The following is a 72089-nucleotide window of genomic DNA, read 5'->3' on the forward strand; positions in this document are numbered from 1 at the left end:
GGCCCCTAGAGACAAAGCACGTACAAACTCCAAAAAGCACGTACAAATTCCAAAGCATGTACAAACTCCAAAGCACGTACAAACTCCAAAGCATGTACAAACTCCAAAACACATTTCTAGCGTTAACTAAACTTCCAAAACAGAGCTACCTAGATCACTTAAATTACACAATCGAAAGCATATGTGTATTGTTTGTGTATTTATACACAGGCACTCATATATTTTCAAATAATTTAAAAAAATGTTCATTCACCTGTTACTACCACACACCAAATCCGGTCGTTGGTACTTCCTGGCTTGTGTAGCCACTAGGTAACAAAAGCTCAACACTGCCCCTAGCATCCTGGAGCACTTCTGTTGTGTTTTGTACGTGTTTTGGAGTTTGTACGTGCTTCAGAGTTTTTACGTGTTTTTTGGAGTTTTTACGTGCTTTGGAGTTTGTACGTGCTTCGGGGTTTGTACGTGCTATGGAGTTTGTACGTGTTTTGGAGTTTTTACGTGTTTTGGAGTTTTTACATATTTTGGAGTTTGTACGTGCTTTGGGGTTTGTACGTGTTTTGGAGTTCGTACGTGTTTTGGAGTTTGTACGTGCTTTGTCTCTAGGGGCCACCGTAAATATACTTTTATTTAGTCCACATAAAATGTAATAAATAAATTATATAATACAAAAACCAACTATTTACAGTTCAACTTTAAACTATTTAAATTTTCAGTTTTTTCCTTTTAAACAAATTTAAAGTGAAACAACACAAACACTGCAAACCACAACACAATTAAATATAAATATGAAAAAATATGAAAACAAAAAGAAGATGCACATTCTCTGTCATATGGGCCTGCATGAATTAACTTTCTGAATCCTTTATCATCCGCAACTGAAAATAGTTGTGGATGATTACTATACCTTTCTAATGTGAAGTTGTTGTCCCTGGCTGTCTTTCTCTCTCTTTCCCTCCGGCTCTGTTCCTGTGCTACTGCGAGTGTAACTACCGCCCCTCCCCCCTCTTCCCAGCGCAAAGCACAAAGCTTGCGTGCAGAGTGAAGCGGAAAAAAAGTGCGAGAGAGAGGGTGAGAGAAAGGGGGAAAAAAAATCCCCCCACAGTTCCCAATAAGGAGCCGGCTCGCGTCGTTCACTTCAAAGATCCGGCTCTAAGAGCCGTATCGTTCGCGACCAAGACATCACTAGAAGCCGTTGGTGTCTGCTTGATTAGCCGCCAGATATGGATATCCGAAGCTAGTTTTATGAATAGGAAGTGCTTTGCACTGGTCAGGTTTTTTTTTATTTGGAGAAAGGCGCCGAGACTCCACGGAGAACTTTGGATTACAGACTTTGTGGAAATCCGTAGAAGAGGAATGATCTTCCACAGTGGCGTGTCCAGCGGGGTGGCCTAGGGGGGCACAGGCCACCCCTCCAACCAGACTGGCCACCCCAGGTGCCACCCCGAAGCTAAAACAATAAAATTCAATTAAATATCAAATGTACGATTATGTTTTCACAGTGAAGCTCAGATATCCGAGTGTAAGTGAATGCAGCATGGGCTTCTGCAAATGAGCATCATGTTAGCAAAGGTAGGAGAGCCAAGCACGAAAGACGGCACCGCAGAAAACAATTGTTCGGCGAAAGATTAACAGGTTAACATAACTGGACTGGCCATCGGGCGTACCGGGCATGTGCCTGGTGGGCGGATGACTTATTTATTTAATTTTTCTGTAACGGCATGAACAATGAGAGGTGGTGGATTGGCCAGATGCTCGCCGATGTGTAAAAATAACTCAGTTGTTTGGTGGTGGCTATGGCGGAGCTTCCACAGCGGCCAGCAGGTGGATGAGGGAAGGGGAGGCAGGAGGAGGAGAGACCCGAGGCGGCCGCCAGTCCGAGTGTCAGGTGAACTGAACTTCAGGTAAGAAGTTATGACCTGCAGTCTATCTGGGTCAGATATAAAGCAAGTTCAGATGTGGTTTATTTTCGTTATGCTGACTTTTTCGTACTGGGTACTAGCTAGCATGACGGTGTTTCTATAAAGCTGGGCGGGTGCTATGATGTTACTGATGTTGAACTTTATTTTGTTCATAAGGTTAATTATTAGAGTTGCCAACAGCTCCTTAAAAAATGGAATGGTTCCTCATTCAGAGAAAATATTACGCGTTTGGTATTGAACTGAGAAGAGACGCAGTTTGTCCCGTACTTTAGCTAGAATGAAAAAAAGACACAAAGCTGGAGTTATTCTGTCGTTACGCTGGCTGATCTCATTCTCTCCCCTCTCTCTCCTGTTTCTACTTCAATCATGAAACTGATCAATGATCAGCTAATCGGCTTTTCTCTCTTGTTTGTTTATCGCCCACTTTGCGCCAGAAAGAGGAAACCATTGGATGTCACGCTAAACAGCAGCAGCACGTTTAAGCTTGATCAGCTGTTGTTAGAATTTATTTAATATTAATTTCTAGTGTCAGCTGATGTTTGCTGGAGCCACAGCTGTAAAAGCTGCTGGTCATGATGTCGGTTTGGATATGTGGTGAGAGGGAAACATGAAGATGAAACCAGGAGATGTCCTAACTGAATCATCAAAGCTGAACAGGTGATGGAGAAACAGGTTTACCTTTTAGGTGACATGAATGATTTGAAAGGAAGTTATGAACTGTTTCTGAGAGACAAATAACACCAGGATCCTTTTCTATGTAGCTGACAGCTGGTAACTGTGCAAGGGCGGGTCTAGGAAAGTTTTGCCAGGGGGGCCAGGTAGGGAACAGGGAAAGGGGGGCACAAAGAAATACTTTTCTTTCTTATTCTCATTTAAAATATCTAGCTTTTATTAAATAATTATCTGAATCTTGTGAACAAAGTTTTTATCTGACGTAAAATGTATGGAAATATACCATATACCAAAAAGACAGTGTACATCACTGTCACAACAGCGTTTTCATTCAAAGGCTTACCTGGTGGGCCAGTCTCTAGTCAGAATGCCCACTTTTTTGTCCCAGTCCCAGCCCTGCAGGTTAATACTGGCAGTGTCACCATGCCAGCTGACTGTATTTCATCATCAGCCAGTGTTGTTCTTTATACATCAATATTACCAAAGTTTACCATAAGGCAGCATAGAAAGTATTTACTTGCTTTCAGGTTTTATTCAAATGTTAGTCTTTTCAGTTGTTTCCCCACTTTTTTCCTGTTTCAAAATCAAACACCAGTTTGTGAGAAGATTATCTTCTTTTTTTAATCGGCAGATAAAGTTTTGCATTGGCATTGGCTAATTTGCCAATTGTATGTTAAAAATGTTTGTATTTTAATATTCAAAAATGTTTTTGCCCAAAACGTATGTGCACTATATGTCAGTAGAAATACTATGCAAATATTGCTGTCCTTGAATGCTGAATAAACACTGACAAAGCACAGATTGTATCTCTTGTACTTTATCAACGCAGTATCTAAAAACTTTGCACCGTAGTGGTTAAAATCTCATTCTAATAAGAGTTAAAAGCGCATTCGGTTATTAGGTTTATAGGGTTATTGAATTATGGTTAACGGTTGGTAGAATTTTTTTTTTAACATTATCTGCCAATTACATCTGCCACCCTTCTCCAAATCTGTGCCCCTACCTGCCCCCCCCCAACAAAAATTTTCTAGACACGCCACTGATCTTCCATTGCAATGGATGGCAAGCCACAGCCCATATGGAACTGAATCTTGAAGTCTGGTTGCCTGAATTGGGACAAACTGTGCAAACCATACATCGATCGTGGACTTAACTCACACCAATAAACCGCCAGATCACCAAACAGGCCTGAACTGGATTCTATTGACACTTTAAAAGACCCGGGTCTGACATTCTTTTCTTTTTTTTATTTTGGGTATCTGTGGGCGCACACACAATTTTGGTTATTATGGTTAAATGCAATACAGTGCACAAATTCAAATACAATTGAACCATTGCTTCATTGTTTGTGGTTGTGTTTTCATTGTGGTTACCAATCGTCTAGGCTCCTGCCGTTCCTGAAGTCTTCTGATTTGCCCATTGTTTATATATTTTGTTACATACTGGTTACACATTCATTTTAAGAACACTTATCCTTCCAATAACAGATCATGGTATACTTATCCAGTGCTCCAGAGCTTTGGAAATATTCTGTAAAATTGTTTAATAATTAAGTAACGCCACATCTTTTAGTGAAGGAACTATTTTAATGCCTAGATAAGTGAATTCAGAATTAACAGTAAAGCCAGATATATTCTGACTTACGTTTTGATTATACCCTTGTTTAAGTAACATTAAGGATGATTTTGTTACATTTATTTTATACCCTGAGAAAGCCCCAAACTCCATCCATCCATTCACTTCCACTTATCCTTTTCTGGAGCCTATCCCAGCTGTCATAGGGCATGAGGCAGGGTACACCCTGGACAGGTCGCCAGTCTGTCGCAGGGCTAACACACAGAGACAGACAACCATTCGCGCTCACATTCACTCCTATGAGCAATTTAGACTAACCAATTAACCTATCCCCATAAACTGCATGTCTTTTGAGGGTGGGACGAAGCCGGAGTACCCGGAGGAAACCCACGCAAACACGGGGAGAACATGCAAACTCCACACAGAAAGACCCCGGCCTGATGGTGGAATTGAACTCAGGACCTTCTTGCTGTGCGGCAACAGTGCTAACCACCATGCCCAACTGCCCCAAGGCCCCAAACTGTTCTATTAAATCCTTTACTACAGGCACAGAAGTTTTTAGTTGTTAAAAAATAAAATGACATCATCAGCAAATAAAGCAATTCTATGCTCCTTTCTACCAATCTTAACCTTGTATTTGTCCACTGGTTCTAACAGCTATTGCCAAAGTTTCAATAGCTAAAAGGAATAAATGTGGAGATAATGGTGAACCCTGCGGGCACCCTCTTTTAATGTCAAATGGTTCAGAAATTATCTCATTAGTCATAACATGAGCTACAGAATGACAGTGTAGTAGCTTGATCCAACGCAAAAATGATTTACCAAACCCAAATTTAACAATGACATCAAAGAGATATGGCCATTCGATTCTATCAAACGCCTTCTCCGCGTTGAGCGAGAGAATGGCTGTATCTTCCTGTTCACTTTGATTATGAAGAATGTTGAGGACTTGCCTTACATTATGAAAACCCTGCCTATATTTAACAAATCCATTTTAATCATCTTCTATAATAACTGGAAGAACATTTTCTAATCTTTTGGAGAGAATTTTACAGAGAATTTTAGTATCTGTATTGATTAAGCTTATAGGACACATATTTTCACATTTTTTTTTATTTAGTTTTCAAGGTTTAGGAAGCAGTATTATCAAGGACTCCCTCAATGAGGCAGTAAGATTACCAGTATTAAAGCATTCTATATAGACATATCTAAGAGGGGCTGTCAAGGTCAGTTGGCCGTCCTTTTGGCCAGCTGTTTTACCAGCATTTAGAGCATTTAAATTCAAATTCAATAATATGAATTTGAATTTATTTATTTAAAAGGGACAGTGCAGTTTAACATAGTCCAAGTACAAAACATGAAACTGATGTAACACACATAAGTTTATAGCTATTGCTAATTTTCAACAATTGTCCCTTGTTGGGCTTACAATCAAAATAGATACATTTTACAATAAAATATACATTTTCATAAAACCAAAATACATCATAAATACAACTACAATTAATAGACAATAAATTAAAAAATAAAAATCATTAATTAAAATGTATATTAATTTGCCTGTCAACATTTTCTTTGACTTCCTCAGAAATCTTTGGTATATCAGTTTTATCTAGAAATAAAGATTGCATTGTAGTTGCATTGTTGTATTCAGAATTATATAATGTTTCATGAAACATTTTAAATGCATTATCTCTGATGGGTCTACTGTAATATTTCCATTTGAAATGTCAAGGTTTGTAATTGCCTTTTCAGATTCCCGCTGTTTTATACATCAAGCCAAAAGCTTGCTGGGTTTTTCACCTTGATCATAGAATTGTTGCTTTAATCTCAATAAATTTACAGCTGCTTTTTCGCTTGTCATTTCGTTATATTGCGTTCTCAATAGTAATAATTCTTTTAAATAGTCCTCTTTATTTTGGCCTGATTGAAAGCTGGTCTCTTCTAACAGTTTTATTTTTTCTTCCAGATATTTTATCTTTTGATTTCTTTCTCTTGTTTTCTTACTAGTATAGCTTATGATTTGCCCTCTTAAGTATGCCTTGAAGGCTTCCCATCTTACACTTGCCGATGTTTGAATTGTGTTCAAAGTATTCATTAATTTGCTTGTCCCTGTATCCTGTCTGGACCCAACTCCATTTAAAATGGTACATTTTCTCATGTTATACATTTGATCTGTTTTCTGTATACTACTGTGTGTAGAATATGAGTATATGATTTTTAAAAATGAATTTGTAAGTGGAATAAGAATATAGCTCAATGACTAACAAGTAACAGAGGTCATGTAAATTAATACTGTGTTTTTAATGTTACAATAATAATAAAATAAATAAGTGATAATAAAAAATATCGCTTCAGAACAAGGTAAACAGATATTACTAAATACAACCATTTAATTTCACTTTTTATTCTTTATTAAAAACACCTGCATTGGAAATGAAGTTAACTGTACAGCACATTGTCCACTTTCATATAACCTGCATGGCAAGGACTGCGTTATTTCATGTAGAGGTGAAGAATCTAAAAAGTGCTTCTTGTAGTCTGTCTTCTGGGATGTTTAGCTTCAACACATCAGACTCCTGTCAGAAACATCCAGTGTCACAGCAGTCTGAGCACAGCAATTTTGAATTTTCCTTCCTATCTTTCCTTGACCTCAAGATGTCTTCTGTTGAGGTCAAGAGAAAGTAATTAGTAACGTTTGGGCCTTTGAGATACATATGCAAGAAATCACGTTGTTATTTGTTTTTTTTTAGCAAACTTTTTATTAATTTATTGTACACAAAAGATATTAATCAGTACCAAAGCTGAACATGTAGAATTAATATATAAACAAAGTACATAGATTTGTGTAATAACACAGTGTATACACAAGGGGACAGGACTTTACTTCCTGTCAGATTTTGCTGTTTTAGCTAGACTAGTATTTTTGTTATTCTGTTTTCTTAGTATTAAAATCATTCAACTCAGAGGGTAGTTTGAAAAAATGTTAAAAACAGCACATAAATACTATATTGTATGTTCAATAGAAATTGTAATAGCATGTATAAATGAACAGCTCTGGATGGTAGTTTATCCAACCAGACTTTTGGTCCAGCTACTTGTTGATACCAGTGCATCCACCTCAGCACAATAAACAACTGGGAAATTTTCTATTTATCAAAATAATGTCATTGTGTTTCAACTCAAATACTACTTTTTAAAGTGGCTCATTATGCTCCCTACAAATCTATTCATGTAGTACACATTCTTGACTTGTGCCATTTACCATGTTTTCTTTCAAATGTGGTCCTAGTTGCTGTATTTTGTGGACATTTACAATCTTTCCTGCCTCTGATAATACATAATAATATTTAAAAAAAAAAACGTATACAAGCATGAGACAAATGCCCAACAGAACGGGTTTTTCTGTGATGCCTAACAGTTCTCCCGGTATTAGCTAGTTAACAGGACTGGCCTCATCATCTGTGCTAACACAGTATTCTCCTTCTGTCTGAAATAAAAGTTTGACACTTACAGTGAAAGCTGGAAGTGCTAAAACTTTTTGACTGTTACAAATACACCATCCAGATACTCATGGAGCACTCCACGTATCTGTGCTTGATAGTTTGAATGCACTTATTCACCCACAATGATCACCATGGAAAGGTGGGACCATACAACAGCTGACCTGAAGACAATATATTTATTGTCAGGAGTGATGGTAATGCAACTTCTAGCAATCTAGTTGTCAGCTACACTGACATAATAGGCAATGAGTCCTATTATTTATAAATGTTAAATTATAATTTTCAGTGTAATTTTTTTAATGTGTGTTCAAAAGCTCTACAAAATGTATATGTCATAATTCAGACACTACATGGAAGTGTGCAAATGCAAATGTTGGCTCACTGTAATGTGTGGTACACAGTATACCCACCTTGTCAGGGAGGTTTACTTGCTGAATATTCATGGCATTCAAGAATTTCTCCTACATTTTTTATTTCAGGGAATTCATGAATCTGAATGATTTTAATATAAGTAAATAAAACAACTAAAATAGCACAATTTTGTGCGTAATAAGATGGTGCCCCTGACAACTGTGTCAACACCTACACATTCTGACAACGATTCAGGTCCTCTGCCAACATTGACACAGCTATTTATTATATTTCATTTTGCTGTAACATTTCTGGGGAAATTTGCCTACAAAGTAGAGCAGGAAATTATGTTAATGATACCCATGACACCTTACAGAGAGTTTAGTGTGAAACTGACTTGGAACACACAAAATTTAATGGGGTATGGGCTGATAATGCAAAAAAGACCAGCATCCTTATTACTCTGAAGAAATCCAAGAACACACTGTCAAGAGCACTTCTAACTCTTCACAGTGATGTCTGTGGATTATCTAGAGTAAAAGTTGCGCTGTCTGCTTTTGCAAAAGCAATTTTTTTTAAATTTGAGGAGCACAAATGGAATGGACTACAGAAACATGTTTCTAAATTTCTGGGAAAGAAATCCAGACCTCCCTGTATGGACTGGGATTAATTTGAACACACCTGTTTTGGCAAATTTAACTTTAGCTGTCTATTTCCTTCTTACAGCTTTCTATTAAACAGCTGGATCTAACCAGACATGTGTGCTGTCAATTAAATCAAATTCTTTTTTACAGAATTCACCTGCTTGCTGCATACAAATCTACTACTGCACATTCACCTAATGTATATAATATATAATGTTCTTCTTCTCTCCCCCTTTTGCACAAGTCGAGGAGCGTATCAGGTTACATTTCACTGCGTGTTATACTTGTATAACTATGCATGTGACGAATAAAGAATCTTGAATTATGAGCAGTGTGCTCATAACTTCATAACTTGAGACTGGAAATATTCATTTGTACCTCTGATGATTTAATTGAATTTCTGTACTTTCTGTGTGTCTAATGAACAGCTGAGGGAAAAAAAGGCATAGATCTTTATAAATGCCACTATGGTGTTTTGAACATGTTACATCATTGAAAGATCTTATGGTGTCACTGGTGCTAATTTCCAACTTGTGGCTGATATCCAACTGTTTGCTCTTCTGGACTTGTGAATTGTTTCAGAATTCTAACAATTTTGAAAGCAAAGTAAAACAGGCAAAGATTCATTACACTGTAACTGAGAACCAAAATGCCAAAAAACATCTTCTTTTCTATGATGAGGAAACTGTAACCCTCCTAAAAGGGAACCATAAAACTAAGGTAATAGCATGTTGCAGCATTTTGGCACTGCTAATTCTTATACTTCTGCTTTTTGGAAATGCACAGTACAATTGGATGGAAACCCAGCTACTTGCAGACAGACAGTGGTATCAGTCAGTTTCTTCAGGGATGATCATTAGCGTAACATCCCCATCCTTTCTTCTCACCAAAACAAAGAGTGAGGTGCTGTGTCTGACGGCATCGCTCACTTCCTGAGTGGTGTGGACAGGCTGTCCATTGATGCCAATGATGACGTCATGATCAGTCATACCTCCCCTGCAGAGATATCAACACCATACCATCAATCACAAGCTGAAAAGGTGTCAAACTCTAAGGAAAACACCAGTAACTTTCACACAAGACAAGCCTGCTCCTGTGTCAGCCCCCCCCCCAAAAAAAACCCTTCACTGATTGTAAATCTCTACACTGGCAGATATTTGCATGTTAGGTATGTACATTTGCTGATCGTCTTGCTGTTGGCAGGATGACAGTAGGTTAGTAGGTTACTAGACTGGCAATCCAAGTTGTCACTGTGAATTGACAGGCTGTGCTGTAATGCTTCGATGTTAGTCAACTGCTGTGTTCTGTGCAAAGCATAAGGCTTCAATGTCATGGGAGGACTATTAAGAATATAGAGTCTAAAGAAAGAGAGAAGGATTCTGTCTTCCATAAAAAAGATGTCAGCATTGCCTTTGGGAAGTGCAAGAATAATGAGTTTAATCTAAAGCCTTGAGAACTGCAAGAAATTTCTTAATCCACCCAGAAAGGCCTCCAAATGCCAGTTCACAGCAGATATTGTTACACTCTGTAAACCAGTACCAAAACAAGTCCCGACTGTGCAGCTTTGCAATAAAAATAAGAAAATACATAAATAAATGAAGAGTGGCCCACAGCTGTGGTATCCAACTTTGAAAAGATTTTGTCATGGCCCTGTGCCTCCCCGGCTAGCCCAGTCTGGCTACAAGTGTTTTTGCCTCTATTGTCCCTTCTCTCTTCCCTCTCGCGCCCAGCACTTCACCGGGGCGGAGTCTCTGTGGGCTCCCGACCCTGGCTCCCGCACCTGCAAACAATCTCTGGTGGTGATCAGCGCTCACACTAGCTCGGTACTTAAGGAGATGGCTGGAGGTGCCTCGTTGCTGGATTACTGTGTAACACTCGTCAGTGTCATTGCAAGTCAAGCTTTCTCTGAGTTTCTCTCGTGCCGCAACTTACCTGTTCTCCTTTCCTGTGCCAGACTTCTTGCCAGCCTGAGGATCACTGTTGGTGAGCTAAAGCCGGAGTCCGAGCTAGCCTGAGCGTCCGTGGAGGATTGTACATAGCCCGTGTGTTCCTTCCCCGTGCCTGTGTTCCTGGAGACCCCTCTTCCCGTGCCCCCCCCCCCTCCCCCCTCCCCCTTGTATATATTCGCACCTGGTGTCTGTTGTAAATAAATAGTGAACCTTTGAGACGGTCTGCCTCTGAGTCTCTCCTGAGCCTGACAGATTTAATCTGTAAAACAGTGTAGCATTTAGGATAACAATAGGAAAGTGTCTACAATAATCTCTACAATGTAGACTTAAAATACAGCAAACAAAACCCATAACATTAAAGCTGCACTGGATATTATATTGAAGAAGCAATGCCTTTCCTGTGTAGTTTATAATGGGAAAGTTACACTCAGATGAATCCCCAGGAAATGTATCACCCAACTCTAAAGACTACGTTAGTATCTTTTAGTAAACTTAGCACAATAATGAGTAAGAAAACTATCACCTGTGATGAATCATAACAAAATATGATAATCAAACTTCTGATAATCAAAGATAATCAGGAGTCATCAAGGTGGATGTGTGTGCATGCATATAAAAAAAGACCTGTTGGCTGAAAAATAGCAATCAACAAGATTCTGGAATAAGTATGGTTATATATGTGACTATTCTTCTCTTCAGAATTGGTAAAGTTCATTTCAATCTGTTGGTTTTCTGGCACAGACCCAGTTTTTAAGCATAGTCCATCATTTTTTTTGTCAGGTTGGAGCCGGGTCTAATGTTAGCCTGCTTTATCCATGGATGTGTGTTTGAGAGCACTGACAAGTCAGAACACTGAATTGTGTCCAAGTTTTAACTGTCTAACTATTGATTTAAGGTGAATCTGAAGAACTTGGATTTATTAAATATTCCACCTACTCTGTGCAATGTTCCAGTGTATGCAGCGGATACAGTGGCAGCTTAGCTGCACTGTACTGGCAGCTAAACAGCAATGTTCTCAAGTTTGAAACCCTTCAATTTTGGAGCTGTTCTTTCTTGGTTGACACCCCCTCAGTCAGTGTGATGTAACACTCGCTTCACTGTTGACAGTGACACTAGTGTTCCAGCCATTTCTAGTTCATGGCAGGCTCAAGCCTTAGTAATTCCTGGGTCTTAAATAATTTTCTCTTATCCGAGGAAGACAGTTTGGGTCTTCTTCCAGACATTGGCAAACTGGAGACACATACAAATAACTTGCACTTATTTACAGTTGTTTGACTGATGATTCTAAGCTTGAATCTAAGTTTGTGGGATGGCCATTTCAACCCTTTTGAAAATTTCTGGACTAGCCAAGTCAATCTATTTAAATTAACTCTAAAATTCTGCCAAGAAAGTGGTCAAATATCCCACCAGAAGCTTATTGATGGCTACTAATAATATCTGGTTAAATTGCAACTTACTAAGGGATATTTAACCAACTATTAGTGGAGGTGAATATATACTTTTCTAACTTATTATAATCATTTTTTTTCCAAGGTGGAATGATTGTACAGCATACATCTTGAAAGACTTGAAAACAAGAACTGGGTGCATAACTTCCATGCCCAGGTTTTAGCATTAAAGTACATATTTGATTTTGCTTTGACATAATGATCTGAGATCTTTTATAAGGTTTCAGAGTGAGACACAGAGCATTGTCAAGTTGACACAGAGCATTGTCACTCTCATGTACCCCTGCACACACTTTGGGAGGAGAAAGAAGAGAGAGGGTGCTGCTATTTGAGCCTGACATCACTCCGAACAGCATTCCTGATGTGATGTTTACAATATGATAATTGCCCTCAATATCAGGTGATAACAGGAAATACCCACAGATCAGAGATATGCATGAATCTCTGGCTCAGTGTGTCAGAGATGGCAGCCATAACTTATAACAATAAACATTTTGAAGCACTGAAAGCACTAATGGCTCTAAAACAAGTGTGTGTCCGAGGCAGCGCCATCTTTTGCCCCCTATTTGTCACATAAACAACACGAGGCAACTCCTTCTCCACTATTCTCACATCGCCTTTTTGTGCTGGAAGTTCTTTACATGTTTGGCTACCACCAGATTAGCCTGCTTTGCAACCCAGCAGCTGGAGTCTCTGTTTTTTTTAAATGTAGATTGTCAGACCTACACTAAGCAACAATGGAAGCTAACAGCTGCAGGTGTTAAGTTGAATATGCTGCATGGATGCTTGACTATGATCTCACTATTAGGGCAGGTTGGTCAGGCAGAAATCTGATGCTTTTCAGAAAATATCCAGAGCTTGATCTCCGGATGCCGAGTTCTAATAGTACATTTCTGCCCCCTACCTATTAATTTTCAAGCTACATGAAATCGCCGTTTTTCACAAAAGAATAAATGTATTGCAGCACAATTCTTACCTGGATGCAGCTGTTCCAGGTATTACCTCATAGATGTAAACACCTGAGCTCACATCTGGAAATTCTGGCTCACGTTCCTTGAGATCTCGGATTAAACTGGACAATCACACAACAACAGAGAAACAGGTTATCCCATTGGTTGAAATTTGTTTCATATCTCATCAAACTTTTTATTTCGAAATGACAAAAGTAATTATAGTTTTATGCAGTATTAAATACATGCCTATATATTTCAAAAGGGCAATAATTAGTACAAAAGGTGTAGTTCAGCTAAACCTCTGAGGGGTTATGCACAAAAGTTATGCTTTTGTGTTTTATATTACCAAACCTACTGAAATTCAGTGTGCAAGACAACATTACAGGAACACCAGATAAGAAATTTGTATTTTTTATTTTTTAATAAAATTGGTCAAAACCATGCATCTATCTTTTTACTTTTATCTGGTTATTTTACTGTTTCTTCATATCTTTGATATCTATATTGTGATATTTACTGATCGATAGGTAATGGTAACTGCACATGCTACTTTTTTTAAACTATAATTCCTATGAAGATGCTTCTTGTCAATTGGCCACTTATTTGATAATATAGACATTTGATATAATAAAGATATTTGTGATTTTCAAAGTAAAAAAAAGGAACTTTTTCCTACTCAGAGTTTTTTTGTGTGATTTTAGATCCGTATGACAAAATGAAAACAAACTGTAAATTCATACATGTGAAGTTGTGCTGAAAAGAATGATGTCAAACAAGGCAACGTAAATAGTCTTCAAAGGTGAAATATAAAGATAAAATCAAAAGTAGTCAAAAACAGCCAATTATACCCTCCAGAGGCTTAAAGATATGCTATCCACAAATAGAAGCAGGTTGTTACTTCAGCATTTTACATGAATCTGCACTTTTGCAGTCAGAGTCTGCTAGCCATTTAAAAAAACAGGAAGGTTTAAGGCACTGGTACTAGCTTCATTTAAAATGCAGGACAGTTTAGGAAAAATGAATTTTCCTTTACTTACGATGGTGTGAGCTGTACCATCCGGACACCTATGAATTTCTTTTTTGGTAGTGAATTTCCTGAGGGGAAATAAACACATATATATGACTTTGTCACTGAATAAATGTTATCATGAACTGAATTCCTGGAGGCTGTGACAAAAACATACGATTCTGCTCACCGCTGGCTTGTCTGTTGTAGGAGTTGGCAAGAAACTGACGTATTCTGTCCACAGGGATGGCAAAAGAAATTCCAGCAGCCACTTTCAGAGTATTTATGCCTATTACATCTCCATCCTGTTAAAAACACAAAATAGAGGGGCAGCTGTGTCTGTGGTCTTCATTGATTTCACAGTTTTGCCTCATGTAGAGAAAGAAACAGCAGTACTGTGTCCTTTTCTTCCACTGCACATAACACAACTCAGTGTCTATTAAGTGTTCTTTTTACCCACAATGCAAATCATCAGTCTTGGTTATTGTCATAACTTATCTGTGTTTTCACAGCAAAGGACGATTAAAAAAAAATGCAGCGTCGGTATGGCAACTATTCTCCTTTAGAAAAAAGCTGCAATTTTCGGGAAGGCAGGCTGGAGGCAGCAACCTCGATAAATGAATATACAATCTGTATCATTTTATTCCATAGTAACAATGCAAAGACCTCCATAATCGGGTCTTGTCCTAAAATATTTTGTGGAAGGCTTAATTTTGAACCTGAGGGAGTAGAGTGAAGATACTGGGTATTAAATAAAACAATATCATGACCTTAGTCCACACAGTCATAAATAAAACAAGAAAATCGCCTACATAGCAGCAAGCATAACAAACATGCAAATGGCCTGGTCTTATCTCTTTACACGTGACAGCACTATAAATCCTCTTACCAAGTTGACAAGCGGTCCACCAGAGTTTCCATACTATGAATAATACAAAAAAACAAAAACATTTTCTTACCCATTGTTCATTAAGAATAAAAACAAATAAAGGCAGTTAAAATGAAAGGCATCAATAGGTTTATAATGCTTATTCACTCACATTTATAATGGCATCAGTTTGGATGTAGTCCATGTCAGAGTCCTTAAAGCCCAGCTCTAGGCTGTTGCGATTGGCAGTGCTGACAATGCCAGTGGTGACAGTGTTCTGCAGAGAGAAAGGGCTTCCTACTGCCACCACAAATTCACCTGGACGCAGGTCTGAGAACTGGCTGAGACGCAGCACGGGCAAGGGACCCTGCGAGTGAGCCACAAAGAGACATGACAGGACCGGCCTAAGGACCACCTTGAACTTAAAAGGCTGGGGAGCCAGATACAGGCACTGTCATAGCAGAGGGGTTTGATCCAAACAGAGGGTGAAAGAGCAGTCCAGGAGGGTAACAGCTTAAAAGAGGGGTGGGGGAACTCCAGGCCTCAAGGGCTGGTGTCCTGCAGGTTTTAGATGTGTCCTTGATCCAACACAGCTGATTTAAATGGCTAAATTAGCTCCTCAACATGTCTTAAAGTTCTGCAGAGGCCTGGTAATGAACTAATCATTTGATTCAGGTGTGTTGACCTAGGGTGAGATCTAAAACATGGTTCGAATCCTATCTCTGGCTTTTCTGTTTGGCGTTTGCATCTTCTCCCTGTGTGGGTTTCTTCTGGGTGATCCAGCTTCCTCTCAAAGTCAAGAGAGAGGTTAATTGGCCATGGATGAAAGGTGAATAAATTGCTGTATGAATATCTAGAGACTGGGCTATGATTGGGAGAAACAACCTGCATAATGTGAACTCGAGTGGTGTTTTGTGATTGGACTTCTGTGCTAACCACATATTTTGGGCACAAGTGTCATTAGTGCATATTGCACCAGGACAGCCTGGGTCACAGGTCGATCATTTTTGTAATTCTATATCAGATCTTTAGTTGCGTGTTCTGGATGCTCAGGTGAAGAGAGAAGCTGAGCTTTAAACTGATCACCACCTGGTCATGAGTTTGGGGGGGGGAACCCAAATATAGTGAGGATTCATTTGGCGCGTCTAGCAAGATCACAAGTACCCACTTCCTGTTGAACTTTGACAGGATGCTGCAGTGGAAGGAATATTTTGATTATCTCCCCAATCCCACTGACATGCCTTTCATAGAGGAAGCAGAGTATGGAGATGAGCGGGGTGACTCACCCACCACTGGGGGTGAGGTCACTTTGGCAGTTAAACAGGCCCTTGATGCCAGTGCCCCTGGCATGTATGAGATTTGCTCTGAATTCCCAAAGGTCCTGGGTGTTGTAGGGCTGTCTTGGTGCCACGCCTATGCAACATCGTGTGGAGATCTGTGCCAATGCCTTTGCATTGGTAGACTAGGGTAATGATTCCCATCTTTGAGTAGAGGGGTGTCCTCTAAATATTGAGAGCTCACACTACTTAGGGTCTCTGGACAGGTCTAAACTAGGGTACTACTGAGGAGAGTCTGTCCGTTAGTCAAACCTAGATTCAAGAGGAACAATGTGTTTTTTGTCCTGGCTTTTATCCTCTTGAGATATTCGAGTGCGGAATTTGCCCAACCAGTCTGCATGTTTTTTGTGGACTTGGAGAAGGTGTTTGACGTCATCCCTTGGGGGATCCCATTGGAGGCACTTTGAAAATATGGACTGTTTTGAAGAAAGAACTTGGTTGCATTGACGACAATGAGTTGGACTTGTTTCTAGTGGCTGTTGGACTTCGCTGGGGCTGCCCTTTGACACAAATTCTGTTTGTAACTTTTATAGACAGAATTTGTAGGTGGATTTTGTCTCTGCTTTTTGTGTTTATGTTGGCTTTACCAGGTGGTGGCCTCCAGCTTGCAGTGGAACAGTTCATTGCTGAGAAGCAGCAGGAATGAGAATCAGCACCTCCGAGGAGGAGTTTAAGTATGGGTCCGGCAAGAAACCGTGAAGGAGACACAGCAAATGGACCATGGCAGATTCTAATGCTAGCTTCTGCAATAAATGGCCTGCATTTGTATAGCGCTTTACTTAGTCCCTAAGGACCCCAAAGCGCTTCACACTACATTCAGTCATTCACCCATTCACACACACATTCACACACTGGTGATCGCAAGCTACATTGTAGCTACCCTGGGGTGAGGCTGCCGGACACTGGCGCCACCGGGCCCTCTGACCACTACCAGTAGTCAAACATGGGGTTAGTATCTTGGCGTGCAGCCTGGAGCAGCCTGGGATTGAACCACCGACCTTCTGGTTAGTGGCTGACCTGCTCTGCCACCTGAGCTACAGCCACTTGTTGAGCCAATAGCCTCAGAAGATATGAGTTGCCCACTAAACCTGAGATAAACCAGTAATAAAACTGTTATACTTTTTTGTAAGGTTTCCACTGGTGAAATGATCCTTCCTCTGTGAAATTCAACTCATTCAGAGACCAGCTGTTTATGGTCTCTCAAAACTAGTTCTGCAAGCAAAAATCATGTTGCTGAATTTTAGAAAATCTTCCACTGCACAACTTGTTCCAGTCACTCACTTGTTCAAACATTATTATTAGCAGTTTTCTTCTTTTTCTGTCGAGATTTCTGTTGATGTTGATGAAGGTTAACTGTCACTGGTTGGAAAAGGTTGCCAAAGTCCTACGGTGGAAATGAGTGTTTAAAATGCATTTTTTAATACAAAAACATTTAGTTGTACGCCAAACTAAAATATGCTTCAGCTTGACTCTGCCTGGTTCCTCCTTTGCCAGGCTCATGCCATTTATCTCTAGTGTGAATTGTAATGCTTAATTTAATTTATAGCTGCACCTCCTGGGGTATAGGCTCTTATGTTACAACAAATATGCCTTTTAGGCAAGCTTTAGAACCCCTTCTACAAAGAATGTATCACAGAGTGTTAAAGCATTGTACAACTGTCACCACTCCCAGGTTTTTAAAAAGAGAAAACTCCTTCAGCTTTAAAGCAGTTAAATCCAGTGATGCTTCTCGTTAACTTCTGCTGATCTTGAGGTGTTCCTGTATTCAGATCAGCCCTAAAGATGTTAATCATGTGCTTCACACTAAGTGCCGTCTCACTGAAGTGGTTGGGAATAGAGCACCTGCTACCATACAAAGCAGCCAGTTCTGTATGAGCAAGTCTAAGTTGGAACATGTTTTATTCAAAACCGCTCTTGTAAGTATACACACAAAAAATAGCTGGGGCTTTGAATTCATGATACATGAACAAATAGCACCCCAAAGGAATTCAGTCTGCAAATTGGCCATGTTAAGGAACAGAGTCTAATTTTGGTAGGCAAAGGCCCTTGATGACTCTCTCCCTGGATTTCTCACTGCTTTGTGTGCAGGATTAATACACTTTGATGTTAGCCTCTGATGACAAGCTACTCAGCAAGAGGAAACGCACCACTGATTTTGCCTTAAACCTTTGGGGAGCCCCACAAAAACAGCAGGACACTCACATCTGGATCGATTTTGATGAGAGCGATGTCCATCTTCTGATCCACATCCCTGACCGCAGCATCATAATGCACGCCACTTTTCAACTCAACTTTTATCCGCTGTTTGTTGGTAAGCACGTGAGCATTTGTGACAATCCAGCCATCCTCTGAAACTATAAACCCAGAGCCACTCGACACAGAGACCTCCTCACTGGAAAATGGCACTCTGGCAATAAAAAAAGATTAATAGAAGAGGTCATTTTGCATCTAAAAGAGCATTTTGAAATGCTACTTAATTTTTCTGCTTTGGTTTGGTTTACCTTTGAAAAAGCTCCAGGTGTACCACAGCTGGGACAATCTTATCCACCACATCTGCAATGAAGTTAAACTTGTAGCGTATACTTCCCGGATGCTGTGCCCCTTTTAGTATAAAAGAAAAGGCATAAAAGTTTTCAAAAAATTTTCTTTAATAGAAAAATGAAATCTTAAAACTTAAATAGACTTTATTTCCAAAACAGTCATGTATCGTTTAAAAGAAAGTGGGGCTGTAAAAATGGCTCCTTAGTCCATTAGTCCATTTTGGTCAACATCAAGCAACTTGTATAAGGGTTGAAGCAAATATATATACAAAAATCCTCATAATGAATGGTAGCACACTGTTTAATGTTAACCATGTTATAACCTAGATAAGATATTTAGGTTTGTCACAAAATCAACCCAGACACCAAGCCAGCCAGTATGACAAAAACACAATAGGAAGGGGCAGGACTCAGTGGTTAACAGCAACTTAACTTTAAAAAGAACTCCAGAAATTGTCTGCTGGTAAACTAATCATGCATGGTTCTCTTAGACAGGTGAAATAAATAAATAACTACTAAGCAACTCAGAATCTAGATGCTTCTATTAGTCAATCATTAGATACTTCATCTCATAGTAAAAACACTCATACAAAGAGCTGGAAGCAACAAACATCTTCAGCTTCTGTTAATGTTTGGTCGAACCTAGTTATTACTAGGTTAAGTTCATTACTGGCTTGTCTTATTAATGAAGCCTTTTATAGATTTTTCATTTGAGCAGTAAAGCTTTTTTATGAGTATGTTTTTAGGGTTTTGTCATTTTAGAGACGTCTTAACTAGATCGAATGCAGTCATTTACTTGTTATTAAGTTGACTGCACTTTTGCTGCCATTAGAGAAGCCAAGATGGGAGAAAAGGACATTATCTGCCCTGCAGTTGTTTTGCTGTGTCCGTGTTTCCTGGCCCTCCGCCAGAACACCTACACCTGTATGAACTAGTTTACTCAGTCTCCTATTCAGAATTCCAACATTTATATCAACACTTTTGCTTTGCGTGTCTCTGAATCTGTGTATCATGTGACATGAAGATAATAGTTTCATTTACAATTCTTTCCTTATCAGACTTACAGAATACTTATCAGGCAAGTACTGGCACATTATTACTCCACTCAGAGCTTGTATGGTTTTTATTATTAGTGGGATCACAGGCTTACTGCAAACACAAACATCTTCATTGGTTTATACAAAAGCACACACAATACCCACCCATATGTTTTGCTAGTATAGATTAGAAGCTTCCTATTAATCTGACATCAAATAAGTCTGATGCTTGAGTGCTCATGAAAGGAAATGGAATTTAGCCTGCTTTGGAAAACAGTATTTTCCTCACTTGGGGGCAATATCTCCCAAGTTCTCCTTAGCTCGGTAAACAAACTTGTTGGTCTGAAGCTGCCAGGTTCTTGAGCTGATGCCGTGTTCGTTTGCACAAACAAACTTGTCTGTGCAGAAATGGTCTTAAATGCAAATGACAGTCTGTGTTTTTGCCAAAAGCTACTTTGGCAAAATGCCAACTATTTCTGCCTCTGAAAGCTCTTCCAAAAAAATCAAGAGTGAGCTCTGCACTGACAGGATAAATTTGTAGCTTTCAGTATCCTCTCAATTACACAAATGACACACAGCATTGCCAGCTTGCGTGTCCCTCCATCTTCCATCAAATGAATACAGCTTACGTTTGATGCTAATCTGCTATTAAATTTTCATATTGTCATCACACATTAAATTCAACATTTCTATTACAAATTTATACTGTAAATTATGTTTGTTAAACATTTTGGGGGCCTTTTTATGGCTTTATTTTTGATAGGGATGACTATCAGGACTATCAGGCTAACAGGAAAGCGGAGGAAAGACATGGGGGGTCGGACTCAAACCAGCTGCTCTTAGCCGTGCGGCATATGGTCTCCTCCTCATCCCAGTGAGCTAAATTAAAAAAAACCAACCAGTAAATTATGGTTGGTTTTTTTTGTTTTTTTAGCAGAAATTGTTCTTCGGCACTTCAAAAAAGTTGTAAAGTGAAAATTACATGCATTACCTGATGAACAGGGCTGTGTGATATAACCAGAATCTCATATCCCGATAAAAGACATTTCTCATCCCGACAACGATGTATATGGCAAAAAAGTGCTTTTTCTGTAAATTACGTGAATCTCGGGCAGCTCGACTTGTGTGAAGTGTTTTCAGCTGGACATTGTGTACCTGGAGTCGAGTGTTTTGACCGATGCACGAAACTATGTATTGTTAGATATAAGTTGTAACGGCCGCAATTTTCTTTGTGAGTATTTATTACATGGTGTGCTGTGGGGAAAAGCCTGTTCTAACGTTTGAGTGTAAGGTTTATTTTGAGCACCTGACGGCTCTTCTTTTGCTTCTCATCCGTAAACTCTCTCCATACTCTTTCATGTGATTTTTGCGTATGTGGTAGAAGAGGTTTGTCATGTTTGACTCTGTGGTGGGGACCAGTTTGAAGCATAATTTCCATAGTACAGTTTTCTGGTCCGTGTCAGACTTTTCATAACCAAGCCATGTCCATGCTACAGAGGTAGCCCCTCGTTTAGGAATAAGGTCCTCGATTTGTTTTGACTGGTCCTTCTGTTTGGAGCTACCTGTTTCTGCCTCATCTTTAATGGCTATGCTGGTATTCTCTGCGCCTGCATCCATGTGGTGACCATCCAAACAATGAAAAAAATAAAATAAACAGTGTATCCAATATATTTCATCATATCGCACAGCCCTACTGATGAAGTAGTTTAACCTTTTGTTAGACCTGAAATATACAAATGAAAATGAAAGCAATGTAAATTTAAAATAGCTTCCATCTAGAAATTTGGATCCATAGTGTTGGGGCCATTATGCTGGCATAGTTTTACAAGATTACAGCAAATCACTGCAAAGATCTCATCCGTCACTCACATGCTATGACTTAAGCAATTACAACTCTCAACCCAACTGAATGATGTTTTAGATGGCACTCTCTATCATCGTAGTCATTATCAGCAAAACATCAAATGACAAAGTATCTTGAAGGGATGTGATTCCATCCTCCAGTTTCAGTCATGTTTTATTCATGTAACTTAAAGTGCTTTATAAGCCACTAAAGATATGCTCCTCTGTAAATAACGCCCATATTACCTGGTATTCTACACACAGCCAGTAAGGAACACAAATAGTTCAAGAGTCAAGTGAGCACTTTCTGTTTAGTTGATGCTCTTTCTCTCTCTCTCACATACACACACACACAATCTTCATCTTGTATCAACAGAAATAGCAGCTGTAAATATGCCAAGATTTCTCGCCTGTCTGTTTCCTGATCACCTTGGTTACAGCAGAGGAAGGTGATGAAATGTAGCGACAGGACTCCCGACATACACACTGTTATCTGCAAGTCATAGGGCAGCACTGTCCTCATTTTATCTTATGTAGACTGCTAGCAGTGAGGTTATCAGCAATTTCTGATATAAACTTTAAATTCACTTCACATTTTACTTTACCCAAGTGCTAGTTACTATCAGAATATTCAATTTAATATATTAGCTAAGTCCTAGTATTAGTCACTAATGTGTGCTTATGATCAAGTGGCATATTTGGCATTTTATATTAATGATTAGAGCAAAAGAGAAGGCATAGACTCTATAGAAAAGATGGATGTAACTTTGAGGTCTGAAGTCTGAAACCAAAGTACAATTGACTTAAACCTGCTTTCTTTATAATGGCCAGTAGGGGGCCACAATTGTTGTTGCAAAAAAACCTTGCAGAAAATTCTTCAACTAGTAGTTTCAATTCTTATTAAATACAAAATTAATTACATTTATTTGATAATATTGTCATCAACGTCATGTGCCACCTATAGGTTGTATTAATGGGACTTATAAGCAGCACTGAGGTGCAGTAGTTAGCAATGTCACTTCACAAAAAGAGAAGCTCCACCAATCAGTGGAATTACTGACTCAAAGAGATATTGTGAGGCTGAGCATTCCTTCTTGGAACGGTTATGCCCAGGACCTAGTAGCTGTATGACCTTTCTGCGTGGAGTTTGGATGTTCTCCCTGAGCCTGAGACTCTCCACAGGTTGTCTAGCCTCCTCTCACAGTCCAAACACATACAATGTAAGGTTAGTCAGTGAGTCTAAAATGACAACTGGTTAGCCATTTATGTGATATTAGGTTTAAATCTGGTGCAAAGTTCACAGAACTCTTGGACTGAAAACTTGGACTGTCTTCAAAAATTTCTCTGAGACTAAATGAACTCGTACATCTGATGATGAACAATAAGACTGTGGATATATGGCAACGTAAGGGGATTCAGTATGTGGAAGACTGTTATGAAAATGAACATTTTGTGTTGCAAATGCAATCTCCCCAACAAGCATTGTGATCTTTTTTAGAGCAAGCACAGGCCCTGAAATTGCTATGACTGATGCAGAGACTTGTTCATCACAATACAGGGCAAAAATGTATTTCTAAAGCATGATCTGTGTTACAGAATCAGAGTCCAAAGCCAGCTTTGCAAAAATCAAGAGTGAAGACATAAACTTATGAACGCTTCGGGTCAGATTTATGCTATAATAGTTTGTCAGCTACAGTTAATTCCAGACTTGCCTTTATCAGCTCACCTCACTCCACAGAAATTACATAAATCCAAACCTAAATTTTCAGATGTATTTTAAGTGTGGTTGACAAGCTACATTAGTCTGTTTTGTATTGGAGCATTCTGGTATGCATGACAGTCTAAATAAAGATTTTAATAAGATAAACAGTAGCTTAAGGCTAGATCAGTCCTGATGCTGGAAATATAACAACAGAAGTCATCCAGTGTGCTAACATATACATGTTTAGATTGCGTAAGAATCATTTTATTTTTGAAATATTATTGTGACAGCTATACAGAGGGTTGCAGGAATTATCATCACAAAGTTCATTCACTGGTGTAGCTGGCTTTTGAAAAGACAGACCTTTCACTGGGCAGCAGTTGGTAGTAGTGACACATAAAGAAATCTAGTTATAGTAGGCCAATATAGACAGTGAAGCCTTTGCTAAAGAAAAAGTTCTACTTAAGACTACATGTAAATTTCTGGGGTAGTTTAAGCGTGGCTGTACTACACCATGGTAACAAAGAATAAAACAGTGATGGCCCGTCCACAGCCACTTTCATCGAAGGCACATTACTTGCTGCACTGACAGTGAACATTAAATACTGAATGTAGACTGAAAGTGTGGGACCATCTTAAAGGAATTTCTTGGGATACTAAGCTGTCTATTTAGAAAGGTCTTCCGGGTTAAACCCACAAGACAAAAGATTTCAATTTGAGATATACAGACAGGTGAAAAAGGAAAAGACTCAACTAGGGTAGTTGAGTCTTTGCAGTTTTGTTCCATGCTACGCACAAGACCTTTTGATGCAGGCAACTGCAAGCGACAAATAAAGGCATTCATTCATTCATTCATTCATTCATCTCTGCTTAGCATTTTGTTACATTTCATGATGCATGCTGGGGAAAACTGAGTGTCCCCATCTCCACTTCTTCCATTAAATAAATGGCAGATACCAGACACAAGAGTTTCCTCTGTTTAGGGTAAATCTAATTGGATGTGAATGGATTACTTTGTGCTGTGCAGCCTTCCTTTGTGATATATTCTGATTTATACCGTTCTACTCACATGCCACAAAGGAGGTCACATATCTATGATGCCAGTATCTGAGCAAAGTGAAGGCTATATTTAATCCTTCTGACAGGGATATTCCCATCTCCTTTTTGCTATATTTTATATTTTACGGCCTCATCTACATTGTCAGTGCTCAGGGATTTGCATAAACCAGCTTGCATAGGCGAGCAGTTGGAGGTCTAATGCATGATGTATTCTCTCACCTCTTTGGAAGGCTGTGATAAAACGTGCAACTGAAAATGGATAGGACAGGAAGGGAAAATGAAGAGGATATATTTGGGTGGCAGTGTGGTGCTGGGTTTCTCTCAGGAGAACGAAAAGCCATCAGTGGAGAATTTGAGAATGCACTGTTTTATGTCGCATGAATATGCAGAACATTATGAGGCTCCCTATATCAGCATATTCCAGGAAGACAACTTTTCCCAAGGTAGATGATTTTGAGTCCGACACATTCTGGGGAATGACTTATTAGCTTTATGAGTGAAATTAAAAAGCACAGGTGATGATGAGTGGCCACGAACCACAGAAATAGAAAAATCTGAGATTTACAGCAATCTTCAGCGTCACAGGAGCAGCAACAGACCAGCTGAGGCTTAACATTTGAATAAATCCAAGAAATGTGAATCCTATACCCCCCATAATGCAACAGCAGTCACTGCTTTTCTTTAGATGACTTTGCCAGATGTCTATTTAACGCTTGCTAAGAAGATACCACTCTCTCCCCCTAAATTTGGCTAAAAAGTGAAGGAAAATCGTTGCCTCCTCAACACCTCTGCAAACTCCTTTGACAATTTATGGATTAGAACTCAGAATCTTCTTGCTATGCAGCAGCAGTACTAACCATTGTGTCATCACTAGTATGTGGGAACAGTATGTTTTGATTGTCCACGGGGCCATACAAATAATATCACCAGGCAACACACAATGAGAAGACCTACCATCCCAGGAGAGACAAGAGTTTTGTAGTTATGTAAGCACCTAAGTGGAACTCCCACACACACTTTCCCCAGAAATATTTATTAAATCACAGCATTTCTGTCTGTCTAACTAATTAAAAAAATTCTCAGCAGTAAGTGGGCAGAATTTTGTCCTCCAGTGCATTTGATCTGCCACTCATTTTTAAAAGTTCCAACTCTGAACCCAGTTTAAGCTGATTTTAGCCCTGATGTTTATACAGTAGACCATTTTGACATCTAGTCAGCAGAAACTGGCTCAGTGGGTTACTGAACCGTTTTCTGAGGTTGAGTCGTTAATTCGGGCTCCAACCAGTCCAGTTTGGGAGTCTCATTCTTTATGATCTACATGCTTGATTTGGCCAAGAATTTACACCAAATGCCCTTCCTGACACAACACTCCCCATTTACCCTGGCTTAGGACTGGCACTAGGAGTTCACTGGCTTGTTGCCCTCCTGTTCTTGGGTTTATCAGAAGATGGATACATTGTGGTCATAAATGGATGGTTGATGGGGTAAGAGGCTTGTCCAGAAAATTTCACCAAAAACTCAACATGGTGCTAAACTGGGTGACATCACTGTATCCATCTTTTATACACAGTGTATAATAGCAGCAGAACTTGTGCATTGTCAGAAACACTGGTGTTAAGGAAAGATATGCTGTTCAACATCATTACCTTTTTAAAGTCTAGAGACCTCAACTGTGTACTTGTAAGAAAAGTCCCCAAGTTCATATGTGAAAACTGATTGCTATTACACAGCTATAGCATTGCTTATACTACTCTATTAACGCCACTGCATAATTTAGTTCATCTTTATCAAACTATTAACCCTTAATTAGCAGAAAAGTATAACGTAAAGAGAAACAGAAGTATGAGGATGCATTTTTAATTTGGTTCATTATCGGTTTTATGTAAAAAACAAAACAAACAAAAAAAACCCCTCTGTGCAGCAGAAGTAGGTTACCCCCTTTGTTTAGAGGCTACTCATCACGCGTCAGGACATGCACTCTGGCTTCTCTGAAATCACTTATATGTTACTTTCCCTGCTCCACAGAAAATGTTGTCATAAGATCATTCTTCAGTATTATTCACAGTTTTAACTTTAACAATTGCTGTTTCATATCAGTTATACACAGATCTCTTTTTAAAGAAAAAAGGAAAGAAAGAGGAAAACAACAAAGATGGGATATTAGACCAAAGCTAATATCCCACAGCTTACCAGAGTCACACCGACCCCTCTGGATTAAAAACACTGGGGAGGTCTCTCTGAGCTCGGCTCTCCTGTTCTCGGCTCTCAGGCGGCAGATGCTGGGGTACGTCCTGCCGTCGCTGCCACACACCGGGCCGGAGGAGGCACACACGCACAGGCTGTGGAACCCTCCGGTTTTCCCCGGGCCTGAGTCGCACCGTAGCCCGTTACCGCAGGACAGGTGGCCGCTGCTGCGCTTCCCGCACGCTTCACCTTCCCCGGCCGCACACACCACGCAGCAGCCGCAGGCGTCCTTCACCTGGCCGTAGTAACACGCGTGCGGTGGGGCAGGACACTGAGAGGAGGCACACACCTGTGGGCAGGTTTGTCTTTCTCTTAGCAGGCCTGTATGGACTGCAGAGAACACGAGCGTGAGGTAAGCGAGACTCTTCATCGTGTGAAGAATCAGTTTGCAGCAGTCTCTGTGCTCTTAAACAGGCTGCAGGTGTAATGCACCTAAACGGAGCTGCTCTTCTTACAGCCCCCAACACTGATGGCAGTGAGGTTCGAGTTGCAGCATGTTGCTCCTGGCTACTTCGTATTGCTGCATGCTGTATCACATTAAAGGACAATGGAATGCAGCTGCAGCACGGTTCATGGTACGTGTATGCGGCTTTTGTGTGAGAAAGCAAGGGTGGTGTAGGGCCTCCAATTAATGGAGATAAAAATGCAAATGATGATAAATGGAACAAAACGTTTTTGTCTTTAGTCTGTGGTGTATAATTAGAGCGCAGGATTTTAATACTGCAGCGAGCCAGAAGGCCAAACAGATCAGAACTCACAATTACAAGTAAATGCATCATTTAATCATTTGTTTTTATCACTTGTCACGCTTTCCATGTCAATGTGTGTATCCTGGGAATTTCTAACAGTGAACATTAAACTGCAGCATGTGGATGCTTTAAGGCTATAGTCCCCAAAATTTGTGTATTTTTTTAAAATGGATTTTTCTTAAGGTCCACATGAAAAACACACAAAAGTAATGACATGCACAGTCAAAAGCACGCCAGAGCAACAGGTGGTGTAACCCTAGTCACTGTCTAAGTAAGTAATGTTTATTTATTGAGCGCTTTGCACAGACATAAAGTCAGAAAGCAGCGTACAACAAAAGTAAAAACTAGGAATAATCGCAAACACAGTTAATAGCAATACAAACAATGTTCAAATGAAATAACAATAATAAAAAATAAAAACAATAACCAGATAATAAAAAACAGATCAGGTAATGATAATAAAAGAATCTCAACAGAAGGCCAGAGTTCACAGAGTCAGTTGAATGTAGCAGGAGAAGTAGACTGATCCAAAGTCCCGGTGCCACAGACCTGTTTACCCCTAGTCTTTAAAATTTGTATGAGGAGCAACTAATAGATTTTGAGCCCGTGAACAAAGGCTGCGGACAGCAGTGTATTTAACAAGCTTTTGAAATGAGCAGTCTGGATTGTGTCCATTTAGTGCTCCGTGTGTAAGTATGAGAATTTTAAAACAAATTCTGAGGTCAGTTGGAAGCCAGTGTAAAAATATTTAATAGGATTAATGTGAGCTTGATCACTAGAACATGTAAGAAGTCTGCATTTTCCACTTTCATTTTGAAAAATATCTCTGTCCACATAAAAACACAGAAAATTGCCACAACAAGTCATCCATCCATTCTCTTCTATTTAGGCTTATCAGGCTCGTGGGGGGGACTGGAGCCTACCCCAGCTGCCACTGGGCTAGAGGTGGGGCACATCCTAAACAGATCACCAGTCTGATGCAGGGTCAGCACAGAGAGACAGAAACAGACAACCATTCACACTCACATTCACACCTATAGGCATATTAGAGTTACCAATAAACCTAACCCCACATGTCTTAAGACTGTGGGAGGAAGCCAGAACCCAAGTGGTTCCATTTTGAAGCCTGAAGATGAACATTTTTGCCATCCCCATCTTGGTGTTATGAAACCGAATGAGAGGTGGAGGGAGAGATTATGATTATGATTATGAGACTGCATGCTCATTGCTTACTGTCTTATGAGTGACAAGTCAGTAGGCCATCAGTATATCCTGTGTAATCCTTCTTTCTGACACTTTAGATGAACAAAATTTACAAAATGGGCTTAAAGCTTTAAATAACATTCCCTGCACTGAGCAACTGAGACCATGAGTGAGGAGCAAAGTGTTTATAGAGGTTAGAGAGCCATTTTCCCATGTGCGTGCAACCACAGATAACGCCCCCTTAAGGCACATATTAGATTAGATTAGATTAGATAAAACTTTATTAATCCCTTGGGTGGGTTCCTCCAGGAAATTCAGTTTGCACTAGCACAGCACCAACAGAAGTTCCATGTTACAGAGTTGGACTACCAAAAAGTAAAATAGGGATAAATAGGATAAATAGGAATACCAGTAAAATATACCCATTGATGAGATGTAGACAGCCCAAGTCTATTGCACATTTCAACTATTGTAAATCTATTGCACAGTAATTGTTGCACAGTCAAATATAAAAAATATTGCACAACACTACAGTTTAGTTGTTCTTTCCCTCCTTTGTCCTCCTGTTTCCCCTCCCTTTCCCCTCCAGTGAGGAGTTAAACAGTAGACTTTGGGAGAAGCAAAGCACGCTGAGCAGACTCCTCTGGCCGTTTATGACCATATGCAGAGGATGCCCAACATTGTCCATAATGTCCAGCAGTTTCTTTAATGTCCTCTTCTCTGCCACTGCCACCAGAGTGTCCAGCTTCATGCCAACCACAGAGCTACCTTCCTGCTAGTTTTTACATGTACATATAAAGTGTCACAAAGCATAATTTAGTTTCACGTATGAGACTTATTTAGTTACATTCTGACTGTTAAAGCATCTGTCCCAAGCCAAGCATCAGTCTTTGAATAAATATGAAACTGTTTTTCATGGCCTGAGGGTAGCCCAAGGATAAAGCATTAACAGCCCCAAACAAGAGGCAAAGTACTTGAGGTAGGTTCTCAAGGCCCTCCATTAAAATACCTCCTTCAAAAAGAATGTTAGCAGACTCTGGTTTGAGGTGGAGAGGATTTGAACAAATGGGCACTGCTTCATCAGAGACAGTCAGCACTCCCAACAGACTTTCCTCACTCGCACAATCCTGTTTTAAAGCAAAAAAAAAAAAAAAAAAAAGATTAGTTATTAGAAAACTGTTCCCATTTTGAAAAAAAAAAAACCTCCTCCCTGTCTTTACATCAGGTGGAAATCCTGAAGTGCTTTATAAAAATTAAAAGAAAAAGAAAGAGTATATATCAGCATTAATCTCTTAATTTAAGTCTTGGTAAAATTTCCATATCAAAAGGAAATTTTTCCCACTATTATGTGGGTTCTTAAGATGCATCTATAAAAAAGGTTATTATCACAGTGAGGTTTTACAGTACAAGGCTGCAATTTCTTGTCACATCTGATCTGAACTGAATACTGGACAAACAGAGTACGGCATTATTAAACATTCAAAAGTCATTAAACAAACACGTATTTATAAAGACAACAAAAATAACAGTACAGACAACACTTACTGACTGGAGAAGGAAAAATCCCTGTTTTTTTTTTTTTTTAACTATCTATCTATCTCCGTAAGATGGCCATGATGGCATGCTCAGTGAATACCTCAGGCAGCAGAAACCCAAGAAAGAGGAGGAACCATCATGGAGGGCCAGGCCCCTGCATGGTATGTACCACCGGCAGATAGATAAAGTGGCTGACATCCAGAAATCCTACCAGTGGCTGGACAAAGCTGGACTGAAAGACAGCACAGAGGCACTAATTATGGCAGCACAGTAACAAGCTCTGAGCACAAGATCCATATAGTCTGGGATTTACCACGCCAGACAGGACCCCAGGGGCAGGCTGTGTAAAGATGCCCCTGAGACAATCCAGCACATAACAGCAGGGTGCAAAATGCTAGCTGGCAGGGCATACATGGAACGCCATAACCAAGTGGCCGGCATAGTGTACAGAAACATCTGTGCCGAATATGGCCTGGAAGTCCCGAGGTCAAAATGAGAAACACCCCCAAGGGTGGTCGAGAATGACCAAGCTAAGATCCCGTGAGACTTCCAGATACAGACGGACGGGCTAACCAACCTGACATAGTGGTGGTGGACAAACAGAGGAAGACGGCACAGTGATAGACGTAGTGATACTGAATAACAGCAATATCAGGAAGAAGAAACACAGGAAGCTGGAGAAGTACCAAGGGCTCAGTGAAGAGCTCGAGAGGATGTGGAGGGTGAAGGTAACAGTGGTCCCAGTAGTAACTGGAGTGCGCAGTGCAGTGACCCCCAAGCTAGGCGAGTGGCTCTAGCAGATCCCAGGAACAACATCTGAGATCTCTGTCCAGAAGAGCGCAGTCCTAGGAACAGCAAAGATACTGCGCAGGGCCCTCAAGCTCCCAGGCCTCTGGTAGAGGACCCGAGCTGGAAGGATAAAGACTGCCCACAGGGGCGAGAGAGAATTTTTTTTTATATATGCACTTTGATGGTCTTGACTTACTGTATGCTACACAGATAAAGCCACATACACTGGATTTGCGGTGACCTGGTGACCAGCAATAAGGCAAACCGAATGATGAAGTGACTACGGATGAAATAACCAATGGTAACAAATGGTATGATAAATCTTTTATATTTGATTTGAATTTTTATAATAGTTGTTAGATTTGGACATTTCATTTTGTTGGAATTATTGTAATTCATTGTTTACTTGTCTTAAAAAAGTTTCCTTTGAATGTCTGCAGCGGTTTCAGCACTGACTAAACCTTTTAAGCACACAAATGTCACACAATTACTAATTCAGTTGCGCTGGTTCCCAGTTAACTTTGGATTCCACTTTAATATTCTAGTTTGGATTTTCAGAGCTCTGTATGGGCAACCCCAGCATACAATAGTGCACTTACAACCCCAGCAGGTTCCTGAGGTCATGTGATCAGGACCTGGTGGCAGTACAGCATATATGGCTGACAGCTGAAGTGAAACAGTGGCGGGCAGAAAAGTTCTTTTAAAAAGCAGCTAAAAAAGCTAAAAACAAAACCCACAAAAAACTACTTGCTTTTGCATAACTCATTGTCTTTATGCTTTTAATATTTTGTTCTCAAGCACTTTGTGTTATTTATGTTAAAAGGTATGGTACAAAGAAAATGTTTGTTTACTTTTACTTACTTTATTTACTTAACCAAACTGACGTGGACCTGCAAACACTAGGCAATCAGAACATTCGCTTTTTGTTTTAATTAAACTGTTCTCCTGAGTCTTGGAAGTCAGGGAACAAAGAAAATAATCATAATCCATGACACAAAACAAAAAACTATTCACATTTGATCTCAAACGGTATATTTTGGCCTTTTCCAAAATATGGTTAGAGTAGAGCTAGGGTGACTTAATCTGTGATGACTTCTTAAACATTTTTCTAATTTTATGCAATTATTAACATCTAACTTGTTAATAATAATAACAAAAATAATTTCAGAGTTAACATGTTATAGCAAAACAGCACTGAGCATAGCTTTATAACTAATCAGTTATGATTTTATCTTCCACAAACTTGACTTGAGCTCAAAGACAGGCTGTCCAATTTTTTTTTCTTTTAAATAAATAACGCTGTTCAATCTTTTGTTCACACTTGCGCTTGATATTCAAGTCGGCTTCTTTCAAACGATGCAGGTTTCATTCTAATTTGCTCTGCCCATGATGTTCTTTCTTTGGGTTTTTCGGCCTCATAATTAACTGTCTGCTCTTGTTGTGACTGAGAGAATAGCTCTGTATCGATCAGAGGCTCCGTATTTCTCTCACTTAAATTACACCTGTTGGAGGACCAGTGCCTCCGTTTGATCCGAAGGTAGAACCTATTTGACACTGTTCCTTAAAACTAGTTAAATGTTAACTCTATGTGACACACCCATGTCATGAGGAAAGGGCTTCTCAGAACGATCCCAAGTACCCTTTGATGCACTCATAGCGTGATAATGTAGCATGGACACCAAGCTCAAAACCTCTTTGTCCGGTTCATGTTGTGGTTCTTGGTCCTTTTGAACCTGCATTTTGTGTTTCTTGTGTTTTTTATGACCTTTTGTGTTATGGTTTATTATTCTTAGTGGGAATCCTGAGTTTATTCAATGTTAACCTTTGTACACTTAGGCTCCCCTCATGTCTTTGCCCTCTGTGTCCCCTTCTGTGTGTATGTGTTTAGGTGTGTTAGTCCTTGTGCCTTATCTCCCTTTTCTGTGCCCATGTATTCCGTTACAGTTACCGTTTAAGAATACGTTACTCTCATTGAGTAACGTAACGGAATACGTTACAAAATACATTTTGAGCATGTATTCTGTAATCTGTAGTGGAATACACTTTAAAAGTAACCGTCTCAACACTGGTCTTCGTGTCATGTTATGATGTTTTGTCTCCCTTCGTGTCTTCATGTCTCTCTCCCGTCCTCCCTCTCATGCTTCCATGTTCGTTCTGTTCAGTTCTGCTTCCCCTGTCTCGTGATGTTTATTCGTGTCAGCTGTGTTCCTTGTGTTTTCTCATTTCCTCGTTATCCTTCTGTGTATTTATGTCAGCGTCGCCTTCAGTCCCGTGTCGCGATCTCCCTCATGGCTGTGTGTCTCCTTTCCTGCCTGCCTGCACAGCCGTTTCGTGACAGTTCAGAAATAAAAGTAAACAAAGAATTTTAAAGCAGTGTACTGTAATGCAATATATATATAAATAAAGTCTTATTTCATGTTTGACAGTACTGAGCACACACATAAACTAATTAACTAATCTCAGGCCCATATAATGGATATGAGGCAGTTTGACTGATTGCATGTTGAATATATGACTGATCAATACAGGAAAGTCTAATAACAGACTGGTGAAAAGGCACCATGTAGATCAATACCAGTATGTGATTCTTTTCCGATAGTTACTATATGAAAGCTGCTCTCCTAAATCCTCTCTCTTGCACAAGTAAATTTGACTTAAAATTAGTGTTTTGAGATTATTATAAGGTACAAAAGCAAAAATATGTGACAAATTGTAAACTATAATAATGACAAAAGTTGATTTTGTTTTACGTGCTGACTTTATGTATGTACTAAGACTTCACTCCATTGGGTTTGGTGCTAACCAAGGTTTGGGTTTGATAGTGTCCACCCTAACCCTTTAACAGCAAACAAATGTCAAAGAGTATCAGACTTGATTAGAAAGGCAACATCCTTTACATTCTGAATATTTGCCTATTTACCATGTGGCTTAAACCAAACCAAACCAAACCAAACTCAAAACTAACCGTAAGCCATCCCATATGGAAAAGATATATATAAATCTTATAAAGTTTGTATCTGTCTTGTGTGAAACTTGTATGAAAAGCATACAAGAGTGAAAACAGATATAAGATCCCTTGAAAAATTATATAAATCAAACTTGTATGTTTTGGATACTTCCTAAAACAATATATGAAAGTAATGAGAAAGTGGCCACTTTCATGAGTAAATCATATAAGCCTTATATGATTCACTATATGTAGTATATGATTCACTATATGTATAAGTAGGCCACATCTTATGCAAGTCTTTTATAAGTTTTTTCTATTTCTTTTCCATATGGGATTCACTGGTGGTTTGCTAAAAAATGAATGGCTGTGAAAATTCAATTTTAATTTCAGTTTTATTTATATAGCGCCAAATCATAACAACAGTTGCCTCAAAGTGCTTTAGACAAACAGAAAAAAAAGACTCAGTGCTGTACTTTGTTCCCAACTCGTCCCATGTTGATCCCTGGACTATTAGAACTTTTGTCTTTCCCCATTGCAATTGCATTAACATCATTCTTTTTGAGTACAGTGTGAAATATTGCTGGAGATTTGGTTATACTGATTTAATATGCCTCTTTTGCATGCATTATAGATTTTCAATCACTAATTCAAATTCTTCCCAGCTTCCATAATATAACGGCTTAGTCCTTCTGCCATCATTTACGAGGAAGTGACACCATCAAAGTTTTCTAAACAGCATGGCACAGTAAGTAGTATCTCTTCTGTATAAAATTTCAATAACATTTTAAAAAAATTGGCACACCCAGGCTTTGCAAATCTCAAGTTTTCAGAAAGAGTTGCACCGTGTCTTTGTTGATCTAGAAAAAGCATATTATAGGGTGCCAAGAGAGGAACTTTGGTGCTGCATAGGAAGATCAGGGGTGGCAGAGTAGTATGTGAGGGTGGTGGTGGACATGTATGAGCACAGGGAGACAGTGGTGAGGTGTGTGGTAGGAGTGACAGATGGATTCAAGGCACAGGCAGTATGGCACTAGGGATGGACTCTGAACTCCTTGTTTACAGCAGTGATGGACAGGCTTACAGATTAGGTCATGAAGTCAGAAGTCTCCATGGACTATGATGTTTGCAGATGGCATTGTGATCTGTGTAGTGATAGGAGAGAGCCTGGAGAAGTGAAGGTATGCAGTGGAAAGAAGTGGAATGAAAGTGAGAAGCAAGACAGAATACATGTGTATGAATGAGAGAGAGACAGAGGGAAAGGTGAACATGCAGGAAAATAGTGTTGGTAGGCGAGTTTAATGGCATGAACAATCCAAAGCAACATACATTGTCCATGAGAGGTGAGGAAGAGAGTGCAAGCAAGGTAGAATGGGTGCAAATGACCATCAGTGATGATTTGTGACAGAAAGACAGCAGCTATGTTGTATAATTTGGAGATAGTAGCACTAACTTAAAGGCAGGAGATGGAGCGGGAGGTGCCAGAGCTAAAGATGACAAGATTTTTCCTAGGAGTGACCAGAATGGAGAGTATTAGAAATGAGTATATCAGAGGGTGTCATGATTCTGGGTCATTTGGTCCAGCATTTTGAGTTTAGTGTTATTTGTGAGTTTCATATTATAAAGATGGTTTAATTTCAAGTTTTACAGTTTCCTTGTATTTGCAGTTTATAGTTTGTTCTCTATTAGGTTCCCTTTGTGTCCTAGAGTCCCCCACTCATTATGCCTTGTCTCGCTTTTCAGTTTACGTGTTCTTCTCCTTGTGTTTTGTTTCATGTCTCCCCTGTCTGTCATGTGCGTTCATTTATGTTCTCTGTGTCCTTCTGTCTCTCTCTCAACAATGTATTTGTTTTTGTCCCCTGTTCCTATTTCTGTTTCTTCCCCGGTCTGCGCGTTTCCTTTTTTATTTTGATAGTCTCTCGTACCCATGTACAGTTTTGCTTCCTCTTGTGCCATTAGGTCTATTCTTCCCAGCTGTGTTCCCCATGTGTTTTCGCTTCCCTCCTCAGACCTCTGTGTAAGTGTGTGAATTTTCTTTCATTCGTTGTCAGGTCATTTGTTTACCATGTATCATGTTCCAGGTATTCATGTTTCTCAACTCCAGGTTTTCATGGTTTTAGTTTACCCAGTCTAGGTTACTGTTTAGTTTCGTTTTGGTCCGCCTTTGTCCTTTGTTTTGTATTTTTTCACCGGCCTTATTAAACAGCTAGCTTTCTGTTAAAACCAGGTTTTGCTTTACGTGTCTGCTTTTTTGGTCTACAACACTAACTCCACTCAGTCTGCAGGATCAGACTCTAACAGAAGGAGAGCTCAGCTTGAGCAGTTTGGAGACAGAGGCAAGGCTGAGATGGTTTGGAATTCATACATGCACTGGAGCCATTTGATTTTAAGAATGAACACAGCAACTTTTTATAAAGAATCGAGACATTATATATTTACACAGAAATAATCCTCAAAATTTGTTATTTTTTTCTTAGGTCTTGGACGTTTTATGTGATGAGCATGTTGGTTCCAGGGACAGAATTAATAATTTAAATAAGCGCGAATGAGCTATTGTAAATCCTATAGATTATTTGTAACAGTTAACGTATGTTTAATGTTTAATGTTGTATGTTTAATGTTTAATGTAGAGCTGTTGTTTTTAATTGTATTGTTCTGTTGTTTATGGGCCTTTTTTGTCTTTCATGTTCATGAAAGAGTAGCAACTCTATTGCAGGAGCTAATGTAGCTCTTAATAAACTAAACTAAACTAAACTAAACTAAACTAAACTAAACTAATAATTTATGGACGTCAGAGACAGGAAGTATTAAAAGCGGCTCATTTTTTTATTTTAATGATTTGATTTCTTCTAATATCATGAAGGAGGTCTTTGTTTTTGTTCGGATCAGTGCATTTACATTAATAAACTTTAAAAACAAACAAACAAATTATTATTGGTTTTATTGATGTGTGTGTTTGTTTTCAAAACAAAGAGAAGTAGAAGGCAGACATTTAACACAAATGAGATTTATTCTTTATACAGTGTAATTTGTGTTAATCCACTACTAAAAGAACTGCTGTGTTACAGCACAGCTCATGAGGTCACCATGCGCTGTCCATGGTCCTGAAATTATAATATAACTTTATTAAAGAGAGTTCTTCTTTCCCAGTGTTGCCAAGTGTTCTCTCATACAGGTTGGGGTTTTCTCTCTAATAATGTAGGGACTTACCTTACAATATCAAGCACACTAAGATGACTGCTGTGAACATACGCTTCATAAGTAAAACTGAAGTGAACTGAATTTAGAACTAAACAGCGATTCAGGAAGTGGCTGTGTGAAGCAGTCCTGATTGTTGAAATGACATTTGTTCGTTTTTGCTTCTTTTGTAAGCTCACTTTTTGAGTCAACATTTTTCTCACTTGTAATGGCAATGATATGATTTGGTAGCAGCCGCTCAATAGCGTTTAGACGATTCTATTTACTTAGTGTTGATTGGAAATCATAGATTGTCCATCTGTGTATTTATTTTCTCAGTGTCAGTCAGACTGTGATTGCACACAGTTTAAATTCTTTTGCTGTTCTCATTCTGCACAGCAAAAGAGATCTTGATAACAGCTCGATAGTCTCTGACAAGCAGCCAGGCTCTATAAAAGCATCAACCTGTCTGTGATGTGAGCAGCAGTATATTTAACTGGTGGCTCTTTGACTCCACTTACCGTCTCCTCAGTGTTGTAAATTTTTTGGTCTAATAATTTTTGCTTCATTATGAATCAAAATATGCTGGATTTTGACATGAGAGTGTGTGTACAGGGGTGTCATCAAATATAATTTACGCTGTGACTGAGATGGCTTTTATACTAGGATGCCATTAGAAAATAATCCTAGTTTATAATAATCTTATAATATATAATAATAATAATAATATAATAATCTTACTTTATTTATGATAGACTTAAAAACTCTTTAGTAAAAGGAATGAACAAACAATGAGGGAACACAATTAGAAGTAATTTATAGTGTTCACATAAAGACACATGGTGAGGTAAACAATCTAAGCTGGAAGGGGAGCTGTTCCAGTGCTGTAGATTACTCTCTAGTATGAACTTTTAATACATTTATTGATATCCAAATATTCTGGTTTTATTTGACCCTGTGAGGTCTAATTCCTCATCAGTCCTGAGACGTCTGATTGTAAGTTATGAAGATAAACAGCTAGTATTTTTTTTCAAACAAGATCTGATTTATGTTCTTTGTTTAATCATTATAGCTAGTAAGAGTCTGCCAACTGTTGTTCGACTTTCCTGAACAAGCTGTGTGGGGAAAAAGAAGAAGCAAGCCTCTGCAAGAACATATATGTGACCAAAAGCTCTATAAATAATCCTACATTGCAAATGTGGCTCCATGTTAAAGTTGTAGTATATACATCACCTGATGAAAGCCAAAAGTCAAAATGTGTTGGTCATTGAAGTTCTACAGGTGTCCTACCGTCCTCCTCAGTGGTCCAGCAATACATCTTCTCTGTTTAGCTGGTGGAGTGATGCTGAGGTAGGTGAAATATGTTTCTGTACATGTAAGAGTCAAGAGTCTATTGGCAGTATTTTCAGCCATCTGCTGTAATCCAGTCTGGATGCAAGAAAAGCATGGACAACCTCTCAAAGTCGTTAAAACAAAGCGGTTTACCCTTTTCCAAAAGTCTTTATTGAAAAAAAAAGACTTTGAACACAGATCTTTCAAAACAAAATAAAAACAAGGTTCTTACATGAGATTTACAGTAATATGCACAGACCTGAGGTATGAAGTAATGCTCTGGAATGAAACCAGCTGGTTGGCAGCAAGTGGGAATATCAACCAAGTTTTCTGTTTGATCTGAGTGAGGAAATTTTTGCACAGTTACTCACCTACGACACGTCTGAAGGAGTTTACCTGGGACTCAATGGCAGGCTTCAAATGCAGTTGTTGGGTTTACAGATTATGTTTTTAATCCCTCTTTGCAGAATTTAACTGAAATTATCACGGCCAGTGAGCAGCACTGCAATTATGGATGTGTTTAAATATTTTAAGATGAGATATTTCTACTTCAACTGGCTTAAGAAACTTTGTTTGTTTTCAGTGATTTGAAAGGTTACACTGGCTGGTGTAACATGAAAACATATGTTGCACATACAGCAACTTATGCTCCTATCCAGACAACATCTTTTTAAGGCAAGGCCCTGTATATTTCAGCAAGGTAATGTTAAACCACACACTTCAGCTCTTACAACAGCACAACTTCATAGTAGAGGAGTCCTTGTCCTGAACTGACCAGCCAGCTGTCAAGACTTTTCACCACCTAAAACATTTAACACATCGTGAAATAAAAAAAATATGACAATGAGGACTCCCAGAGATCTCCCTACTTTTGTTTTTCTTAAAGTGTTACAAACATTTTGATTTTTTCTGTCGATCTACAGATAGATAACAGAAAAACGGGGAAAATATCCTGCTGTTCTTGCTTTTTTTCTAAAAAAAAAATTAAGACCTAACATATGTCAAGTCATATGTCATTAAAAAAATGGTATGATCCACATCTAGCTCAGATGCACCTCGGGGGTGGACTTTGTGATAGTAATTGGACAGGCTGATTAAAACATATGGAGGCATGATGGCTTTAATGAGCCCTTGATGATAATGCTACAGTTTGGGTAAAAGTAATGATACTGGCATTACAACTGGCTCACCCGTTGGCTGGAGCTCAATTACATGGCACGATATGATGTGTTGACTGCCTTCCAGGTTCCATTATATGGTGATAGAGAGCAGATGAACCAACCAGGAGCATCTGCCAGGGTTCATTCTGCCTGTAACAGTTTGTATTTGTGCTGAAAACACTTTTTTGCCAAACACACATCATCCTCATTTGAAGGAACAAAAGAAAACTAATACAAATTTAACATGAAGGGATCACTGATAAACTGTAAGTGTGTTTGTGGCTGATGTAGATAATGTTTTTATCTAGATTGTATTTTATTTAATATGCTCAGAAGCAGAGTCCGTTGTGCTTTCGTGGTGAAAACTGTAAAATCGGCACAGACCTTTCAAAGAATGACACATTGCATTTCTCCCTCCCAGCTCACTGTGTAATTGTCAAAGACATAATAATGACTGACTGGGATGGAATTCAATTTCCTGATTATTTTGTTATTATTATAATTACAGTATGTCCGCACAGTAAATGGATTACATTTAACATAGTGCAGCTAAGAAGCGTTACATGAGAGGCAAAAGAAGTGACCTGACATTTCTATAATGGCTTACTGTTACTGTGCGAGTCTTTTTTTTCTTTTCTTTTTTTTCATTTATAGCGGCTGTCATTCCAGTGGCTCCTTCAGCATACAAATCCCCTTTTTTCCCCAGGAAAACTCATAATTCCTAAGCTCACTACAAAGGGTGTGAATTGAAGAAGCTGCTGTGCGTCCTTTGTGAAATTTCCCCAATCAGGAGTGGCCTAGTTTTGAAAGTCAGGAACAGTTTCTAAAACCGTTCAGTCTCCCAACTTCTAGAGATTCTTTAGGTGACTTTGAAAGAAGTCAGTTTGTACTCATGTGTTCGGAAGTCTAGTTCACTCAAAGTGCTTGTTCACAGGACTTTCAGCATTTGTCATGTCATGTGTTGCTGTGAGCCAAGCCTCTGCAACTTTCCACCTTTTCCAGAGTCCTGTCTTTTAAGCCATCAGTGCAACATTTGATCATCACCTTGTGCTGCTGCTGTTGGTCTCTGGTATGCCGGTTTCTTGCCAGTAGGGGGCAGGAGTGATCCAGATTTGATGCTATGTGCTATCTAGTGGCTTCTATCTAATTTGGGGCAGGAGGTGTAGCAGGGAGGATGCTTTTAAGCTCCACTGCCTCTATAGACCCAGATGCATGCAGGGAAAGTCTGCTGCTCCCAAGGTCAGCCATCTGAGGACCGGCAGTGACCGCAGCTCCATCTCCTCTTCCACTGATGACCGCTGGACTAATTGGCTATAGGTTGCCTCTGCGACACTGAAAATGAAACTGAAGCGAAATGACAGCCCCTCTGGATTATCTGAGATGCAGCTTTTTAAAGGTCCCATATGGCAATTGTCACAGGCGAGGCTGTTTGAGGGGAACTCTCCATATCCTATTTCATTAGCCTTGTCTGCTGTTGTGGATGAGATGTAATGTGGTGGAAAAGTGCATCTCAACATCCCTTTCTCCGATGGTTGCTGTCATATCACCACCAGGGCAAATAAGCTTAGTCATGGGTATTGAGCTTACTCCCTCACTTGCTTTTGTGTGTGCTGATTGATGGTGCGTAATCTATTAAGAGGATTTGGTGCTAGTTTGAAATTGAGGGCACAAGTGCCTGGGAATTAGCTTTCTTAATGTCAGGAAGTTCTACAGGAACAAGAGGTGAGGGCGACTTCAGTGGTGATCTGGGAGAAACTCATTAGCTGGGAAAGCTGTTTAGCACCAACAAACAGTCTATGTGTCCTCAGATAAGGAAAGCATAGAGGGTACATTTTGATTCATTACCAAACTATAGAAGAAGTCGATATTTTATCACTCCCCAACTTCAGCATTTAGTTATGTAAGAATGTAAGAGCCATAGAAAACAGGAACTTCTTTTATCAAACCTACCACCCCCAAAGGTCAGAACACTTTTAAATTACTACAAATGTTTCACACAATTCATAGCATATTATGCAATGTATGGCCTTATGTCCACATACAGCTTATGTAAGTGGTTAGAGTTAGTCTAAATGATCTTAAATCATTTAGACTAACTCTATGATCTTAAATCATTTAGACTAACTCTATGATCTTAAATCATTTAGACTGCTAATAGGTAATGAGGAAAATGGTAGTAGGGTGGCACGGTGGTTAGCACTGCTGCCACACAGCAAGAATGTCCTGAGTTCAAGTCCACCATCAGGCCAGGGTCTTTCTGTGTGGTGTTTGCGTTCTTCCTGGGTACTCTGGTTTCCTCCCACAGTTTAAGACATGAACTTAGTGGGGATAGGTTAACTGATCAGTCTAAATGGTGTACCCTGCCTCTTGCCCTATGACTACTGGGATAGGCTCCAGCGCCCCCTGCAACCCTGAAAAGAATAAGCAAATGGATGGAGCATGTACTGGTGGCATGCAGTAAGTTTTACAGAAAGGCAAGCGGATGATATGATGCTTATAGGTTCTAATCTGAAAGTGCCGCCGTCTGAGCCTTCACTTGGTCAACTTGCCTGTTTTACTGGACCAGACATGGTCAGAACTGCCATCCCCTCTCCATCATTGTCACAGTTTTCCTTGCTTATACACTAAAGGAGCCACTAACAACTTTTTCACACTTCATCTTCTCTCAATCACACATGTTAGCCAAGGTGGTTAGCAAAAGGAAACTCATTTATTACGATGTTAAATCACTGAAGCACATCCATTTGTTGTTGCTAGGTGTTTCCATACATGTCACCACAAGAAGGTTTATTTTGTCTCCGAGCACAGTCTCAAGAGTGTGAAAAAGCTACCAGGAGACAGGCCATTACATGAGAAGACCTGGCCAGGGCTGTAGAAGGGTGTAGTAATAATGAAATAATGGAATGCGGAAGAACAGAAGGAGCACTGCCAAAAACTTCCAAACTGGCCTTCACCTGCCTGTTCTTGTGCATTCTTCTAACCAAACTTTTGGAAACAGACTCCATGAGCATGGTACAAGATCCCAAAATCCTTTAGTTGGATCACTAGTCATAGCCCAAGACCATAGAGCTCCACTCGCATTCGTAAAAGAGAACACCAGAACTGGGAGATCCTGTTCTCTTCACAGAGGAGACCCCCAGGGCACATTCTCCTAAGGAGAATGCCCAAATTTCTTTGGGTATGCAAACAGGTACATGAGGTCCACACACACCACTGAGCCACATTATGACCAAAGTTAGATGATTTACATTTGAAGTTGACTGTCATTTTATTCTCAGGAGATTCATAAGAGATTTATAAGAGCAGAGATTTTCAAACTGAATATTTTGTTAATCAAGATCCAATGTGTGATTTAAGCGTGTTGTTAATTTTTGGAGCAGTGCATTTACATACATGTGAACAAACAAATGTGTATTTTTACTTTTTTTTTTTTTTCATTTAATACGTTCCCCAGCTGCTTCTCCTGAGATCCTTTTTTCAGTTAACATTTTTTGGGTGTTTTTCTATATCCAAAGGGATGACTTGAGAAGAAAGGCTGTTATATGCTTGGCAAATTGTAAAGCCCCTTAAGGCAAATAACAAAGACTCAGTCGTTCCAAATAAAACTGTCAGTGCCACCATTGTTTTACTTTCTATGAAGTCACTTGGCTGAAATGGTTTCTATGCAGGTAGTCGGCACCATTCAGAAAGCAGGATCAAAGTAACTAAGATTTTACTGTCGAGTCCCCTCACCTTTGGAGCTTGTCATACCTTATGATTGAGAGAATGCTAGTTATCAGGAAATTCTGAAGAAGAAACATAAAGAAAAGAAACAGAGCTAAGTGAGGGGTATACAGTGTCTACATAGAAAGGTGATATGCTTGAAGGGAAATTTGATTTTCAATGATTTGTTCAACAGCAGTGTAAATAACGCCAGTTACAACTACAGCAGACTACAACATTTTACAGGTAGTACAGGAAGCTTCACTAAAAAACCTATCTGGTTTTTCTGTGCCAGGAGCTGTTGTGGCCTAAGGCAGGACGATACAATATGAACAATAATTAGGAAAAAATGATTTCCTTGATAAAAAAAAATGAGCCACGGTTAACATAAAGTTGATAGAACTCAGTCCATCCATGTTTTTACAGACACCATGAAAGGCCAGTGATAATAAAAAATAGCACCAAGGCAAACCAGTCATGGAGCTAGTATAGAGTTAGATGCTTGTCCAGTTAGGCCGACGCACACACAGCATAGAGAAAAAGCAGAGCAGTTAGCAGCAGCACATGTGGTAATGTGTTAGGAGAAAAAAGAGAAAACTACCACCGAAAATAATAGCAAAAACTCAAGCAATCAGAGTTACACAACAAGACGGGCCAACGAATGCAGCCCAAGGCTCAAAAGACAAGGATGTCATTGAAATAAATGGTCAGAGGATTCAGTAATGTCAAGATAATTTCCCTATTTACAGTCCAACAAAGAAACAGAGTAGCATGCATTTCAAATTGTGCCAAAAGCACGTTTCCACAGAGGCAGGTGACACCACAAACCATAATGGAAGACCCCAGTGGTTTCTCCAGTGCAGTGACTTACCACAACAAATGAAGAAACACACTGATATCATGAATGCAACGGCCTACTTTAGTGTAAAAGATATGATCCCTAAGAGCAATCAAAAATGTTGCATTTAAGAAGCAGATTAAATAGAGTGACCCTTGTTACCAACTCCCAGGCCATAAATATTTCTCTCAGATGGCACCAACTGTACATATAGTGTAGAGAAACAGTTGAATACCCATTTCATACTTTGTACCACATTGGATTTGTGTTCAAGTCACAAATCTCATATGAACATTTCTTTGAGACAGTGCTGTATTTCTTGTGAGGTTCTTACCTCTTTCCAGTGAATGTGTGTGAATCTATACAAAATAAATAATACAGTATAAAAGATTTTTTTTGTTTTTGATTTAGTTTTATTTATATAGCCCCATTTCACAACAATGAGCTCTTATATTGTAAGGTAAAGACCATACAATATTAGAGAAAGAAATCCAACAATCACACAACTCTGTATAAGCAAGGACTTGGGAACAATGGAAAGTAAAAACTCAATTTTAACAGTTAGAAAAACCTCCAGGAGAACCACGCTCAAGGAAGCGGCAGACATGGGGGCGAAGGGAAAGAGAAGAGAGCACAGAGAGACAGGACAAAAAGACACACGATGGGAGAAAAAGCCAGAGTTAAATAATTACTCATAATTAAATATAGTAGTGGTTGATAAATGTGAAAAAGAGATGAATAAAGAAAGTACAAGAGGAGGCTTTATTATTAATTATATGTAATTTATCTAAAATAAATTTTAAAAGTTTCCTAATGTCCTACAGTGATAGAAAATAAATAATATTTAAAGCAAAATTAACCTTGTGATGTCTTCATTGTGAGTTCAATTCCACCTTTCTGTGTGGAGTTTGCATGTTCTCTAAGTGTCTGTCTGGGTACTTCAGCTTCCTTCCATAGACATGCAGATTGTTGAGTTAGGTTACTTACCGATTCTAAATTGGCCCTATGTGGGAATGTTGTCTGTTTCTGTGTTTTAGCCCTACGACTGCTGCTGGGATAGGCTCCAGCCACACCCACAATCCTGAAAAGAATGCAATAAGAAGGCCTGGCTTGCAGTTTCCATTCTAATTCATGTGTTCTATTTGGTTGAGGTCAGGACTCTGTGCAGGCCAGTCAAGTTCTTCCACACCAAACCCGTTCGTCCATGTCTTAATGGACCTTGCTTTGTGCACTGGTACATAGTCATATTGCACCAGGAATGAGGCCATCTCCAAACTTTTCCCATAATGTTGGGAGCATGAAATTGTCAAAAATATCTTGGTATGCTGAAGCACTAAGAGTTCCTTTCACTGAAACTAAGTGGCTGAGCCCAACTCCTGAAAAACAACTCACCATAATCCCACCCCTACACCAAATTTTACCCTTGTCACAAAGCAGTCAGACAAATACTGGTCTCCACACTACTCACCAAACCCAGACTCATTCACCGAATTGCCAGACAGAAAAGCCCGATTCCTCATTCCTTCACACTGGAAATCGAAACTAAAGGGTCTAGGTAATAACGCTTAAGGGCATGTCTTCTGTTAAAATATGATGAGGAGGGGTGACAAACTGAGAGTGAGAAATGTTCTAAAAAAATGAGTGAGTTGTCGCTCTGCAACTCTATTTGTGAAGAAAAAAACTATGTGAAAATGTGCACACCTTATGTATCTATCCGACCATGTGCACACACATATTTTTATACAGGAAGCCAAGCCTGATATGTGAGTACAGCTACAGTACATCCATTTGAAAGGCAAGGATTGAGTGGCTCAGTCTCATGCATGTACACCAAATTCTGATTGGCATTCATTAGAAAGGATGGGTTTATAACTTTACCACAACCAATGCATATATACTCTGCTGCTTTTGTGCTTACACACATGTTTATGCCATCTGTTTATTGGCTGTAATATTTTTCCTGGCACACCTCCCATGAAGGTAAATCCTTTTCCAGACTCACTGACATTCGCAACCTTTTTCTAAAGACCTTAGAGAGCTCTTTAGATCTTGGCAGGATGACACTACAGACTGGAATATCAAAGAAAAAACAAACTCTAGATTTCAGAAGTATGTTGTCAGAGTAAATGTCACCACAGACTATTGTCGATGTTGCAGTGCTTTGTTTAATCATTTCTGTCAAATATCTGTGTAATTTTGACTGCTACTGAATGTGGAAGTTTCACTTAATCTTTGCTATATTTTCAGTATAACCCAAGGAGGACAAGTCTGAGAGAAGATTCGTCATTGTTGTCCTTCTTCGTATTAGATTTCACTTTGTTTTATGTGAAAGAGTTCTGAACTGTTGGCTTCAAAGAGTTTGGTGACCATTTGATAAGAGAGCAATGATATGATTTGGCGGTGCATTTGCCCCTTGGGAGCAGAGGCAGCAGTGACAGTTTGGAAAGGACGAGACTGTGCGCCTCAGTATGGACATGGTGAATGTCAGGCAGATGTAGAGGGAGACCCATCAAAGTGGAGCTGAATTAGTTGTTATTTATGCCTTCACACTAACTTTCCCCAAAACATTTTTGAGTGTGGCTCCTTTACGGCATATCTTATCTATGGCAACAAGATAAATCAATACTTTGAAGTTCAGTCTTAGTGTAAAAGTAATGACTATAAGAATTATTTTACAATGGCTTCTTAAAGTTTTTTTTGTTATTAATCTTTGCAGCTTGGCATAGTGAGGCATAACATTGCCCAACATTAATTAATGTTAGTATTATTGATCTATATTAACTTAATTTATATAGGGCTATGATGCTAATTGTGAGGCAAAGGCAGAACAGCCTATGTGTATTACTGAAGACACAGTAGGTCGGTTTATACATGGCAAGAGTCATTTCAGTCTATAGTAGTGTAGTGAACATAAACAGGCAGATATTGGCTAAATAGGTTATATAATGTCAAGTTTCATGGTTGCTTATTTTGTTTTTGTAAATTTACTGGTTATTATATACAAGTTTTCTACTCTGCTTAAGGAATCAAGGCTTATTCACCCCAAGCAGGAAACAGTTGATCACACAATTACACACAGGTGAGAGTTAATCATCCCAGGAGGCCTGACATATCCGGTTTCCCTTAGTTGTCCACCTTAAATTCAAAGTCAGTATTTGCAGTGGTTATTATCAGTATTATAGTCATGACCTTGATATCTTTCATATGTATATGATATAAAATAATACAAACAGCATTTACAATATTTCATTCAATTCAGTTTAGTTCAATTTTATTTATATAGCGATTAGGTGACCCTGAACCCCACTGCAGGAAGCATTTCTTCTTCACTCACCCTTTTTTCAATCTCTGTGTGTTTATACACCACTTTGCATTTAATCATTAGTTTTTATTCATCTCTGGCTCACTTCCACATTGTTTCTTTTTTCCAGTCTCCCTCTCCTCACAGATGGCTGCCCCTCCTTTAACCTGGCTCTACTGGAGGTTTTTTCCTGTTTAAAAGGGAGTTTTTCCTTCCCACTGTTGCCAAGTGCTTGCTCATAGGGAGTCATCTTATTGTTGGGATTTTCTCTCTATTGTTGTAAAGGTTTATCTTACACTATAAAGCACCTTGAGGCAACTGTTGTTGTGATTTGGTGATATATAAATAAAAAAAAGTGAATTGAATTGAAGAAAGATAGTATATTACATGTGGACATGTTTAGGGAATCTTAATGTGTTAATGGGCAACAAAGACAGCAGACTTGCATTTGAATAATTTAGGTATAACTGTTACTTTGCCACCTAAATATACACCTACAGTGCTGGACTTTTTAAAGGTCCATTTCACCCAAATGACCAATACCCTACCCATCTCTCTTTCTGTTCATCCTACCTCTTCCTCAGTGTCACTGCAACTTCTGTTTGAAAAATGGCAGCCATGTAAGTTTGTCACCAGGAACTCTTTTCACATTACTCCTGGTTGTTTGACCTATTGTTCACAAAACTATAATAATTGGTGCAGCTTTTAGCTGACCTGAATGGCTACATCGATCGATATTATCCACACTAGTTACCACATAAGTTTTCTTTCTTTTTTTCTTGCCCCTTTTGCTAACCTTCAGTTTACTATCCTTAGTCATTTTTAACAAGGGAAACAGCCATTAAAAAATATTTAAACTGCTGAAAAAAAGACGTGACAGTTCAGATATCTAAAAACGAGCTAGGCGTGGAAGGAAACCATTGTTTAAATGCATTTTAAGGGTAATTTTCTTTCATAATTAAGCTGTCAGGGTTGTTATGTTGTATCATTATGTGGTTGCTCAGAGATATACACCAATCAATAATAATCTTTTTGTAGTAAAATTAGTTACAATTACACAATAAATGTCGTCTTCTAAAAAACATTACCCATTATTGGAAGTGAAATAAAAACGCTAATTATCATCCATTTCTACTAGAATTATCATATGTGAGAAAATGAGTGTTTACAGCTATTCCAAAGCAGAACAATTGCTTAATTAAAGTAGCAGGTGTTTAAACCTACCTGACTGTTTTAGAGAACCATAAGAAGAAAACAAAGAGAAATAATTTGTTTACGTAATGTCTTACTGTCCTGATACTGGTGGAATATATTTGTCACATTGTAATTTGCTATGTAGTTTGCTCGGGATATAGAGCCATGAATATTTCATGTAATTTTTACAGGTCAGGATGCAGACATTGTAATTGTACACTCTGGTTTCTGGAGTCCATGAGGCTTTTGGTCACTCCTGTTATTTATTTATTTTTTTCTGAAACAGGATTTTTTCTAAAGTTCTTAAGCCTTATTAGGCTTGACATTAAGTGGTAAGCTTAAGCTAATGATCAATGGTTAAACTTCTGTATGCAGTACATTTTGTTATTCTTTTCTTGAACATGATGTTACTTCAGAGTTTGATTTTTACTTTTTGACTTGGGTTTAAGTTTTAGCCATAGACTGTTTATAAAAGATGTACATAGTCACAGAGACACAACATCATCCATTAGTTAATGATAGCCTTGAACTGAATGATTTCAGCATTGCCATCTTGGTGTTTTCATACCTGATTTGACCTGACGTAACCAGCAAGAGGAGGATCTGTCTGAGAAGACATGTTAATTAGATAACAACTCAACATACTCTGATTTACACTGGTTTCCTGATTCTAATAATAATTTCCGACCTTGGTCAAGAAAATCATCTATTACAAAATAAGCTTTGTGTTTTAGTCGACATCACTTAAAATGATAATAAACACATAAAGAAAGTGTTTATTGAGGTTTCAAAGCAAAGCAATGGAGGCCTTTTTCCTATAGATGTCTATACAACTTCAAGTCTTTTTGCAACCAGAGTAGTCACTTTATCTTGGCCATAGAAAAAGATGGGTTTAAGGCATATTTGTACTAGCTTCATTTTTCAGACTCTTTCTTTCCTTTTTTGTTTGTGACTTAATTGTAATTTTAACATACCCTTCTATACGTGACATGTTATGAAAGTAAACAGAAAATAAATACATGCAATTTATTAATGATCAAATGCTCAACTCGTTCTTACACATTTTAAACCTTCCACATAATGGATAGGTTTAGATTTATATAATCACCCAAAAACAAAACAAAACAGAGGAACAGGGGATGTCTGTGTACACTGCTATGTGTCATGCATTTCCCATCAGAGTGTAACAGACTGTGAGGGGCTCTGCTTAAGGCTTTGCTCTGGATATAAAGTCATGAATATTTCATGGTTCATACCTTTACTTTTTACCGATCTCTGCTGGCAGAGCCCATTGGTTACCTTGCCACATGCAAAGTGCAGATAGACAAGAAGGAGGTTTTTTTTTTTGACAGTTTGTTTGTATAGGGACATCGTAACGACAATCCAGTTTGCCTCAGCATAACGTTAATACATGAAAAGGCATGGTGACGGTGCAGTGCAGAGAAACCAATTCACGCAGGTTGACATGCTGTTTACCGGCAATAAAAAAAGCAAATATAAGGGTGTTGGCCAGATAGTCACAGAACAGAGAAACAGATGCTGTGCAGACAAAGGATTCGTGTATGTCTGAGTGTCTGCCTCCAGCTTTCTCTACATGTGTTTGGAAAGGTGAAGGGAAAGAAACACTACATGCTGTGCTCAGCAGGGTGCAAACTGAGCTTCCAATACAATTCTTAGCTGTTTGCACACTTTGCAGCCTTCAACTTATTTATGAAAAACTGCACAGATCTTGTAAGGTTCAGATGACAACCCTAGTTACAGTTATGTTACTAAGTCTTTGATGTACAGAGGCTTTGCATACGTGCAATAGCTTGCAATCTAATTAGTGAACACTGGCTGCTCACGGCACCTTAAACATATCCATCTGTGCAGAGGGAACTAGTCAAATGCCTCATGTGCAGGGAACATATGTTGAAATCATATCACATGGTAGTAATGTTCTAACCTATTTGAAGCCAAGATTGAGTAAACACCATGTCTAAGGTATTACACACTTTTTGGTTTTTAAACATATTGCAGTGTTCTTAATGTTTTAAATTAAGGTCTTACAGATCAAGCCCATGGTGAACCCAAACCCTTTTCATAGATATTAGTATCCTTTGTTCTGATTTCTTATTTCTAGTTTAGATTTTCCTCCATAGGTTGGGTAAACACAGCCTTAGAGCTTTAGAAATAGGGTGAGGGACTCCATAAGGGGCATGGATAGAGCCGTTTAGCATTCCCAGTCAACGGAGATATCTAGGCTTGCTAGGGCAATCTGATTAGGATCTGTCTAGAACAACTATGAGGGGGGACACTGTGGTGGACCTAGAACTTGCTAGGGAGATCTCTCATATCTCATCTTATATCATCTTTTCTTGTCTCCCAGGAGGAACTGGGAAATGTTGCTGGGGGTAGAGGACATCTGAAATAGCCTGTTAGCCTGCTGCCAACGCAACCTGACTTAAAAAAAAAAAAAAAGATAGCTTAAGGTCGGCATAGTCTTAATTGGAACCTAACCAAATAGTACATATCAGCATTTTGTCATTGCTTGGTCTTTGTGTCAAACTAAAATCGATTAACTGCAGAAATAAAAATACCCAGAGCACTGCATTATAAGAATTATGTAATTCAGTCAGACTGGTGTAATGTTGTGGCCATGAATCCATAAATTAACATACAATTAACATACAAGATATTTAGATTAAATTTCAGTCTTTTCAAAAACATTTTTAGTATATGCAGTCTTATGCATATACTAAAAATGATGTTTTTGTATAGTATGTCTTAGAACCTTCTTAGTTAAGAATGTCCTAGTCTAGTTCTCTGCCCTTGAAGTTGAACACAGAGAGCTCTGACTTGCAGCATTCAAGTTAGTTTAAAGAAAGAAAAAAAGAAAAAAAAGAAAACACAACATAATCACACACTCAGGTGGATTTTTTTCATGAAAAAGCAGTGAGCCAGGAATTACATTTGGATTCTAAATGTCCTTATCTTCCTGTTCCTTCTATACCAGGCAGGACATTTTTTCAAATATATCCAAAGGATACTTGATGAGTATAATTTTTTTCTTATTATTGGGCAGAAGACTCATACTTCCAATCCTTCCCCTGCAGCACTTAACATGAGGAGGCAGCAGATTAGCAGAGGTCATCTTTCTGTCCAGCCATATATCTCTTTGCATGTCTGCCTTGTTAAGCCTTGTTAATAATTAGCCCATGATGGTGCAGAAGGCCTTAATCATCAGAGAGCGAGTGAGAGCAACAGATTGTGATTGATGGGTGGCGTGCCTGCTGAGACGTGGGTGGAGGAGCCAGTAATGGCACAGACAGCACGTCAGCAGATGGCTGCTGATATAGAGCTGTAGCCTTGCTGCAGATAGGTTAATTAGCCTGATGAGTAAAAAATGTGTTGGATTTGGAACCTTGTGTGCACCTGGTTGATGCGTCTTTCATATGGTCACTGCTTATCTATCAACATGCAGAACGCTGCATACGAGGACTCCTTTTTACTCCACCAAGAGCCAAACTGTTAGTGCCTGCATGAGTAGGTGAGGTCAGCGCCTCTGGTCTGTTCACTGGTGACCAGTGTTGGGGAGTAACGGAATACATGTACCGCCGTTACGTATTTAAAATACAAAATATGGGTAACTGTATTCCGTTACAGTTACCGTTTAAAAAGGTGGTATTCAGAATACAGTTACTTTGTTGAAATGAACGGATTACACGGTGGTATTTTCCTGTTTCATATGTTAGGCTGTCCCCTCTCTATTTTTAGTTTCCATGCCAGTGGAAACCCAAACAAAACACGCATAATGTCTGTGTCTCAATCTCGCGGCCCATGTCACCTCTACTTGCAGCCCGCATAATGACGTGAAGAAATATTTTAAAAAATTATTCACAAAAATGATTTAATATGAAGGCAATAGGCAGAGTGTTACAGGCATTGCCTTAAAGAATGTAGCTTCATGGGCAGTGTAGTCCGTGCTGCAGGGAGAATGGACTGCCATACCCATTATGTGTCTGTGAGCGCCAGGGAGGGAGAAAAAGAGTCGAAAAGTGCGAATTGACACCGACCAGAAACGGAAAATGGAAGCATGTAAATATAATAATAACCACTGCAGCCAAAAAGAGTGCCTGACGAGCCCAGTTTTAAGTAAGCTATTAAGACTCGACTGTACACTGTGTTCGTGTTTTCCTCTGAAACAATAAGTTCCGTTGGCGCAGCCTTTCAACGCCTCTCTCTGTCTCTCGCTAGCAAAGTTGACTCAGACAACAAAGTAAAGCTATTTTTCAGCTACGAGCCCGACACGGAACCTGACGTATTAGCCAGAGGTCCCTTTACGGTTTTATGCCTTTATGGTTCGGAGCCGCGAACCTGTTTTACAAGTGCGGAATAACCTTCCCAACACTGCTGGTGACTCATTTTACGAGTGCACATCAAAAAAGAGAAGAAATTAAACCTTAAATATAAATCAAGCATTCAAACACCAGAGGATCCTGCTCCCTTCCAGTGCAACCAAGTCTCTAGATTTGCTTTCTAGTATATCACGTGTTCAAGATCAGCAGTGTCTTGGGCTCAGAGTTACATGACTGGCTTGACATTCATCTTTGTTGTCTACAAAAAAACCCAGACAAAAACCCTCTCTTGCATTTGGAGTAATTTAAGATGTTTGATGACATTACATCTGTACGGCAGCAGCATCCCACACTCATGCATGGAAGTGCGAATGTTCCTGAAGTGTAGAAAGTGCTGGAATCTGCCATATCCACTTAAAACCCAGCAAATTTAAAAGACTTAAGTTTTCAGTCACTATACAGGTGAATAAAAACAACAACAACAAAACAAAACAGAGAAAAGAAAACAAAAGAAAGAAAACAGTAAGGGAGTAAAAACACAGAAAATATCGTCATATTTCATCGATTGACAAAACTAGCAAATTAATTGTTTTACATTTTTGCTTAGACTGAACATTGATTGCAGAATTTTGTATTCTGTGACTCTTTTCTGTACGAATTTGAGATTCTGGACATAAAAGATGAAGAAACTAATAAACTCAAATAAAAAAAAAACTGAGGAGAGACTTTGAATATGTCAGATAATTCTATTAGAGAATGCTGCAAAGCGCTCCCACACCACAAACCTGGTTTACATTTCCAATTAAACCCTGAACCAGGCAGAATTGGCAGAAGGGAAGCTTAGCAGACACATATGGATTTGTGCTGTTTATGTTGGCAGAAGCCACTCCCATAATTTAGAGCCTTAACCCCTTAAAGCAAAGTATCATAGTTGATACGTAACTTTTTGATACGTAACTTTTTGTGAGTTTTTGAAAAAATCTACATCATCAGTGTGATTTCCCCCCCCCCCACGAAAAACCAAAATAATACATACAAAGAAATAATAAAAAAAGATGCAGTAAGTATGATACAAAATTCACATATGCATGTTAATATTCAATTTATTTATTTATTTTTAAATTTTGTCAGAAGGATCAAAAACATTTGAACTTTCTGGCAATTATTTCCTGGTTCAGGGTTTAAATTGTTAACAGTAACCAGTGTTACTTAACTCTCTAGATTTGTTATCAAGGGAAAATTAGTTATAAGCTGTGTCCCAAAACGTAGGCTGCATCCTTCAAAGACCGAGAAGGCCGGAAGTGCGAGGCTGTGAAATGGGACGGTCTAGTCTTCAGATTTGCATCACCGCTGTGTCGGTGGAGTTTAATAAACTCAGCCGTCTGCTCCTTGCTATCTAAAATATAACAGGACACTGCCGTAAATTCTCGACTGTCTCACACTTCTGTTTAATCAGTTTTCTGTATGACGTTTTTTCTGTTTAACCCACCCGATGGATTAATAAAGTTTTATTTAATCTAATAATCTAATAACTTTGATCTCAGCCAAACCGATTTACTCCAGAACAAATAAAACACAGAAAAAAGCCAAACAATTACATTTTAAGTTATCTGAGTGACTTATATATCATGTTTAACCTGAGTAGCGAAAGACAGCGGGGGTCTGAAAACGATGAAGCCGGGAGTCCGCTGCTCTTGCCATCTCGAGAGACCATTGAACCCCCCGGCTAGCTATCGAGCTGGTGGGTAACAGACGTCTCCGAAAACGTCGGCGCACTTTTGCAAATGTCTTGATAAACCAAGCAGATATTTGAAGTTTACACGGCTACATTCTCTGAAAATATGTTAAAAGTTTATTTTGTGACCCAGAAAGATTAATAAGAGTAATTTTAAAACTTAGTAGCGGCTGCCATTGTTGGAAACTGAAATTGGCTGGGCCGCGCTATGAATTCTGGGATATGGTGGGCCACAAAGGACACACCCGACCCATCCTTCAAATTCGGGGAAATGAAGGACGCATTTGTCGGCCGCATTTGAAGGAGTCGACGAATTGGGACAGCCTTCGTCACCTGGCTGTGATGTAATCGGCCTACAAATGCGGCCTCCGAAGGATGCAGCCGACGTTTTGGGACACAGCCATAGAGACCACACTCGCAGTAGGCTTGTACATGTTTGTTATTGCTCTAAATTTTGGCATTTTAACACAGCAGCCTCAGGGGATTGACTCGCTTTTAGAGCCAGCCTCAAGTGGCCATTAGAGGAACTCCAGTTTTTGTCTCTTCTCCAGTGGCTTCGTCTTTCATCCACAGAGTCAGAATTAAAGGGTCAAATTGGAGTTGTGCACTTTATCTTGAGATTCTCGTATCATTTGCGATTAGTGACAGCTTCATCTGCTGAGGCAGAGCTCAGCACATCATGTTTGAGACTACAATCTTTTATTATAGCCTCTAGGTACATTTTACAGTTATGTAACTGCTAGTGGCTGTGTATGTCAGTGCATGTAAAATGTGGTGAAACTCAGCTTTCACTAGATCTAGAAAATTTAGCTTGTTGTACAAGGGTGTGGTTTTTTTTTACCCAAACTATAATCTTGTTAGCCCTGCAGCTCTGAGTGGCATGGTGACTGAGAATTTAATTTTGTGCTCAATTAATTTAGTACCAGAGCCAATGACACGGAAGTTGTGCCATTTGTCCAAATACACTACTTAAGGGTCTGAAACATGGAAACAATTAAATAAGTTGGTTAAGGTATGACAGAAAAGCAAAAACAGAGTCACAATATTAATCATCTACTGGATGATAATAAGTAAGTGTAAGACAAAAGGGGAGAAGCTATGGGCACTTACACAAACCTCATTTTTCAAAGACAGTAGGGCTGGAGCGTAACAGAGCAGCAGCATCTGGTGAATCTGCAGTAACAGTATCATGTTCGCAGTTGTTGTTTCTGCAGTTTAAACTTTCCTCGGCGCCCCCGCTGGCATCACATCAAATCCTGCCAGAGCCTCCGCTGCCGCCCTGTCTGCCTTCCCGCTGCTGCAGGAGAAACAGCAGACTTTCCTTGCTCCTTTAAACAAATTTGTCAAAGGTGAGCAAGCAACATAAAAAGTAGAATTGACCCTCTTTGTGCTGAATGCTGAGCAAGTTTATATAATACTGTGGCCAGCAAGCAGAAGGTATTTCATTAAGACACGCTTATTCCCTAATACCTGCTGGCAACGTGGTATCACTGGCTTCCAATTTGCATATAAATGTATTCTACTTTATTGGTGTATTGTGAGGAGGATTTTTTTTATGAGTTGCTCAGCATACAGACTTAAACACAGTCTGGCTCTATTATGACATTGCTCTCATCAAAGACGAGCCTCTATTATTATGACCTCAACTACCAGAGCTCAGCACACCTGAATAACAGATTAGGCAACTAGGTTTGATGGTGTATAAGGCACTTCAAACATTTACTTGGGCCTCATGTAAACAAAATGCTGCTTGTTCAAAGGATATTAGGGAAGGGGAAACCTGTTCGTGGAGCCGAATAATACGAGGTGCTGAGAATGATCACAGCCTGCACAAAAATCAAAACACATTTTGCTGCGTGCAGCTTGATGTGTGCCCTCAGCTCAACATGCCCTATTTTTTGTTTTATTACTTCTTGTAAAAGAAAAACAACAAGGTGTAGTGGCTGAACTCTGTGCTGTTGAAGGCATCAAAAGATAAGGAATAGCAAAAGTAGACCAGGTGCCCCATCTGTTGCTCTGTGCACACCATTTTTGTTCAGCTTCAGTGTTAGCAGATATGTAACTTTGGTCGCAAATGTACAGTACACACAGCCTCGGAGCTTTGTGGAGACCTTTGGTAGGTAAAACAGGTTGTAGGCAGGAAGCAGGAGATGCCATGCTGAAAGCCTAACATTCAGCCTGGTATCATGAATTGGTGTGAGTGTGTATTTACCTGTTTCTGTTTTTGGTGTGATGTTAGCAGCCTCACAGAGGTCGTAAGGCCTGCCAGTTAATCCAGAAATGAAATCTAGTGGAGAATTCTGCAACAGCAAAGATGCCGGATGTTGTCTCACACCCTAACCCAAAAAACAAACAAACCAAAAAAACTCCCCAAACAATAAAGCTAATTGTCTGTTTTATAAAAGCCAAACTGAGGAAAATATAAGCACATTAGGTTGTTGGACTAGCTATAGCATGAGTCTGACCTTCTCTCATCCCAACCGGTCACGGCAGATGGCCCCGCCCCTCCCTGAGCCTGGTTCTGCCGGAGGTTTCTTCCTGTTAAAAGGGAGTTTTTCCTTCCCACTGTCGCCAAAGTGCTTGCTCATAGGGGGTCATATGATTGTTGGGTTTTTCTCTTTATGTATTATGGAGGGTCTACCTTACAATATAAAGCGCCTTGAGGCGACTGTTGTTGGGATTTGGCCCTAAATAAATAAAATTGAATTGATCTGAAATTGACTGTGCACCATGGACCCTGGACTAAGCTATAAAAGAAGCTGTAATGCTGGTAAACTGTACGCATGTGATGTAAGTTTAACCCGTGAAAGAAAAATGAATTCTTTAAAATCTTATTTTGAAGTAAAGTCAGTAAAAATTTTAGGTGTTTTTTTTTTTCAATCAGATTTGTCTGTTGATTGTACAAATGCAGCATTTAGGCCATTCTTTAATGTAGAGGTTTATTAACCTCAAACACTGCTTACTATGGGCTCTCAATCCTGTCTCACATTACTGTCTCTCACAGTCACCCAAAGCAAAGCAAAGAACACAGTAAGGTTCCTGATTTTGTTTATTTTGTTGGTTAACTGGGGCGATTTCATATGCAGTGACACATTTTCCTCTTACATGCCTTTTAGATCTACTAATTACTTAACACTTACTTAACTATTAACACAGAGCTGTTGTTGAGGAAGTATTGCAGTTCTGTGATTAGTGACTACACTACATGCATTTTCACTTGAAAAGATGTGGGCACTGCACATTTATCTGCACCTTGACATGGGGGCAGTGATCACACAATTTTAAATAAACTGGACTTTGTGGGTCAAATGTGCAGAGAAAGTGTATCTGCCTAATGCGAGCAATCTTAAATGCCTAAAGGCGTTACCAAGATAGCCACTGAGAGGCAATTTTACATTTACACATGGGAACAAAAGTATATATACGGGCTCAAAAATGCAAATGTTTTAAAAAGTGGTGATTACTGGTAGTAATTGGTAGTTTCCAGTTCTTGACCAATACTCAGAACAATGGGAAAGTCGAAGGAACTCAGTGAAGATCTAAGAAGGAGAATCATTCCACCCTGGAAAAAGAACCGTTATTCTATACCCGAAGAGAGGATTAAAATAATGTGACACTGTTCTGCAAAAAATTCAGTCTCCTCACACCTACACAATAATTCGCCTTTATCTAAATGTTGCATATTTATGATAATTTTGACTGCACGACCTATTGTACTTTTTACTAGTTAATTTAATTTGGTTTCAAATGTTTGTTTCCAAATCAGCTTAGTTGAAGTTATTCCTCAGAGTGGGTTTGCTCATCTGTCGTGTTTAGTTTCAGTTTAGTTTTATTTTTTTTATATGATATTGTTCTGTCACACTGTATATTCAGAAGATCACTATATTGCAACAGAAGAATACGAACACTTGACAACCAGTCCTGAAGGCACTAAAGCCTCACCATGAAAATTTGACCGATTTCACAAAGACATTTCCTTTTTCCTCTTTTTCCCATATTTTCCTATATAGTTAGTTTAATAAGGGTTAGCTGTGGCTCAGCAGGCAGAGCGGGTGATCTACCGATCAGAAGAACAGTGGTTTGATTCCCAGCTCCTTTATTCTCCATTACGAAGATACCGAACCCCAAGTTACCTTGACGCTTCTGTGTGAGCATGTGAATGTTGGGTTAAATGCACCTACTGTATTTGAATATGTGTGTGGGGTTTCTAGTAAAGAAAGATATGATAAATCTGTCAGAGAACTGTTGTCATGTCATTCTGAACAGTGTTGATGAGCGTTCAGAGTGCGACATCTCCACACTCTGATTAAGAATCAGAATCAGAAAGGGTTTTATTGCCAAATGTTGAGCAGGTTTACAACATTAGGAAATTGCTGCGGTACTTAGTGCAAACATACTGTCATATAATGCTTAAATAGACATAAAAATAAGAATTAAAAGTGCTAAGTAGATAGATATATACATGAGTGCAGGTGGTGAGCAGTGCCAAACATGGGATGATGCAGTGAACGCAGTGTAGGGTCATGTGTTAGTGGTGGGAACAGTCATATCGTTATTGTTCATAAGATGAAGGCACTGCAACTTGCTGTGACAACTGTAAGCAATTGTGTCTTTGCATGTAGCGCGGCCAGAGCTCAAAACTTCCACATTCTGGCAGCCCTGATGAACAGCTACGTGTTTTATCCTGAAGGGCAATTCCATATTCTGCAGGAGAGACTTCTGAGTGACTCAGAAGTTAGAATTTAAGACACAAGGTCTCATCTCACTTTATGTCTAAAAGCTCTGTGAGGATTCTTTAGTGAATATTGTAGTTTAATGGACAAACTGATAGCCTGTATTGTAGGTAGCATGAGAATGAATTCATATCATTGGTGTGCACAGTGTCAGACTGATCTTGTTATTAATTATCATTTTTATTTATCATTAAATCATTTAATATGCAAAACCAGCATTTTCAGCTATTAGAAACTTGGTGTTGTATCACAATTAACTGCTTTTTCCATTTTTCAAGAAAACGTCAAAATCCACTGGAATATCAGATTTAAACTACAGACAATAAACTGCATTTATGTAATGTGAAATAAAAGATAACAGAAAAAAAACTTTAGAAATGCTCCAGTCGCTACGCAACACAGCTCTTTTTGTGCTCTGTCTTAATACTTGAGATTACGCTCTCTAACTCGATAAACAGTAACAGGGCTTTTCAACATCGCAAAATTTTAGGCATACAGCCCCTCAAAGCAACTTTTGGAAGTGTCAAAGGAAAATCGTGAGTGCCACTTTGATAACAACTGACAGCTGCAAACTAAACATACAAAAAAAAAAAAAACAAGGAAGAAGAATATAAGGTAATGATGTGCGATACCACTGATTTCCTTTCCGATCCGATACCACGTAAAATTCAAGGTGGTATCGACGATACTGATCCGATACCGATACTTTGTACAAAGACTTATTTTATTTATTGTATCTCAAATTATAGCGCCATAATGATTACAGGACATCAGATTACTTGTTCTTATCACTTAATAATGCAGAATTCATCATATATAAATGAAAAAAACTGAAGTTGTGCGCTATTTGAACGCCTTGCCTGCCTGCAGCACTAAAGGACGTCTGTCTCGCCCTAGCATCACCTGTCCCTGTCCACTCCTTCTCTTCAGTTCGCCTCAACATACGCTCGTCATAGGTGTTTGACGAGGTTAGTGGTGTTGCCACAACACCTCACTTTCTTGCCACATGTATCGCAAACCGCGTCTCGGCTGTTTGTGGATGTAAAATACGTCCGCACATAACTCCAATTACGCTCAGCCATTGTTGTGAGTGCGCACGCCAAGGGGCTGCTACACATTTATACAGCCGTATTTCGCACATGACTATAAAAGGCGGAAGAGGAAGTAGTTCCTTCCAATGTAGACAATCCGAATGATATAGTTTCTTTCCACTGTGTTCCTGTTAATGATAAACTACAAATTTACCCTAAATTACTATAATATCGATATTTTAATGTGAGAATTGATTCTAGAACATAAATGATATCGATATTGTATCGGAGGAATCGATATTTCAGTATCGATCCGCACATCACTAATATAAGGAATGTTATTGTTATTGCTTTTCGACAATAGCAGTTGTGAAAGAAAAAAAACACTTAAACTACACAACTTTTTGGTTCTGTCACAGTCTGGCAGAGGCAGACTGTATGTGTTGCGAAAAAAGGACTCAAATGCAGACCGAAACAGAATGTGGAACGTGACGTGGATTAACAGAAAACGAGCAGTTTATTATGGCTGGCAAAATAAATACAAACAAAGGGCATGGGTGAAACTAAACAATAACCTAAACTGGGTGAACTAAAACATAAAAAAACCTTAAACATGGAGAACTTGGATACCTGGAGACACGACGTGAAAACACAGACGACCTGACAAGGAATGACTGATAACACACCGACTAAATACACACAGGAGGATAATGAGGGAACACATGGGGAAACAGCTGACAAACATGAACATAATGATGTCACAAGGGGAGAGTAATGGGGTGTCCAAATTCATGAGCTGCATCCTCCTGAGGCCGTATTTGTAGGCCAATTACGTCACAGTGATGTGACGAAGGCTGTCCAAATTCGTAGACTCATCCGAATGCAGCCGACAAATGCGTCCTCCTTTTCCCCGAATTTGAAGGATGGGTCGGGTGTATCCTTCGTGGCCCACCATATCCCAGAATTCATAGCGCGGCCCAGCCAATTCCAGTTTTCAACAATGGCGGCCGCTACTAAATTTTTAATATTACTCTTATTAATCTTTCTGGGTCACAAAATAAACTTTTAACATATTTTCAGGCGAGAATGTAGCTGTGCAAACTTCAAATATCTGCTCGGTTTATCAAGATATCACATATTTGCAAAAGTGCTCCGACGTTTTCGGAGACGTCTGTTATCCACCAGCTCGATAGCTAGCCGGGAGCTCGAGGGTCACTAGAGCCAGTGAGAACTGCAAACTCCCGGCACATCAGTTTCAGATCACCGCGCTCTTTCGCTACTCAGGTTAAATGTAATATATAAGTCACTTAGATAACCTAAAAATGTTATTGTTTGGCTTTTTTCAGTGTTTTATTTGTTCGTGAGTAAATCGGTTTGGTTGAGATTAAAGTTATTAGATTAGATTAGATAAAATAAAACTTTATTAATCCCCCGGGTGGGTTCCTCCTTGGTTTTCACACAGCTGAATAAACGTCATACAAAAAACTGATTAAACAGAAGTGTGAGATGGTCGAGAATTTACACCAGTGTCCTGTTATATTTTAGATAGCAAGGAGCAGACAGCTGAGTTTATTAAACTCCACCGAGACAGCGGTGATGCAAATCTGAAATCTAGACTGTCCAATTTCACAGCCGTTTACTTCCGGCCTACCCGCCCTTCTGAGGACCCGGTCCACGTAGACCACGAAGGCCGGGTCCTCAGGAGGATGCAACCCATGAATTTGGACACGACCTAAAACTAAACACAGAACACATGACCTCTTCAAAATTAAACAGGAAACATAATGAGATGCAGACATGAGAACATGAACTTGACAACTTAAGACACACATACATGAAACACATGAAGGGCAAGGGAGACTTAACAGGGGTTGAAAACACAAGGGGAAACTAATAAGCAAATGAACTTAGATAACCTAATGAACTTAAACATAAACCATAAACATCAAAATAAACTAAAACTCAAAACGCTGGGTCAAAAGACCCAGGATTGTGACAGGTTTGCACGCACTGTGTTTTTAGTTATAGTTCAGACACTCTTGTTTGCTGGTTTTAAATTATTACTTAAGTCAATCCAGAGGTCAGCCAGATCTCTGGATGTCCCCCCCCCCCAAATGTTTATTACATGCTTTCGTGTTCAGTTTCAAGCACCGCATTGAGCACCAAAACTACTTCATATCGTGCACCCCCGGTATCCAAGGAACTGAGGACATAATGGAATAATTTCATTTCTAATAGCAATGGCACCACATTAGGGAAACCAATATATGCTTAGTCTAACACTGCCCAAAGATAAAGTGGCTAACCTTACATTTGTTTGCATCTGTGCTGTTATTTCCATTCATATTGGCTGTATTTTAATAAGGAAGACTTCATATTAAAACTATTTGACAATGCCACTGTTTACAAAGTCACAACTGTTCTCTGATTTTGGCTGTATTCGCTCAAGCCTAACAGGTGCTAAAAGGCAAATTTAAAGGTGAAGTGATCTTGTTAGAGCTAGCCAAAAATATGTTTGGCGACCTGTCTATCTGGAGCATAACCTTTTATGTTGTGTGTTTGATAATTGTGTAAAAAAGTTGTAGATGATCCAAGAAAAATAAAATCTTGTAACAGGGAGTACTGCTCCCTTCAGCTCTGGTTTTTACCACCTCAGCTGACAGGTTCCATTTAATCAAGCTGCCAACTGAGGTGTCTGCTTCGTATACCAGCATCTCCCACTTCTCTTTCTCCTCTGATTAGAGCCACTTTGAACGTGGAGTAGTTCAGTTCAGTTCAGTTCCAATTCAGTTTTATTTATATAGCACCAAATCACAACAAAAGTCACCTCAAAGCATTTTATATTGTAAGGTAAAGACCCTACAATACTAAAAGTACACACCACTGTATGAAATCTTAAGTTTTTTTGGAGGGGGGGGGGGGGGGGTGTCTTCCATTAAGTGTGTGTGTGTGTGTATTTTCATTTGCTTTTTATAGTACTTTGCAGAAGCTTTGAGCCATCTCTCATTTCCTTATATTTTATTAGGAAAGTGATTTATCAAAATATGTACAAATGCACATGCAAATAAGTCAGAAAGAGCATTTCAAGCTATTACAAACACAGATTTCTAAATACTCTGAATTCTCGTAGAAAAGTGTTCTTGTAATTTTTTGAAGCAGTCTTCAGGAATAAGTCTCCAGTTCTTCAGTTCAATTGGACAAGGCACTCCATAAGACCTGTTGCCACTGATTTTCACTCCAGATCTTGTGTAATTTTAATTAATACCTCAGCAAATTCTCCCTGTATCCTTTCGTTAAGAACTGCTTCTTGACAGCCACCCTTACAAGTCTCTGATGAGGCTTTAGTTAACAGTACATGGATCAACTCAAGGGCCACATGCCTCTCTCTGGTCCTGTGTCAGGTGTGTCACTCCTTTTTTTGTCTTACATTTGGCAGGTGTCTTACAAGGTGATTCCTTGTTCAAACAAAAATAATTTTTAATGATGTCAAACTGTGTTATCTTTGGCATTTTTGTAGATTCAATATAGGAAATGGGAACAAATTATGTTATTTCAACAGTCTGCTAGTAACCAAGTGCCTAAAGATATAATTGTATGCACTTTGCTAAGTTGTTTGTTATGTGTAGACACAACAGCAGTAAGTTAGCTTCCTCTGTTATGCTTGAATTGAATTAAGTGGCTTAAGAAAAGAAATGCTCTCTGAAAATGCCAAACTTTGCTTTGTAATGTAGTATATAATCGCTCCTGAAATGAAATGGAAATAGAAGACAAGTGAAAAGGACTGTATTTGTTTGTGACTATTAAGATAAAATCTTTAAATGTAAAGAAACTGCAAATCAGGAAAACTGGAGATAGCATGTTCCCACATACAAGCACGTTTCCACTTTTTACTTTGCGTTTTGATGGCATACACTTGTCCTGAAACCAAATCATCTTATCATAAAAGACACAAATCTATACTTTGTGTAGGCCCACAAGTACAATTGCGGCAGAGCGTCATCCAGCATAGTTAAAAGATCCACTCATCAATGTCATTCTCTTAGTGCTGCTGCTGCTGAGCCTAGTGTCGTCTGACTGTCGCCTGATGGGGGGAATGATATTCCTGGGCACAAGCCTGGTTCACAGATCAATACCAGAGCCCAGTGAATCTTCTCAGATGAATCAGCAGCAGCAGGCACTGCAACTCTCCAGGATGTATTACTTTGTGCTGATGAACAGGACGGACAAACACAACGACAACAACTGCTCTCTTGAGTCATGCTGCAGGAAAAGGCCAGCCTTGGGTGCAGGGTGATAACCTCCATCTTTGCAAAACAGGGCCAATATTTAAACCTGTCCTGATCCCTCATGTTTGGTGTTCCATATTTGTGCAAATTACAGGCCTGGGTATCGATGGGTGATTTGTCAAACTGCCATGTGGGGATTGGTTTTGTATTCCAGTGGGAGTGCTATGTAACTGCCCTGGAGCTGAACGCTCACAATGCCACAAAGGGTTGGAGTGCGCCTGTCAAAGTGTCAGCCTGGCTTTTTGAGTCGCAGCACAGGTGTCACCAAAGCCTAGAATTCACAGCAGAATAAAAAACAGCAGAAGAAGGTTTGCTGTTGAACCTGGAGTTGTTTCCTGCAGATGATGTGCCGAGTTTCTCTGCACATCTTTTTCAAGTAAGCAATATTTAGCATCCGTGAGTTCAGAGCTGGGTTAACATGGGTAATGTTTTCTGTTTCATGTGCATTTTGCATTCAGGGCAGCGCAATAGTACAGTGTCACTTTAAGCTCATTGGGGTCATTAAGCATAATGATTATGATAATTCAGTAATCTTTATTTAAAGAGCACATTGTTGCAAAGTCTTTCATGGGGCAACAAAATAACGAAAGTATCAACGAAAAGTAGATTCAACGAAATAACGAAAGTAGATTTTAGGACAGAACTTCAAGAAAATCACTAGAAATTGTTGCTGAACCTCGGGGCCCTTAATGCAAACACTGTCCCACTGACAGAAGACTGCTCTGCCCGACGAGCTCAAACCACATAAGGGTGCATATGATATTAAGAGGTCAGATGTGTCTGTACACCCAGTAATCTTAAGATCAATACTTGACCTGCGATCTTGGGTGTCCTGGTGACATGTGTACTTTTGAACACCGTTGTGTTCAAAAGTACGCATGGTGTTACAGACAAACTATGATTAGCACAGAAGTCCAATAAGTAAACACCGCTCAGATTCAGATTTTGGAGCCCCAACCAGGTCACACTGTCATTCCCTATGTGAGCGTTGAAATCCCAAAGTAGCAAGTTGGACGGCCTAAATGGACCTCCTATCCAAGTAAATACTCTGGTCAAACTCCAAGTAAGCCAGGTGCTCTGAACAGCCATTTGGCATATACACACAAGTAAGAGTGAGGTATTGTTCTGTGATCTTAAAGCCCATGGAACAAACTCAGTCACTGACCAGGGAAAACACCACCATACCGGAGGAATACAACTATACCAAGTCCTGCTCGTGCAAGAGGCAACTTCAGAGTGAAACAGTGTTCAGCCTTTCTCCAAGAGACTGGTCTGTTAAATATCCCAATTCTTTGATCTTTGAGCTGAAGGAAGAACAACACTCGGTGTATAAATGCTCAATCAACAATCTCTTTATTCCATACAATTCTCATTATTCCATACACTTTGAGCATAAACGTCCGGACGGGAGATGTGGACAGGAGGGTGTCCGCCAGATCTCGAAGTGTCTGACCGTTTCTCACATTCTTATAGCTTCAGCCCCCCTCCACACTAAGCATTCACATTCTTTCTCTCTTACGGCGCCTAAGTGACGGCCTTGGCTTCCTGTTTTATCTCCTCCTGATGAGATGGGGCAGAAAACCTCTACGGTATGTTCTGTTCTCTTTGTAATCCGAAAAGGAAGGCCATGATTCTACACAAACAGCATTTCTTATAACTCAGCAGTATAATGCATCATAAAACAGTGTAATGATTTCACAATCTTTAATCCAAGGCATAATGTGGCCTATAGCCGTATAATGATTCAACAATTCTTTGATTAGAAGTATAAGGTGGCATAAGATAGTATAATAATCTGACAGGTCCCAGAGGCTGAACTGTGCAATGAAGTAAGTCGGACTACATCTAATCAATATCTTTCAACCTCATGCACTAGCTGAAGCTCCTTCCCCAGCAGAGAGCTGACATTCCATGTCCCACAAGACAGTTTTAAAGGCTTGGTATCCAACTGCCAAGGCCTCTACCTCTCACCACCACACAATCCATTGAACTCCTATGACACGGAGGCCTGTACTGAAACTGGACCTAAGTGCAGAACCAGGTGCGGAGTTGGCTGAATTAGTTTAAACAGACTTTCTTTTCTTTGCGCCAAACACAGAGTATTAACTTGGTATAGAAATGTGGCGAACTTTGCTGGATGAGGGCTTTGGGCCTGGGAGCACTAGCGAGAATGACTGAGTGGTTGCAGGTAATACAAGTGGTTGCACTGAGGAGAGTGTTCTTAAAACTCCTCCAGGTGAATGTGGATCTTAACAGAGGGAGTAGCTTATGTTGCAGGTGGAGGTACTTTGAGAAAGGAGGTGAGATTCCAGGTGGGCTGAGCAGAGAGAGATGGCTGACCTGCGTTCCAAGAGATCCTGTGATCAATGGTGGCAGGAGGGCAGGCAGGTGTGGAGCAGGGAGCTTTCCAAGCTGTGGAGCGTGAACAACAGTGACTATGACCAGGAATCTGAGGAATGAGCAAAACTGAAGATTGGAAGCGATACATGAGAATAAAGTAAGTACAAGGACTAGAGACAATAGTTTGGAGCGTCACCGTCACTCTCCGCCAATGCTTTAATTGGAATGTTTCCGTTTTTATTCCTTTTTCCCCTCTTTCTCTCTCTTGTCGCTCACCTTGCTCTTTGGTTTCCTTGCTTCTCTTTTCTTTCACTATGTCGATCACCTGTTTCCCTATCCATCCACAAACGACACTGTCTATTTCTACATGCTCACTCTGCACGATCACGCACACACATGCGTTTAAAGGCAACACATTTACAACAGCCACACAGTGCACACAGATATAGGGCACACACACGCACACATTTGCTCAATTTAGTTATTATGCACACACATAGTCAGACCTATGGAGCTCCACGCTGCGCATTTTCTTCTCTTTATTTACAATGTGTATATATATATATATATATATATATATATATATATATATATATATATATATATTTATATATATATGATGTGTTTCCATTTTCCTCACCCGTCTAAGCAAGACACACAGCGTATGTCATTAGCCACAAACACACAACTATGGGCACGCTAAGGTTTGTCTCATGGAATGTGCATGGAGCTGGCTCTAGGGAAAAAAGGTTAAAAATATTTAACCAACTTAAAAAACTACAGGCAGACGTTGTTTTATTACAAGAAACCCACATGCCTGTCACAGGTTTGAATAAACTTAAAACACCTGAGTTTCCTAATTTGTTCTCAGCCTGTTATAATTCTAGACAAAGAAAAGTAGCAATTCTAATACATAAAAATATTAATTTCACAGCACTCGATACAGTTATAGATCCAGAGGGCAGATTCCTAATAGTCAAACTATCTATACTTAACCAAAAGCTAGGTATTGTAAGTATATATGGTCCAAATGTTGATGACCCCTCATTCTTCCACGGTTTTTTTAGTACACTCTCCGAACAACTAGATTACACAATTGTTCTTGGGGGAGACCTCAACCTGGGACTAAATGAAGAAATGGATAGGCTCAATACAGCAGGAACTCAGCGTAACTGGCAGTCCACAAATATAATCAAACAGTATATGAGCGACTTTGGTCTTTGCGATGCATGGCGCTCCCTCCACCCCAACAGTAAGGAATGTTCTTTCTTCTCACATGTTCATCACTCCTACTCTCGTCTGGATTATTTTTTGGTCAGCAGCTCACTGCTGAGGGACATTTCAGACACTGAGATTCATCCTATAGCTGTCAGCGATCATGCTCCCGTATCTTTAACACTAATGCAGAAGAATAATACCACACCAAGTAAAAACTGGAGATTTAATACATCGCTGCTCAAAGATGAAGAGTTTATCAAATACTTTAAAAAAGAATGGACTTCATATTTAGACCTTAATGACATTCCTGGAACATCAGCATCTGTCCTCTGGGAAGCAGGGAAAGCCATGATGAGAGGTAAAATAATCTCTTTCTCATCACATAAGAAGAAAGAAGAAAACAAAAATATTCAAGAACTAGAAAAAAACATCAAATCCTTAGAAAAAGCCTATGTATCATACCAAGATCAAGAAATATTAAACAAAATAGGCAAAACAAAACTAGAATTAAATGAAATTATTAATAAAAAGACTAAATTCTTAGTACAAAGACTTCGCCTGCAAAATTATGAACACGGTAACAAATCCGGACAATTTCTTGCTAACCAGTTAAAAATCAATAAAGAAAAAACAACTATATGTGCTGTTAAAGATTTATCTGGGAATACAATATATGATCTTAAAAAAATTAACAAAATTTTTAGGGATTTCTATGAAACTTTATATACACCACAAATAAACCCATCAAAAAACGAAATTGATCAATTTTTGGACAACATAACTCTTCCAAAATTATTAGACACTCAAGCAATGGCACTGGATTCGCCACTGACGCCAGGTGAACTCCAGGAAGCCCTGATAAATATGCCCAATAATAAGGCTCCAGGTCCAGACGGCTTTCCTGCAGAATTCTACAAAGAATTCTGGACGATTCTGGCACCAGTTTTTTACAGAATGTTGCAGGAAATCAAAGAAAATGGTAGACTACCACCAAATATGAACTCTGCAAATATCAGTCTCCTACTAAAACCAGGCAAAGACCCTGTATTTGCCTCAAGCTATCGTCCAATATCCCTTATTAATGTAGACCTTAAAATAATCTGCAAAGCTCTCTCAAAGAGATTAGAGAAAATGACCCCCCTTTTAATTCATCCTGACCAAACTGGTTTCATAAAAGGTAGGCCCTCATCAACAAATACACGCAGATTACTTAATTTAACAGACTACTCATGCAGTAAAAACATTGAAACCATAATATTGTCTCTTGATGCAGAAAAAGCATTTGACAGAGTTAACTGGAAATTTCTATTTGCAACTTTACACAAATTTGGTTTTGGAACCTCTTTCATAAACTGGTTAAAAATATTATATAATTCCCCAACAGCTTGTGTTAGAACAAATGACCAAACATCCTCCAGCTTCTGTCTCCTGAGGGGCACCAGACAGGGATGCCCACTCTCCCCTTCACTGTTTGCAATTTTTATTGAGCCACTAGCAGCAGCAATTAGACAGGCTACAACAATTAAGGGCATAAAATGTAAGAATGTAGAACATAAAATCAGCCTTTATGCGGATGATGTGTTACTTTTTCTCCAAAACTCACAAACCAATATCTCTGGGGTGATTGCATTGATAAATTCTTTCTCAAGAGTTTCAGATTATTCAATTAACTGGTCAAAATCTACAGTTCTTCCGATTAATTGCTCCTTCCATAATTCTTCTCCTACACCACTGCAATCTGGAAATATAAGATATTTAGGTATTAATGTCTCTCCTAAGCTTTCAGAATTAACTAAAATAAACCACATCCCGCTTTTAAAGACAGTAGAAAGCGATCTGGGTAGATGGAAATCTTTACCCATATCACTCATGGGAAGGGTTGCCGCTATAAAAATGATGGTCTTGCCAAAAATAAACTATTTGTTTTCAATGATCCCAAATAAGCCATCACAAGATTGGTTCAGATCTCTAGACTCATATATTTCTAAATTCCTTTGGAAAGACAAACCCCCACGTATCAGCTTAAAAACATTACAAAGGACCAAGGATAAAGGAGGATTAGATCTGCCTAACTTTAATCACTATTTTTTAGCCAACAGGCTTCAGTTCATCTCTAGATGGTTTAAACACACCTTCTTAGATGAGCCCTGGCTAGATGTAGAACAGGCACTATGTAATAATCTAGAAATTTCAGACCTACTATTTATCAGCTCAAACATCAAAAGACATGAATGCTTTAAAAGCATCAACATCAGCTCTTCTCTGACAGCATGGTGGGAGTTTCTAAAAATGATAGAGTCCTCATTAATCCCATGCAAACGTACACCTATCTGGAATAACCCTGACATATTACAAAACAATAATATGATTAATTTTCCAGAATGGAGTTGTAAAGGAATTAAATACTTAGAACATATATTAGAGGAGAACAGAATTTATTCCATTTGACAGACTAGTTACACAATATGGGATCAACAAGAAAAGATTTTTAGAATATCAACAAATTAAATCCATAGTAAAAAAGAAATTTTACCTCAGTCAAGCTGAATTACAAACACCACCAAGTGCGGTACACTTTCTTACTCTTAAATCCCCCAAATTATTATCTAAAATATACAGAACACTTTCTAAAATAGATGAATCAATATCCCTTCCTATTGCAAAGTGGGAAGCAGATTTATCAGTAAGCTTAGACCAAAACTTCTGGTCTCAGGTATGCTTAAAAACCTTTAAATTGATTAAAAATCCCAATCTGCAATTAATACAATACAAATTACTACATAGAGTACACTATACTGGTCATTGGATGTTCAAGATGGGCTTTACATCTTCCAACAACTGCTCACACTGTCAAGGCAATACACCAGACAATTACATTCACGCTCTTTGGTTCTGTCCACCAGTGCAGAAGTTTTGGCGTGAGATATGTGAAGACTTATCAAAGTGTCTGAAATGTAACATTCCAGCCTCCCCTTTAGTGTGCTTGTTGGGAAAATTGGATGATGTCACTACAGAAACTAATACAGTCCACATGGTTTTTACTGCCCTATGCATCGCCAAGAAAACGGTCCTCATGAACTGGAAAAATAAAAATAATCTTAATTCTAATCAATATAAAAACCATCTAATAGATCACATTAGTCTTGATACAGCCTCTGCCACCACATTAGATCAATCCCTCTGGGCTCCTTTGATTGGCTTCATCACCTAGTGGGGGTGGGGGGTCATGGTTTGGTCCTGCCTTCGCTATTGTGGTTGATGTGGAGGTTGGGACGGGCTTAGGGTGCCAGGAGAACCCCTAGAGACGTTATCCCTGGAGGGCTCAACCCAGGGGGTTGTGTTCATAACCTGGTTAGTGGCTCTGGTCACTCTTAGAGGGTGTTCTCCTCGTGGCTGCGTGCAGCGGGGCTGGGGGATGGTCTGTACTGGCGGACGTAGGTTACTGGCCTGGTAGCCTGGCTGCCCCTGAGTGGATCCGGGGCAGGCGGGGGGGCTTGGGGTTCGGGGGTGCTTCGTCTCCGTGATGGGGCTCTGGCTGGGCCTTGGGGGCTTCGGTCCTCGTCGGTGTGTCGCCGAGGTTGTGGGCGGGTGGGTGCACGGGGGCTCAGCCCTGGCGCAGGGGGCCTCTGGTGCATCGGCCTAACTGGGGGGCTCTTCAACTGGCAGGGAGGTTGTTCCATCCTTGCAGAAGTCCACTCTGCAGGTGGGGGAGAGACATAGGAGAGGTGGAGAATAAACCTAACCTGGGTGTCTGTTGTCTTGTGTAGTCTGGAGATGATTGAATGTTGGGGTGGGTACAGTTTCCTCTGCGGTGGGGTAGGGTGGGCTT

At 39.4% G+C, this 72089-nt stretch overlaps 1 protein-coding gene across 1 annotated transcript; it reads right to left on the minus strand.

The window, feature by feature from the left end:
- Positions 1–9497: 9497 nt before the first annotated feature.
- Positions 9498–27022, minus strand: htra4 (HtrA serine peptidase 4). Its single transcript, XM_063490341.1, has 9 exons — positions 26599–27022; positions 18730–18829; positions 18431–18635; positions 15064–15258; positions 14913–14945; positions 14214–14328; positions 14055–14112; positions 13041–13136; positions 9498–9663 (listed from the first exon to the last, which is right to left on the minus strand). The coding sequence occupies exons 1-9, from the start codon at positions 27020–27022 to the stop codon at positions 9498–9500; spliced, it is 1392 nt and encodes a 463-aa protein (XP_063346411.1).
- Between the last annotated feature and the right edge of the window lie 45067 nt (positions 27023–72089).

This window comes from Pelmatolapia mariae, linkage group LG12 (assembly GCF_036321145.2).
Source record: "Pelmatolapia mariae isolate MD_Pm_ZW linkage group LG12, Pm_UMD_F_2, whole genome shotgun sequence".
Classification (NCBI taxonomy): Eukaryota; Metazoa; Chordata; class Actinopteri; order Cichliformes; family Cichlidae; genus Pelmatolapia; species Pelmatolapia mariae.

Excerpts from the sequence above, each read along its gene's own strand:
- htra4 (XM_063490341.1), bottom strand. The coding sequence starts at position 27,022 with ATGAAGAGTCTCGCTTACCTCACGCTCGTGTTCTCTGCAGTCCATACA. Across the intron at positions 18,636-18,729 it reads CACCTGGAGCTTTTTCAAAG|AGTGCCATTTTCCAGTGAGG; the intron begins GTAAACCAAACC and ends TTTTATTGCCAG. Across the intron at positions 9,664-13,040 it reads CCTGGAACAGCTGCATCCAG|GGGAGGTATGACTGATCATG; the intron begins GTAAGAATTGTG and ends ATATCTCTGCAG.